The sequence below is a fragment of the Phoca vitulina genome, unplaced genomic scaffold, assembly GCF_004348235.1.
Source record: "Phoca vitulina isolate PV1807 unplaced genomic scaffold, GSC_HSeal_1.0 scaffold1, whole genome shotgun sequence".
Classification (NCBI taxonomy): domain Eukaryota; kingdom Metazoa; phylum Chordata; class Mammalia; order Carnivora; family Phocidae; genus Phoca; species Phoca vitulina.
The window spans coordinates 46,955,896-47,027,984 of NW_022589704.1; the positions used below are offsets into that span (position 1 = coordinate 46,955,896).

At 38.0% G+C, this 72,089-nt stretch overlaps 1 protein-coding gene and 1 pseudogene across 1 annotated transcript in view; both read right to left on the reverse strand.

Annotated features, from left to right (window-relative positions):
* ZC3H15 (zinc finger CCCH-type containing 15) overlaps positions 1-13,403 on the reverse strand; it is a 21,069-nt gene extending 7,666 nt beyond the window's left edge. The window contains exons 1-3 of the mRNA XM_032406580.1: positions 12,826-13,403; positions 5,840-5,941; positions 1,016-1,127 (exon numbers count right to left, since the gene is read on the reverse strand). Coding sequence (XP_032262471.1) covers positions 1,016-1,127; positions 5,840-5,941; positions 12,826-12,900 — 289 coding nt within the window. The 5' untranslated portion in view covers positions 12,901-13,403. The remainder of the gene's footprint in view (positions 1-1,015; positions 1,128-5,839; positions 5,942-12,825) is intronic.
* Positions 13,404-49,304: 35,901 nt separating this feature from the next.
* Positions 49,305-51,643, reverse strand: LOC116641380 (annotated as a pseudogene).
* Between the last annotated feature and the right edge of the window lie 20,446 nt (positions 51,644-72,089).

Sequence of the window (72,089 nt, forward strand, 5' to 3'; positions counted from 1 at the left end):
AATGGCACATGGTATTTGTATTACAATCTGCCAGATCACAAAGTATAGCTTCTATCTGAGATATAATTACCACTGGTGAACTTGTTATTTTCCATTCACCAATGTGAAAGAAAAATACCACTTACAGGTGATTGTTAAGACATTTCTTTAAAGTTCCTTCTACAGCATTTTATATCTATTTTTATTTCTTTTATTCTTACCATTATTCCTTCCATCCTTACTCTTATTTCCAGGGACAAACCCATAGCTTATTCCATAGTAACTTGTCTAGTTTGAGTCAATGAGACAGAGGCAAAAGAGAAATATAAATATATATGGAAATATACTGCCAAGAGTTTGGAACTTACAATTTATAGAATCATAGGTTTGTCTTGGCTATCACCAAAGAAGAGATATTATAAATCAACTAGTAGACTGTCTAAATCCTTAATTTTGCCTTAAGTGGGGGGCTAGTGGCTGGAGTTATAGTTGTACAATCACATAGCTGAGCACATACATAGAAGAACCATAAGAGTCATCGATATAGTTTAATTTTGACTAAGGGATTATCATTTCCATAGCAGACACACTGGCTTATAATATGAAGAAAATATACATCAAAACAAATTGAGGATTTTTTAAATTGAAGTGTAGTTGACACACAATGTTACATTAGCTTCAGGTGTACAACATAGTGATTCTACATGTCTATGTGTTATTCTGTGCTCACCACAAGTGTAGCTGCTGTCTGTCACCATGCATTGCTATTACAATACCATTGACTATACTCCCTATGCTGTACCTTTTTTTATCCTCACGACTTATTCATTCCATAACTGGAAGCCTGTATCTCCCACTCCCTTTCATCCATTTGCCCATCCCAGGCCCCCAACTCCCTCCCCTCTGGCAAACCATCAGTTTATTCTCTGTATTTATGGGTCTGTTTGTGCTTTTGTGTATTCATAAAACAAATTAAAAGGTTTTTAAACATGAATTACATTTGATAAAAATAATACTTCTGACATTTAAAGTTTACCTTTACTTATTTTTTGGGCAGCAACTACAGGTTTGAACAGCTCATTTAGTTCTTGCAATTCTTTCTTCTTGTCATCTTTCTTCAATTTCTTTTCAGCTTCACTTTGTGCTACCTATAATATTCCCAGGTATAATATGTAAATTTGGTTTCATATAATAACATTGTTCTCATTATACAACAGTACATATAACATCACTAACATAACAAAAACGTTTGCACATTTATGTGTATATAGTCCGTACCTCTTAGTATCAGTGTTACAATGGCCTTTCAATATATATTAAATGGTGTGGTTAAACTATTAAATGAAACTGCGAAATCTTCTATCAGCTGACTTAAAAAAATTCATAGATGGTACCATGCCAAGTAAAAAGCATATTCAAAAGCTTATAGCAATAAGCATTTATTAAGCATTTGCTACATGCCCAGCACTTTTAGTAAACGGTTCTCACCTGGGATTTTCTTCTTATGACAACCACCCACTCCCCAGAAACATCAGGGTGCCTTTTGAAGATCAGAAATGCAAACATCCGGAAATGCGCAGTCCCACACAATAAAGAACTGTACCACCCAAAATACCTATTACCCTTGTGGAAAAACACTGAGCTAGGTCAATGTGGGAGATTAAAAAAACAAATATGACATAAGACATAGTTCCAGGCACACGATTTACATACCTAATATGATTAGAGGATTCATCCAAACATTTATATGTCAGGTCCTATGTTAGATGACAGGGAATACAAAGATGAAAAGATAAAGATGCTTATTTAAAGAAGCTCAGAATCTAGTGGGAAGACAGACATGTCAACAACTATAATATAATACATGGTTCTCTGGAAACAAGGAATGCCTATGAAAATTAGACTGAGCTAATACTTTATGGATGAATTTTTCTGATGGGTAAGAAAAAGCCAGCCAATGCAAAGATACAGGTACCAGAAGGAACAAGGTATGAGAAACATCAATGAAAAGTTTGGACTGTATCAGTAGGTGACAGGTAAAACTCCATGGCTTAAAGTAAGTCAATGACACAATCAGATTGTATTTTATAAAGATCACAATGGCAACTATATGAAAAATGAACTAGAAGGAGCCCAAGAACAGCAAGGAAAATTAAGAGGCTAATGCACTTGCTGTAGGCAAGAAAACACAAGAGCTTAAAATAGGCATTAGTAGCAAGGATGAAGAAAAGGGGTGCCGAACAGCTCTTAAGGAGGTAGAACTGATAGTACCAAGTGACTGCCTAGACATAAAGTATAAAAGACAGGGTGGGGTCTAGCATCATCCCATGCATGGTTAGTGCTGTTAGATAAGACAGGCATACAGGAGTAACAGGTTTCAGGGTAGAAGGTGGAGATGAGCTCAGTTTTAGACATACTGAGTACGAGATGCTTACAGAGCATCTGAATAGAGCTATTTAGAAGGCAAGTGGACAGGGATCTTGATACCTGGAGAGACAGTCTGCTTTAAAATAAAGATTTTAAAAATAGGTTACAGATAATAATTAAAACTTTGAGTGTGTATGAGATTACTCAAGAACAGCATAAAGAAGTGATTAAAAAAAAAAAAGTGAAAGAACAGAAGACAGTTCCTTGAAGAATACCAATATTAAATGAGCCAACACAACCTTAAAAAGCCCATAAAAGGGTCCAAGAAATATCAAAGATACAAGTAGAAATCCAGCACAAAAAAAGTACTTAAGGAAGGGGAAATTTTAGGAAGGGAATGGCCAAATGCTATAAGGTTAAAGACATCCCAGATCCTGACTTTGATCATATGGTAAATGTGTTTAAATGGAAAAATGGGAAAACATTTTTTAAAAAGAAAAATTTAAGTCATTTTATCTATAATAAAAATATCCTTTGCTCATTAGGCTCATCTCAAACATTTATGGGCCCAGAGCAAGGATACAACGGAAGCCCATAAACCATTTCTGTAAATACTTGTAAGTGAGAAATCAAACTAATGCTAACTAAATAAAATATGGTTTGTACCCCTACTTAACAAATATACCTTATAACCTGGAAGGATGGGTTCAAATTTAAAATGCTCAGGTCCATGCAGTTCCACACTGGAGCACAGCAGTAAAACAAGAGTCAACTCCTGGCTCCTCTTCCCACCCTGAGTTTCATCCCACCATGTGTGTGCATGAAGGGGTAAGGTGTGGGGAAGGATATGGTATGGATTCAGATCTGTCCATAGTCCTAGCACACACCCTTCTTTTTTGGTATATATGCTGTTGAAGTGAACACACAACCTTCCTTTGACTACTTCAGGCATATTGACAGTACAGTATACCCTAAGATAAATATAGGTAACATGACCTTTGCAGGCCCTGAAGTATTATGGAGAGGGATGGTACAAATTCCCTTAACCTCACTGACTCCTTGCCTGTGGGAGAGCTATGTCTGCAGGAGACATAGAGTAGGGTCATCCTCTACAACACAGGGCCTAGAGTGGGGTACCTATTGCCTGGCTCTAACAGCAGGACTGCTGCTCATTTTGCAGATAAAAGCCCAAGTACCCAAGAAATTATCAAAAATTATAATACTGAATGTACCATCAATCCTAACCACCACCACCACCACCACCACCACCAATTTTATGGCTTTCTCGGGTCTATGAAATATAAAATTACCAGTCAATATACTTCCCACTAGAAGAAAAAATAGGGAGAGGAGAACAGAATTGAAAAAAGGAGTAAGGGAAGAAAAGTAAATTCTTTTCACACACCTATATTCACAAGAAGATTCACATTATCTTCTCATTTAACCACCACAGGTACCTTACAAGGGTAATTGCCTTTCCATTGTATAGATAAGCGTCACTAAATAATTTAAGTTCATGTAACAAATAAGATGACTCCAAGATCTGAGCATATATTTTTATTAAACCAGGCTACTAAATTAGCAGCATGGAAGATCAATAGTTTTTGGCTCCAGAATCAAGCTGGGTGTAAGGAAAGAAAAATGTTGGAGGCACTAATCTGTAGACAATATGTATGAGAGAAGTTTGTTTCAGATTGGGGTCACAAATATATGTTCTGATATTCTCAGATGAAAAAAAGTATTTCCAAAAGTTAAGGAAAAGGACAGAGTGGCAAAAAAAGTACTTTTTAAAATAAAGATACATGTATGTAAAATCTTAAACTCAAGAAAGTGAAAGATCTAAAGAACATGAAGAAAAGGAGCTAACTTTTTTGAACGCATTGCCAATGGGTAAAATAATTTCAAAATTCATATGGAAGGATAAATACCTAAGAAGAGCCAAGAAAAATATAAAAGAAGTAACATTTGAGGGAAAGAACTTCCCTTAATAGCTAACAAAATATGTTACTAGGCCACTATAATCAAAATCAATGGGATACTGGTTTAGGGACATACAATAAATAGAACAGAAAAGAGAATCCAGGAATAGATCCTAACATATTTGAGACTACTAAATGTCAACAGTGGTATTTCAATTCGGTGGGATAAATGATGCTGGTATAAGTGGCTATTCATGTGAAAGAAAATTAACTTAGTGACATATAAATTTATGACAAATTATAGACTATAAAAATAAAACAGAAATCTAGGAAAAACACACATAATCTAGTGGTGCAGGAGACTTTTTAACTATATTTAAAAAAACCTAGACAAATCTGACAATACAAGAAATAAAAATTGTACAGCAAATAAAACAGAAACATCACAAATTATCTGTAATGCACACAAAGGTGTCTCTCATAAACTAACAAGAAAAAGACAACCAGAAAAGCAAAGGATATGAATACACAAGTCAGAGAAGTATAAACCCAGACAGCCAACAACCATATGAAAAGATACTCAAAACAAAACAAAACTAAACAAAAGAAAAAAAAAAAAGATATTCAAACTCACTAGTAGTGAGGGAAACAAAGTAAAAAATGAGATCTCAATTTATACTTACCAGATTGAAAAACATTAAAAAGAACTTTAGTACCTATAACTCATGCACTGCAAATGAAAATGTGAAGGATTACAATCTCTACAGAAACTAATCTAATTTATTACAATTAGAGATCCAGGGCGCCTGGGTGGATCAGTTGGTTAAGCATCAGACTCTTGATTTCCACTCAGGTAATGATCTCAGAGTCAGGAGATCGAGCCCTGCGTTAGCTCCGAGCTAACTGGATTCTCCCCTCCCCTCCCAACTGGCGCTCTCACACACTCTCTCTTTAAAAAACAAATAAATAAAAAAGAAATCCGTTTCCCTTGATCTAGAAATGTGTCACAATTTATGCCAGAGATAAAAGCAAAAATGCCTGTTAAGAACCCATGTACAAGGACATTTCTTGTAGAATTGTTCTAATGTCAGAAAGCTAGAAATGAAGTGTCACTTATACTGAAATGGATGGATATAGTATATCCACATTGTAGATAGTATGAAGCCATCAGAATAAACTAGAGCTATATCAAAATGGCTTGGAGGAATATCTAAGATATAATGCTGAGTAACAAAAGCAAGATGCAGAAAAGTTTTAGAGTAGGATTCCATTTTGAAATACAATTACCGGGCGCCTGGGTGGCCCAGTTGGTTAAGCGACTGCCTTCAGCTCAGGTCATGATCCTGGAGTCCCGGGATCGAGTCCCGCATCGGGCTCCCTGCTCGGCGGGGAGTCTGCTTCTCCCTCTGACCCTCCCCCCTCTCATGCTCTCTCTCTCTCATTCTCTCTCTCAAATAAATAAATAAAATCTTTAAAAAAAAAAGAAATACAATTACCATACCAAATACTTCTATCTGTAACAGATGCCTTATTACATCCATATGAAGAAAATGCAGAAATTTTAAGTTATTTACCTGACGTGGATTTTGCTGACCAAACTTAACCTGATGAGTGACAGCCTTAATAAACTTCTGTTGCTTTGCTCCTTTCTTATTCTTTAGACCAAAAGTTTTGTCCTGAATGAAAAAGAGTATAGAAATATCTTAGCAATTTATATTAATTTCTTATCTATTTTTTTAGTCATATCCAAAAATCACTCTTTCATTTACTTACTGGTAAGAAAACTATTCTTTCTTATGCTATGTAAACATGCAAAACACTAAAACATCAAGTCAAGCCAACATATGACCCAGATCCTTTACAATTAAATACATACTTACAACTATTGTTACTAAACCTGTTACTCTATGATGCTTTTTCCAAAGTGTTTCAGAATATAAATTCTACAGGATGTGCAAAGTTGTAATACAGGACAAGATGACCTACAGTCAAGTAAGTTTAGGTAAATGCTTGGCTAACATTGTTTTTAATTCTTAAGCATAAGATATCTTAGAGTCTTTATTAGAAGGGATGGAGTATTATAGCAATTCTAAATCTTTTTTTACTTCAGAATGCATTCTTCTTAGAGTACCCTAAGGGATTATGTACTATCAAACACATTTTGGGGAATACTGCATAAGATACAGTACTGCACTGTTTTTTTGTAAGAGAATTATCTTCTCAAAACAATTAAAAAAATTTTTTTAAGATTTATTTAAGGGTGCCTGGGTGGCTCAGTCAGTTGGGCTCTGTTGTGCTACTGAGCCAGTTACCAATTTATCCATACACTATCAATCTTTGTAGACTGAGGTTCAAATACATGTTTAATTTTATCCTTTTTAAAAATTTATTTTTTTTAGTAAGCTCCATGCCCAATAGTAAGCTACTCATGACCTCATGATCAAGAGTTGCATGCTTGGGGCACCTGGGTGACTCAGCTGGTTAAGCATCTGCCTTCGGCTCAGGTCATGATACCAGGGTCCTGGGATCGAGTCCCACATCAGGCCTTGCTCAGCGGGGAGCCTACTTCTCCCTCTGCCTGCTGTTCCCCCTGATTGTGCGCTTGCTCGCTCTCTCTCTGACAAATAAATAAAATCGAAAAAAAAAAAAAGTTGCATGCTCTACCAACTGAGCCAACTAGCTGCCCCTAGATGTTTAATTTTAAAATGGGAGTTTGCATCTTTCTCATTCTCTTGTTTATGGGTGGGTCTGAGAAAGGAAGAAGAGGCAAAAAGGTCTATACTTTCGAAAGGAACCTGAGACCTCTGAAAAGAATTTAGTCTGAAATAAACTGACTATTTTAAAGCCTTAATTTTGGTATTATTTCTGAGGGAAAGGGACAAGGTAATAGGAAGAAAGTGTTATAGCTACAGAATACCTATGTGGACCCATTGGAAATGAAAAACAGTATTGATATTAGTATTTGAAAACATCCAACATGACATAACTTTACAGAATCTCAAAATCAATAAAATGGATCTTTCAATTTTCTTAACACTTGCAAAGTTGAAGACAGTTTTAGTTCTAGAAGGTTCTCACTGGGTAGTATCTTTTTATTCATTCATCACATCTATGTCCATTCATATACCAAAATTTCACTTTCTCCTATTTAAATTTCTATCCTCATGTTTTAATATCCCATATTTTAAAATTCTACATGAATTTTCTATAATCTACACATGTAAAAAAAGTAGGATGTACATACATGTTGAACTTGAGTTTTTTATGGCTGGTGTCCCTTGTTTTTATAGGTAAGAGAGTTTAACATTCAATTCAGTAAGAAGAAAGGATGGTCAAGTATAATGTGATATATGAAGAGAAATGAGCCCATGCAGCAACCGGGTGTGAAATGCCACTTTCCTTTTACAAAAAGTGCATTCTCATGGGAGGCGGGGGAGATGGAAAATCCTAGATAAAAATATCAAGATCAAAGTGCAACAGCATCTACATAAGCCTTGCCAGAGAAGAGCGTAACTAGGGTTCAAACCATGCCCCATAGGTTAACCACAGAGAATAAGCAAATATGAAAAAACAAGGCCAAATAGCAAGGTAGATACTGACATGAAGATTTAGGAAAGAAAAAAGTGCTCTAAGGGGACTTGGCTAGCAAGAAAAAAAGTACTCATGACAACAGCTTCTGATAGAGGTATATAAGCTCCAGATCCCAGAAGAAAAACAGTTTTTCAGGTTTAATTACACTGCTTTAGCACATAATTAACCAGCCTAAAAGAGATAATGAATGAATTGTGTTTTTAAAGTCTCTAATTAGGTTAGAGCTCAGAAATTATTTTTTCCACAGAGACAGGGGACACATCTATTCAGCATTCGTGAAACCTAAACTCAATATATATTTTATTGAATCCTCTTAACAATCTTATGATATATTATCTCACTCTCTAAATGTTACATTGAAGCTGAGAAATGTTCAACAATTCTTCTGAAGTCAGACTGTATACTGTAATGATTTAAGAGTACAAGCTCTGGAGTCAGACCGCCGAAGTTCTAAGCTCAAACAAAACTGAGCAAATTACCTTCTTTGCCAGTTTTCTTATTTGTAAAGTGGGTCTCACTCTAACCTTTCAGGATCGTTGTGAAAGTTAAAAGAGTTACTACAAAGATGTAGCAGAACACACTGGTTAACAATAAGGGGTCTACAGCCACACTTCCTGGGTTTGAATCGTGGTTCTGCCAATGGCCAGTTTAGTAACCTTGGGCAAGTTATTTAACCTCTGTGCCTGTTTCCTCAATTATAAAAAGGGTGATGATACTTATCTCACTGAGAGAATTAAAGAAGCTGCATAAATTTATCACTTGTACATGGCTTGTTTTCTCTCCTTTCTCCAACAAACTGATAATTATGTCTGGATCACTAAGTGTTAACTATTAAGTGACACAGATGATATTTGAACCAAGGTATATTTGACTCCAGGCAAAGTCTTTGTTCTTTCCACCAGGAAAAACTATTTTCCAGAGAAACCTAGTTAGGTTACTGTGCAGGTTGGTACACAAAAAGCTTTCTGAAAACCACATTGTTGATCTGGGATACCAACAACAGCTGTTGAAAATAGGATGTTTTACAATTTGGAATACTTCAAAAGGGCTTTCTCCCTTTTTCTTGAATTTAGGACAAACACTTACGTGAAGATTAACCTGGATTTGGGGGTGGGGAGATATGAGACAGGAAGACTGGAGGTTACAATCAAACCCAAATCGTGCTTAAAATAAAACTGGGAAATAGTAGTCCTCATTGGATCAATAAGGTCCCAAAGGTTAGGTTATAAGGAAGGAATAATGTGTGTGTGTGTATGTTTCAGATTTGGGAAACTGAATACAAAGGAGTTTAGAAAACACGTTTTTTTTTTTAAAGGATGGCTCCCTGAAGCTCCAAGAGCCCTAACATTCAGTGAACTCCAGACTTCACTTAAAACTGACCCTTTCGGGATGCCTGGGTGGCTCAGTCGGTTGGGTGTCTGCCTTCGGCTCAGGTCATGATCTCAGGGTCTTGGGATCGAGTCCCACATCGGGCTCCCTGCTCACCAGGGAGTCTGTTTCTCCCTCTCCCTCTGTCTCTTCCCCCTGCTCATGCTCTCTCTCTCAAATAAATAAATAAAATCTTTAAAAAGAAAAGAAAAAAACCAAAAAACAACAACAACAAAAAACTGACCCTTTCTTTCCCTTCCCATCCCATTAAGTAATCATGCTTCTTTTTACAGCCAGCCTCCACTCCTTAAATAAGATGTCTGAGAAAAAAAAAGAGGGAGGGGGGATTGGGAGAGCAGGTCAATACTGAATAGTACTCCAGGACAACCAGAGACTACCTTTTGGGAAACTAGGGTAAGCAGAAGCTAAGCACTGTTTTATTTCGTTAGTCGTGTCTGCCTCCCCCCGTCCACCACATGCACTATCTCATGTATTTTTGTTCTCCACTCATGCAATGGATGTTCTACAGCTGGTTAATCTAACTTCAAGTAATCAACAATTGACCTTAACTAAAGTTTTTCATTGGCAACCAATCATCTCTCTTTCTCCATCCTTTACACATCTGGATTCCACCTCTATAGGTGTCTTATTACCATTTCCTTGCTGCTACAAGTCCTTAGCTGGACATCCTTATTTGCACGTCCTACAACCCAAGGATTGTTTCTCTTTCCATAATCAAATCTATTTCTCAAAGTTGACTTCAGTTTATTAAATGTTAGCTATAAGAAAGCAAATGGTATATGCCACTTGGGACAATTGCATGAATGTCTAAGAGAACCATAACATCTTTTGATATACTCATTTCAGAAAGAAAATACCTATTAATCCAAATCAATTAATAAATTTTGGAAGGTTTAAAGAGGGAAAGAAAAAATGTAGGCAACAGAAAGAAATTATTTCAAGTGACAGAAAGTAAACCCTATACTAACAGCACAGATCAGTCTGGTTATTTCCACTAACTAGTTCTTTTTTTTATAATAAATAATAGCAGCTGCCATTTATTAACTATATATATGTCAAGTATCTTATATATGTCATCTCATTTAACCCACAGCTCTGTAATATAGGAATTAGCTCCATTTTGCTGATAAGAAGTACATCAGTCTTTGCTCCCAGCTCCTCAATCAATTTTCATCTTAACCCCATGCACTAGCCATCAAGACATGCTAGGGTTTTGGGGAAGTAAAAAAAAAAAAAAAAAAAAGCCACCTACAATATTTAACAAAGAGGAATATATTGTTTCCTAACCAGGCTGAGTAACAGAATTTCCTCTATAAATCTCATTTCACCCAAATGATAAAACTTAACATTAAATTCATAGTATTGTTGTACCTCTACGAGCAAATATCCATGCAAGACACTTGAGTCTACAAAACCTTACTACCATAAAAAAAAAAAAGATGCCCATCATATATAATAAATGGGGGGGGGGCAGGCTAATATCACCACTCTGTTAGGGTATTTTTAGTCAGTTAAAGAATGCAGCTCTTATTTTGCATTTTTCTTAGGCTAAGTTTTCATTAATGAATCTAAGATTGCTTTCTCTTTACCTTAAGAATAACTGTGTACAAGATGAATGAAGCCATTATATACCTACACTTTTAGTTGATAAACACTATCAATGACTTTCATGTACAATTCCTTAAAAGTCATACTCCTACCAATTAAAAAATAAAATAACTGCATATAGTTAAAGTTCAATAATACAGGAGATATATTTTGTCAGATAACATTTAATTTCATGTCTCTAAGGAAATTTCACTTTGTATCATGTTAATTCAATCTTAGTAAAGGAAACTGACAAGTAAAATGTGATCCCTAAAATGTAAATCTCTGGTTTACATAGCACTGAATGCTATGACATCACCATTCCCAGAGATCTACTTAAGTGCCAGTAGTCCAGATTGTTCAAAAAGGTGACAGTAGACACACATGTGAGGAAGACAGTAATTTGCTTTTAAAGTTCTGGCTATGCTGCTTCATCACAGTTTTAAATAGTACAAATTGACAATAAGAATACAGGTTCTTGGGATGGGGGACCTGACTGCCTCAGTCAGTTAAGCACAGGACTCTTGACCTCAGCTCAGGCCTTGATTTCAGGGTCATGAGGTCAAGCCTCAAGTTGGGCTCCAAGTAGGGAGGGAGGGAGGAAGGGAGGGAGGAAGGAAGGAAAGAAAAGAAAATTAAGAAAAGGAAAAAAAGAATACAGGTTCTGCTTCAGAGTTGGAACTTGGCAAACATTACTAGAATTCTTTATAAGCATATTAAACCAGCAGACTTTAAAAATTATGTAAAAATCGACAAAGACAAGTTCTGATTAGGTTTATACTATGAAGCCCTGAGGGCTTTCATTGCTGTTTTTCAAGGCTGTAAATATCAAATACTAAAAACAGTAATCATTTAGGTATGCCTGGGTGGCTCAGTCAGTTAAGCGTCTGCCTTCGTCTCAGGTCACGATCTCAGGATCCTGGGATCAAGCCCCTCATCTCCTTGCTCAGCGAAGAGCCTGCTTCTCCCTCTGTCTGCCGCTCCCCCTGCTTGTGTCCTCGCTCTCTCTCTGACAAATAAATAAAATCTTTGAAAAACAAAACCAGTAATCATTTATAAATAAACTCATTTCAAAACACCCAACATGCATTTTGGTGGAGTTCTAATAAAAAGCGACAATTCCACAAAGGCTGTCCATTATTCAGGTATACCAGAAGCAGGAAAACGGTCATGGCTTTTTCCAATTACATCCAAAGAAAAGGAAGAACTGTTTAAAAGTCACTGATGATGGTTCACTCTCAGGAAACTCACTGGTGCAGTCATTGGAAGGCAAATATAAAACATTCAAGAACGTCAAAAGTGTTCCTCGGCCATGAAGAGCTATAGGCTCAATGCACTAATTGAATATATACCAAATTCGGGTACGGCACTTAACACAGCTAATGACACTGAAACAATCTCTTTTAAAGCAGAGTCAATGTAATTCACAATGTATATTTATCAAGAACTACGTACAAAACGGTGAGCTGCGACCTTAAAGAAATCTCCACTCTCTATGGAACTTGTAATGGATCGAAAAAGCCACGAAGTGGTAATTTGTTGACTCGAAAGAACTACTCCTCCTAAGCGATGGGTAAAAATGGAACACAAAGGCTCGTCACGAGCCGACCCCCCAGAAAGAATCTGGCCTGAGCCCATTCAGCGTACTTTTTAAAAACACCAATCTAGAAATGTCTTCAATTTTAAGTACTAGCGAAGGTCAAAACCCTGAAGCGGGCAGGGGAGCGGGGGGGGGTGCCCTTTCCCACCTGGGTGGGTGAAGGCGGGCATGTGGGCGGAGAAGCAAAGGCTGGGCACGGGGGCGCCAGCAGCGTCACTATAGCAATGAGGGGCAGGGAGCGTCATCACGGGGCTGGGGAAAGGGCAGTGGGCCACAGAGCCAGAGGGGGACACGTCGTCCCGGAAGACGCGAGCAGGAGCCGTGGAGCGGGGAACCAGGAGGCTGCTTCCCTGAAGGCTCGCAGCATGAGTGGGGGAGGGGGTGGGTACTCACTTCAATAATCTTCTCCTTCTTTTTCTGCTCCGCCTTTTTGCTGCCCCCGGCCTGAGCCTGTTTCTTGGGGGGCATTGCGGAGACAGGTGGCACCGGCCAGACTTGAGCGCAGCTGGACACCGTCAGGGTATCTGGCCCTGCGGCAGGAAGAAGAGGACACGGGCCTCCGTCGCCGCCGCACCGCACGGAAAGCGAGGCACTCACTCGCCGCCGAAACGGGGCCTTTGCGACAGGTCGGTGCCGCAGAGCATTGTGGGTAGCGAGGAGCGGCGCCCGGAAGCGGAGCTGCGCGTGCGCTTCTGCGGCGGCCGACCAGGAGGGGGCAGGGTAGGGACGTGGGAAAATGACTTGGCATCACTTGTGATGTCGCTCATCCACCAGGTCCTTTCTAGGTTGTGTCAGGCCTCAGGATCAATGAGGCGAGTTGGTTGGCGCTCGTTGCGCTTTGGACCACCCTTCACGTTCTTTTTTGCTGAGAATGGGCGATTCTTTTGTCCTGTGTGCTCGGTTAATGTTTGCACTTACCATCCCCATCCTGAATGATCTCGAGCAGCCGCCGCAACTCAGGGCTGCTTGGAGGGTCACGGTACTCAGTTAACTTTCTTCTCATGCACGGATGGAACAGGGCTGGTGAAAACAGCATGCTTCGGGTTCCTGCGAAGCTTTATTAAGACATGGAAAAAGTTTCATTTGAAGGACGCCAGGGGTGGCTGCCCAGAGAAGGGGGAACTTGAACTCTTATGATGTACAATACTTATTTTCAGATTTTAGGAAAGTGTCTGGATGATTCCCAAAAACCCATTTATAATGTGTTATTATTACCCCTAGTTTGGGGGTGGAGAGTACAACTCAACAACTTTCATAAAGTTCTTGAAAGTCTGAAAACTACTTAGCACATTACACACATTATTTCATTTAGTTATCACAAGGACTTTGAGGTAGGAATTGTTACTATTTGCGTTTTATAGATGAAGCACAGAGAGAAAGAAACATGCCCAAGGTTATGTTAAAGGCTGAGCCAGGGATTTCAACTTTGGCAGTCTCATTCCTATCTACATTCCTATCACTAATATTACAAAAGTCTAAATTCCTATCACTAATATTACAATAATGGTCCTGCTTATAAAAGAATGTGAATGAATGGTTGGCACCTGTTAATATTTCTACAAACCAAAGTACTATTTTTTAAAAAAAATGTAAAGCTTTGCTGTTATTTTTGTTCCATGATTGTTATTTAAACTGTTTCTGCTAGGAAGTATTATAGGGCCTAGAGTCATCTTTATAGATAAAAGTTTTAAATATTTTTCACTAATTTGCATAAGGAGAGAACTAAGAGTCCCTTTAATTAGTGCAATTGATTATTTGAGTAGTAGCTTTCTACATAAGAGATAATGCCAAGGAATCCCAAGTATGGGTGTGTGTGCTGGTGTGTATGTTTGTATATACAGATCTTCCTGAACTTAAGATAGGGTTATGTCCTGATAAGTTGAAAATATCATTAAGTCGAAATGCAATTAATATATTTAATCTACTGAGCATCATAGCTTAGCCTAGCCTACCTTAAACATGCTCAGAACACTCACATTAGCTTACAGTTGGGCAAAATCATCTAATGTAAAGACTGTTTTATAATGAAGTATTGAATAGCTTATGCAATTTATTGAATGTTGTACTGAGAGCAAAAGGCAGAATGGCAGTATGGGTGAAGAATGGTTATGGGTCTGTTGGTTGTTTACCCTCGTGATCATGTGGATGACTAGGAGCTGTGGTTGCTGCTTCTGCCCAGCATCAGGAGAGAGTATCTTATCACATACCAATAGCCTGGGAAAAAATTTGAAGTATGGTTTCTACCGAATGCATATTACCTTTGTATCATTGGAAAGTCAAGAAATTATAAGTCAAACCTTCATAAGTCAGGGACTGTCTGTATACACACTCATGAAACTTTCTTTGTCTGGACTCCTGTCCCAGGTTGATGGACTACCCTGTCTTTTACTTACTTATTTACTTCCTTGTTAATCTTTTGTAATTTTTGTAGTTGTTCTTGTTAGAGCACAGAGGGACCCAGCCTGCTTCCCCCTTTACTCAGTTTTATAATCAATTTGATTCTTTGGGGATCCTCTCCTTTAAGAGGGATGGAATGTAGTTGCCTTAATTGTTTCTTTTTAGTGCTTTCAAAAATACACTTTGGGTCCTTTGTTTTTTGAAGAATTTTACTGGCAATCATTCTTATGAATCTGATGAGTAATAAGTAACAAATATGGGGAAAATACACAGAATCTAGAATTTCATAAATTATAATAGTATTGCCAGGTTCCTAATTTTTAACTACCTTCTGCCTTTCACATTTGCTTTTGTTTCTGCCCTGAAGTTGTGGTTTATGTAGTGGAAGAAGATTCTCCCTGGCCTCAGGTGAAAAATAAACATTTCTAAACATGGTGTCTTCTCTGATAGCTCTCTCCCTCTCATAGTCATTTCTTAATCGATTAGAAATCTGACTCACTGAATTTACTGTTTTCTGAAATAAGGTAATTGCTAAGTTGCAATCTCTGATAGAAAATGGCAACAGGGGGAGGAATTATATAACTTCTACTCTACTTCTTCATAATTCAAACTAAACTCCCACAAAACAAAGTTGAAAGTTGTAGTCCAGGGGTTACCAATTCAAATACCCAGAAGGCAGGGATATAAATTTGGGTGTCAAGATGAGTGAAATACATTAGGGAATAATGGGACCAGGGCCAAGCCTGAAGTAAATGTCCACCATTAAAGAGCTAAAAAAAAAAAAAAAGACGCCAAACCCGCCTGGCTGATTTGATGCACAGGCTGTGAATTTACTGCCTTGGATACCATTCCCAAAACTTTACATCTTTAGAAGACATCAGAATATGTTTTTTGAGCCTGCGTCGCTAGGATGTAGGAGACTTGGTATGGAAGTAGTTGTTGTTGTGGTTGTTGTCATTGTTACCCAACATCTAAAGGTCCTTCCTGACCATAGTTAATAATACTGTATTATATACTTGAAAATTGCTAAGAGAATAGATCTTAAAAGTTCTTTCACACATACAAAAGAAACTATGTGACATGATGGATGTGTTAACTAACTTTATCATAGTAATCATTTTGCAATATATACATATATCAAATCATGTTGTATACCTTAAACTTACAGTGTTATATGTTACTTAAGTATCAATAAAAATGGGGGGAAGAAAGAGAAAGGGGTAGAGATCCAAGATCCAAGGGGTAGAGATCCAAGACCCAAAATAAAGCAAACTAAGGTCCTCCCTGTGTGTGTGTGTGTGTGTGTGTGTGTGTGTGTGTGAGAGAGAGAGAGAGAGAGAGAGAGAGAGAGGGAAATTATCCATTATGTTAAAATTCCCACTTTACAAGCTAAATGGGGGCAAGTTTCTCCTTTTCCCTTATCCCACACAATCAGATCCTGGATACATAATTTGGGGCAGGGCAGGCAGATTCCTCTGTTCTGTTCCCACCTACACCTAAGGCTTTTGTTCTCAAAGGAATGAGACAAGACTCAGGAAGAATTCTGGGGTTCTTAAGGGCATTACAGGGATTACAAGTCCAGTGGTGGTAGACCAGTGGCAACATCTGCTCTAGACTTTAATTACGTTCTTTGCTATTATCTCTTGCTGCTTTTGTTTTCCTAGCCTGATTTTCTAGGCTCCCCAAGATTCTGATTTATTAAGATTTCCAGGGTTCCTTAAATTCTGTGAGCAGTATTTCCAATAAATTCACTTTTTACTTAAGTTAGGCTTGATTTTAGTGGTTTGCAATGAAGGACTCTGTAGTGGGATGAAATGTGCCCCCCCTTTATTCATGTATTAAAGCATTAATCTCAGTACCTCCAAATGTGAGAATGTGACTATATTTGGAGATAGGGCTTTTCAGGAGCTGATTAAGTTAAAATGAGGCGATTAGGGTTGGCTCTAAACAAATCTAACTGGTATTCTTATAAGATGATGAAATTTGGACACACACAGAGACATTAGAAATGCCTGCACTAAAAGGAAACATCACATGAGGATAGAGCAGGAAAGCAGCCTTCTGTAAGCCAAGGAAAGAGGCCCTAGAAAAAGCTAACAGCTTGATCTTGGATTGCTAGCCTCCAGAATCATACAAATATAAGTTTCTGTTGATTAAGCCACCCATCTGTGATATTCTGTTATGGCAGCTCTAGCGAACTACTACAGCCCTGACTGATAAAGGACAAATCTCTGCTGTGGATGTTGCTATTACGGTGAGCAGAGGCAAGACTGCTAGCTTATCTAAATAAATTCTTGTCATAAAGACAAAACCAATCTGGTCATAGAAGTCACTGATTCATTTTATGAGTTGAGGCAGTACGTATTAGAAAGTATTTTGATTTAAATATAAATATTGGATTCTTCAAAATGCTTCTGACATGTAGGCAGTCTCCTTTAAGACATTTTTTTCTCTCCAAAATAATAAACTATTACAAAAGATTTGCCAATGTTTCAATAGAGCATGTAAAATCTCTTTTAACTTGTCAGTTTGAGTTTCAATTCCATAAACCTTCACTTCAACCTACACTGACATAAAATTTTCTTAAATGGGTGACTTACATGGGTGACTTATCTGTTGCTATTTGAAATATTTCTTGGTGCCATTCTGATAATAGTTATTATGGCATTTGTCAAGATATCAAGATGTACAATTTCCAAATATTTTTTGCTTCATTGAAGTTAAAACCATTTCCCATCAATCATATCATTTCCCTAATAATAGTTTTCTGATGGTTTCCTATGCCCCTTTGAATTCAATACTAATGATTCTATTCTTTCCTCAGCCCAATAATGTCTACATTTTATCTGGTTATTTCAGTTTATACTCTCCATTTTAGGCCAACTTTTCCTATCCCCTCTGTACCCCACATACTAGACTCCACACTCTTTGAGTTTTTCATAAATAGCCTCATGTAAATAACAGAAACTGTCTACCTTTCATCTAAGTACCATAAATAGAAACTCTGATGAGTCATCTTCCATTCCTCCTTCAGCTTCCAAATCCAGTCAAGTCCTAATTACTCCACCTCTTTTTTTTTTTTTTTTTAAGATACTATTTTAGAGAAAGAGAGCTAGAGAGAGCGAGCAGGGAGGGGGGCAGGAGGGGCAGAGGAAGAGGGAGAGAAATCCTCAAGAAGACTCCACACTGAGCAGAAGAGCCTGATGCGGGGCTTGATCCCATGACCCTGAGATCATGACCTGAGCCAAAACCAAGAGTGGGCTGCTCAACAGACTGTGCCACCCAGGTGCCCCCTAATTACTCTACCTTTTAAGTATTTTTCAAATTATGCCCTTCCTAACTCACTACTTTATTTCCAGGTCAGATCTCTTGCTTGAGCTATTGCAAAAAACTCATATTCTCAATTTCAATCTTTTTCCTCACATGTGTTCTTTAAAAGTTAGTATATTGGGGCACCTGGGTGGCTTAGTCCTTAAGCGTCTGCCTTCGGCTCAGGTCATGATCCCAGGGTCCTGGGATCGAGCCCCGCATCAGGGTCCCTGCTCTGCGGGAAGCCTGCTTCTCCCTCTCCCACTCCCCCTGTTTGTGTTCCCTCTCTCACTGTGTCTCTCTGCCAAATAAATAAATAAAATCTAAAAAAAAAAAAAAGTATATTGCTAACATTTTTAGTTAGCAGATCATCAAATGAACAAAGAGGAAATAAGCAGCAAAGGATAAAATACTTCATGTGACTTCATGTTTTATATACATTTCAAATAATCTGAGGATATTATATAAAATGCAGTCTTATTTTCTGCTTGAAACATATCTAGGTTTTTGTGAAATTAAATGTATATATATTTTTGTTATTGCCCAAATAACACCACAACTTCCAGATGTTTGCTACCTGAGCACATTTTAGAATAACTGATTTAATTAATCAAACACCATGTCACCATGTATCTGGATTTAGTGCCAGTTATCCCAGAATGCTAAAATCTTTGAAGTGGTTTTTAAGTTTGTTCCTGGAAAGAACTATCAAGTTAAATGCTTGATTTTTCTGTTAAGAAAGCTAACTTCTACTTCTTTCCTATGATACAGTGTTTAGAAGATCAAATTTTAGAGTCAGAAATATATGGGTTAAATCTCATCCCTTCCACTTCTGTAAGTGATTTTAGGCAAATTCCTGAGCACCTCTAAGCTTCAGTCTCCTTATATGTAAAAGAGAAATAATTATACTGTTCATAGATTATGAAGCAATTGGAAGGATGAAATGACATAATGCATCGGAGTGCATGACATATGGTAAGCATAAAATTAGTTTATATTACTATATAATCCAGGTCATAGTATAAAGAAGTAAATAATTTAGTGTTGACTCATTAATTTCTAAAGGAACTTACTCCAAGAAATATTAGGAATGTAGAAGTGGGAGATTGGATGACTAGGTGTGGGAGCTGAGGGAGAACAAATCAGAAAATAAGGAGACGATTTCCATGTGTCAAGCATGGCCAAATGATCAGTGATGGTGTTAGGTGGGTTACATTGGTAATGTCCAGAGTGTGTGAGCAGGGCAGGGGTAATGTATCCAGTTTTGGCTCTGTTGAATTTAGGGTGCTAGCAGGACATTCATATGGAGAAATTCAATAACATATGGGTATTTGACATATGGCATATTGGAAACTCAGGAGAGATTTGGAACATATGGGTGTCAATGGGAATGGACAACTTTGGGGGGTATTATACAGAGCAAAAACAATAGGAATATAGGGAACAACATTTAAAAGGCAAATACAGGAAAAGCAGCTCAGGGAGGAAAGTGAGAAGAGGCAACTGTGACAGGGATGTTTAGTGAGAAGAACCTTTCAGGTAAGAAGTTGTCAAGAGGGTAATTTTGACTAAACTTGGCTACTCATTTAGAATTAGGATGAATTGTACTGGGCATCCAATGTAAGACAAAGATTTGATGCTTGTAGATATTTCAAACTGTGTTGGCCTCTATTTCTTTCCTTGTATATATGGATACTGCCATCTGCTGGTAACCTGCATTTTGTGATTAGGGTACCGTATTTAAGGTATGGTTGCCCTTGTTCTCTCTTTGGGGTATATTCTTCTGCCAGATCTCCACAAGACTGGCCCATTTTCATCTCAGAGGTCTCAGCTCAAATGCCAATTCCTTCAAATACCTACGTGTGACCATTATATCTAAAGGGCTTCATCCCCCACTCCCATTTAATCTCCATCTAATCACTCACCATTTCTTTAATAGCATTTACCACAATCTGTAATTACTTTGTGCTTTTGTTTCTTTATTTCTTTTTTTTATTAAAGATTTTATTTATTTATTTGACAGCGAGAGAGAGACAGCGAGAGAGGGAACACAAGCAGGGGGAGTGGGAGAGGGAAAGGGAGAAGCAGGCTTCCTGCTGAGCAGGGAGCCTGATGTGGGACTTCATCCCAGGACCCTGGGATCATGACCTGAGCTGAAGGCAGACGCTTAACGACTGAGCCACCCAGGCGCCCCTGTTTCTTTATTTCTTAATTGGGTGTCTCTTGCCCCAGAATGTAGACTTCATGGGGGTAGGGATCCTAAGTCTCTTGTTTACCACTGCATTAATAGCACCTAACACAATCTGTGTCTTAGAAGTAACTCAATGAATGGTTTTGTTTTTTTTTTTAAGTAAATGATGGCTAAGAACTAAGGTGAGAGCGAAGAGTTCCTTCCCATTTGCTCTGCAAAAGTATATTTAGTTTTTGTATTTATCTTATCTATGGAAAATGAATTTAATAAAAACCTCTGGGCCAAGATGTTTTGAGCATCCACTTCCATCTGGGGAATTTTCCAGTAATTATGGGGATGTACTGTATGTCACTAAATGCCAAGATTCCACAAGAAAAGGACAAAATTAATAGGTGAGATTTCTGAGGATAAACATCTTTAATTAGGTGTAGAGACACATTTGTAGGCTTCCTTTCTTCCAGTTCTCCTGATGAAACAGCTGCTTATTATGAAATGTGGATTTGTAATGGTGTGTTGGGGGTGGTGGGGGATGGGGAATGGGCAATGTGGAGAAGGGTGTAAACGTTACTAAAATATTTACTTGTGCTCTGGTCTTGAAATGACTCTTTGTCTTCTCTAATGATGAGTGTTAACAACATAAAATTTAACTATGTTCCAAAAATTCTGCAAGAGAAAGTGTCTTCCTGAAATAGGTTACTTTGGAATTCCTGGAGGGGACAAGTAGTGTCACTAGCAATCACATTTTCTGAATTAAAAATTGGGAAACATAGTCTGACAAATTTATTCATGTTCTTAGGAGGAAATAAAGACAGAACATCTGAAATAGAAGCGGTCCTAAAAACATCCATGACATATGGGTGACAAAGATATGTCAACAGTATCTGCAAGATGTGATGGTGTGATAAAAATGACTTCTCACCTACGGAAGTCAGAGAGAGGAGCTTAAAGGAGGTGCTGTTTGAACTCCGAATATAGGAGTTTACAAGCAGAGTGGAGAGTAGTGGGTATTTTAGACTGAAGAGAGCATGTGCAAACATATGACTATGTGAAAGTACATGGCATTTTTGGGGAATGCCAGTGATTTGATGAAGATGTGTCAGGACAGTGACAAGCGATGAAGTTAAAAACATTTTAGGATCAGATTTTAAAGAGCCTTATATATCATTTTAAAGGACTTTGACTTTAAACTGAAGTTGTTAGTGAGCCGTTCAAGGTTTTTATAGAGATATATGATCTCAGATATATATTTTAGCCAAGATAAATCTGACAAAAGATAAATTAGAGAGACTAGACATAGAGATCAATTATTAGGCTGCTGTAGTAGTCTTAGAAATGATGACAGCTTTACAGAGATAGTGATGATGAAGAGAGGAAGTAAATTGAGAGTGATTTAGGAGGTATAAACAATGAGGATAAATCTATATCAAAGGTGATGAGAGGTGAGGAGAGGTAGGAATTGAGGATAATTTCATGTTTTCTATCTTGGATAATGGGGTTGAAGATTTAGAAGAAAGAGCTGAATTGGGAGCAAAGAGAGAGCAAAACAATTTGGTTTTGGTTAAGACAAGTTGGCTTTCTGGTGACATGAGGGGCAGTTGACAATACAAATATGAGTTTTGGAAGAGATGTCAGAACTAGAATAGAGAATCTCAAATAATGATTTGAGATTCAATATAGAAGAATATATCCAACAATAGAGATGGCATTTGGAACCATGGGAGTAGCTGAGATCACCGAGGAAGAGCGAATAAAGTGAGAAGGTAAGAGGACTGAGGTAAGACCTCTAAGGACCAGTAACATTCAAGGAATGCAATGTAGAAGTCTGTGGTAATATAAAAATATGTCCACAAATTAACTGATACTTTTCAAGAGGTAGAATCTAATTCCTCTCTTCTTGAGTGTTGGGCTGAGCTTAGTGGCTTACTTCCAACAAATAGAATTAAAGTAAAAGTGGCAGTGTACAACTTTAAATACTAAGGTATAAAAGGTATTGCAGCTTTTCTGTCTGTCTGTCTGTCTATCTCTTTGCTTGATCTGGGGGAAGTCATCTGCCACGTTATGAAGACACTCGGGCAACCTACAGAAAGACCCATATAGTGAGGAATTGAGGCTTCTAGCAAACAGCCAGTGAGGAACTGAGACATCTATAAAAAGCTGGAGAGGAACTGAGGACTTCTGCCAACAGCCACATGGATGAAGCATCATGAAAGAGGATCCTCAAGCCCCATTCAAGCCTTTAGATGACTATAGCTCCAGTCAATGTCTTAACTGCACCTCATCAGAGACCCTGAGCCAGAATGCCCCTGTCCCCCCACCCCAAGTTGCTCCTGAATTCCTGACCAACAGACGCTTTGGGTTAATTAATATTTGTTGTTTTGAACCTCTAAGTTTTAAGGTGATTTGTTACACAGGAATAGATAGTTATCTATACAAAGATATTGAAGAAAAAAGACAAGGAGTGTCAGAGAGGTAGGAGGAAAACAAGGAAAGAAAGTGTTGAAAAAACCAAGACAGGAGAGTTTTTAGGAGGAGGAGTTGTGTCGAATGCAATAGGTGAAGTACTACACTTGGAAAAAACCTTTGGTTCTTGTTAGGAGGGCATTGGTGATCTAAATGAGATTCATTTTGTTAGAGTTTATGGTAATGAAAGCCACATAGAAAAATCTATTAGAAAGTGGAAATAATAAATATAAATGAAATCTTAAGGATACTGGAAATAAAAGGGAAAAAAGTTGATTGAGGGAATGACAAAAATAAGGAAAGATCTGTCCAAAGTAGTGGGGAAGCTTGAATGTGTTTATAGATTGAGAGGTCGAAGACAGCCTAGATGTAGCAATTATTTTAAGTTTATTTTTTAAAGACTTTATTTGAGAGAGAGAGAGAGAGTACAAGCACGGGGAAGGACTGAAGGAGAGGGACTAGCAGACTCTCAACTGAGCAGGGAGCCCGACATGGGGCTTGATCCTATGACCCTGAACTCATGACCTGAGATGAAGTGAGATGCTTAACCCACTGAGCCACCCAGCTGCCACTAGATATAGCAATTATGAGTGAATTAGTCAAAATCAAGGAGGCTGAATAAGAATGCATGGAAAACATAGGAAGAAATGCTTTCTTTGGAAAAGGTTGGGAAAATACCAGTCTCTATGAAATAAGAGGAAAAGGAGTATGAGTGGGTACAAATAAAGGTATTTGGAGGTAAAGGTAAAAACAAGTGAGGTTTTTTTCCAGTAGTCCACTTAAAAGAAAAACCATTGACTAAAAGTAAGGAGAGCAGGGTGGATAGGCAGGTAACTTATGACCTCACTGGGAAGCATTCTTCACCCATTCCAGATCAGTCTCTCCTTCTTTGATCTGTCTCTTTCCACAATGGACCTTTTCCCTCCAGCGCATCTACTATTGAATACTGCTGGAGAAAATCATGCAAATTGGTATTTTTAATGTGTTTAAAATATATTCTTTCCTGTATGTTCTTGTGAAGTAAGGATTTTTCTTTAAGTGGAGTGCGTTATGTAACTTCCATTAGAAGAAGAAAATATCAGGGTCACCTGGGTGGCTCAGTCATTAAGCGTCTGCCTTCGGCTCAGGTCATGATCCCAGGGTCCTGGGATCGAGCCCCACATCGGGCTCCCTGCTCGGCGGGAAGCCTGCTTCTCCCTCTCCCACTCCCCCTGCTTGTGTTCCCTCTCTCGCTGTGTCTCTCTCTGTCAAATAAATAAAATCTTAAAAAAAAAAAAAAGAAGAAGAAAATACCGGCTACTTCATTGTGGCCTACAGAGTAGGATATAGGAAGTGACATGCTGATTCACTATCGGTTGTCTTATTGAAGGCTATAGCCCAGTTGTCTGTGCAGCTTTCTGACTCCTACCTGTTACTGAGGATTAATGGCTTAGTAGATCACAGTTTATTGTCTGACTTACCGGCGGTTTTTTTTTTTTAACCAACTACAATAAGCTCTCAAGTAAATTGGAGGGAGAATTGGGACATATTAACTCAAATGTCAAATGCAAACAAAACTCAAAGATATACAGAGCAAGCACTCTCCTCCAGTAAATGGTCTCCTTTCTGCATTGTGAGGCAAAGGTAGGCATCGCGCACAGATCTGAAAAAGCCATATGTGAAAGAAGGCACAATAAATGCAGCAAACTTTATTTCATGGCTTTGATCAAGTTATTAATTTCCTATGAAAATGTAACAGATCCTCCAAATGGAATAACTTTCATATAAAAAAATACAGAAATTTTCTGACATTTACATGTGAATCCAATGTGTAATTCATGTTTCATTGCCATATGTCAAGGCTAAAAATCAAATGCACTTTTTTGTCAGTTAAATAGAAAATAGGTTTTTAAGTTGCTGTAATCTGAAAATTAGTCTCAGTGCTTGTGGTCTGATAGCTTTGCTTGAATAGGCATAAGTATTGTGTAGTGGCTTAACCATTTGCAGAATGCTTTCACTTATGTTACCTAATATAAGCTAATAAAAAAAATCTGTTTTTAAAGATAGAGTTATAATTACCTCCAGTTTTCAAGAAAATTTAGGCTTATGTAAAACACATTAGTTGTCTAGAGTCACTTATTTAAGTCAAAGAGCCAGGAACCTTCTTCTTCAAAGTCTGGGCTTTTAAGTAATTAGGCAGCATGGATTTTACTGGTGTTCAGGTTTCAGTTCAGCCAGTATTTATTGAGAACCACTGTGCTTTATTTATCTTGGTGAAATTGGTTTTTAAAAATGATTAAATTATAAGTCAAATTTTCATTTTGTGGTTTTACATTAACTTAGGAAATTACATAATTTCCTGTTCATAAAGTTTAGGTTTTTTTACAAAATACTTGTTTTGTGTACTGCATTAGCTTGATAGTCAATTTTTCTGATTTCAGATAGTAAATCCCTTAATATTGAAAGAAATAATGAACAAGAAAAATCTCAAATATACCACCTAACCTTCCACCTAAAGGAGCTAGTAAGAGAGCAACAAATGAAACCTAAAGCCAGCAGAAGAAGGGAAATAATAAAGATTAGAGCAGAAACAGATGATATGGAAATACACAAACAAACAAAAACAGATCAATGAAACCAGGAGCTGGTTCTTTGAAAAAATTAAAAAATTTATAAACCCTTAGCCAGACTCATTAAAAAGAAAAAAGAATGGACCCAAATAAATAAAATCATGAATGAGAGAGGAGAGATCACAACCAACATCACAGAAATACAAACAATTATAAGAGAATATTATGAAAAATTATATGCCAACAAATTGGGCAATCTGGGAGAAATAGATAAATTCCTAGAAACATAAATTACCAAAACTGAAATAGGAAGAAATAGAAAACTTGAACAGACCCATAATCAACAAAGAGAATCAGTAATCAAAAATCTCCCAACAGATGTCCAGGGCTAGATGGCTTCACAGGGGAATTCTACCAAACTTTTAAGGAGGGTTTGTACCTATTCTTCTCAAACTGCTCCAAAAAATAGGAAAGGAAGGAAAACTTCCAAAGTCATTCTATAAGGCCAACATTTCCTTGATTCCAAAACTGGACAAGACCCCACTAAAAATGAGAACTACAGGCCAAGATCCCTGATGAACATGGATGCAAAAATTCTCAACAAAATACCAGCAAATCAAATCCAACAGTACATTAAAATAATCATTCACCACGATGACACGGGATTTATTCCTGGGTTGCAAGGTGGTTCAATATTTGCAAATCAATCAACATGATACACCGCATCAATAAAAGAAAGGTAAGAACCATATAACCCTCTCAAAAGATGCAGAAAAAGCATTTGACAAAATACAGCATACATTCTTGATAAAAACCCTCAGCAAAGTAGGGGTTAGAGGGAATATACCTACATAAAGGCCATATAGAAAAGACCCACAGCTAATATCATCCTCAGTGGGGAAAACCTGAGAGTTTTTCCTCTAAGATCATGAACAAGACAGGGATGTCCTTTCTCACCATCGTTATTTAACATAGTCCTGGAAGTCTTAGCCTCAGCAATCAGACAACAAAAAGATATAAAATACATCCAAATCAGCAAGGAAGAAGTCAAACTTTCACTATTTGCAGAAGACATAATAGTCTATGTAGAAAACCTGGAAGACTCCACCAAAAAAATTGTTAGAACTGATACACGAATTTGGTAGTCAGAGGGTACAAAATCAACATACAGAAATATGTTTGATATCTATACACCAATAATGAAGCAGCAGAAAGAGAAATCAAGAAATGGATACCATTTACAATTGCACTAAAACCCACAAGATACCTAGGAATAAACCTAACAAAGAAGTAAAAGATTTGCACTCTGAAAACTATAAAACACTGATGAAAAAAACTGAAGATGACATAAAGAATTGGAAACACATACCATGCTCTTGGATTGGAAGAACAAATATTGTTAAAATGTCTATACTACCCAAAGCAATCTACACACTTAATACGATCCCTATCAAAATACTACCAGCATGTTTCACAGAGCTAGAACAAGCAATCCTAAATTTGTATGGAACAACACGAGACCCGGAATAGCCAAAACAATCTTGAAAAAGAAAAGCAAAGCTGAAGTGATCACAATTCCAGATGTCAAGTTATATTACAAAGGTGTCATCATCAAGACAGTATGGCACTGGCATAAAAACAGACACATAGATCAATGGAACAGAATAGAGAGCCCAGAAATGATCCACAACTATATGGTCAACTTATCTTTGACAAAACAGGAAAGAATATCCAACGGAAAAAAAACAGTCTCTTCAATAAATGCTGTTGGGAAAACCGGACAACAAAATGCAAAAGAATGAAATTGGACCCTTTCTTACACCATACACAAAAATAAATTCAAAATGGGTGAAAAACCTGACTGTAAGATAGGAAACCATCAAAACCCTAGAGGAGAACATAGGCATTAACCTCTTTGTCATGGGCTGTAGCAACTTCTTTCTAGATATGTCTTCTGAGGCAAGGGAAACAAAAAGCAAAAATAAATTATTGGGACTTCACCAAGATAAAAAACATGGTGAAGGAAACAATCAACAAAACTAAAAGGTAACCTTTGGAATGGGAGAAGATATTTGCAAATGATGTATCTTATAAAGAGTCAGTATCCAAAATCTATAAAGAACTTGTCAAACTCAACACCCAAAACCCAAATAACCCAGTTAAAAAATGGGCAGAAGACATGCATAGCCATTTTTCCAAAAACACTGAGATGGCTAACAGACACATGAAAAGATGCTCAACGTCACTCATCAACAGGGAAATACAAATCAAAACTACAATGAGATATCACCTCACACTTGTCAGAATGGCTAAAATGAACAACATAGGAAACAACAGATGTTGGTGAGGATTCAGAGAAAGGGGAACCCTCTTACATTATTGGTGGGAATGCAAACTGGTACATCCATTCTGGAAAACAGTGTGGAGGTTCCTCAAAAAGTTAAAAAGAGAACTACCCTCTGACCTAGCAATTGCACTACTAGGTATTTATCCAAAGGATACAAAAATACTAATTTGATGTTTATTGCAGCATTATCAATAGCCCAATTATGGAAAGAGCCCAAATGTCCATCAACTGCTGAATGGATAAAGAAGAGGTGGTGTATGTATATATATATATATATATATATATACACACATATACACACACACAATGGAATATTATTCAGCCATAAAAAGAATGAATATTCCATTATATATATATACAATATATATATACATTGTGTATGTGTGTATATATATACATATATACACACACACACAATGGAATATTACTCAGCCATAAAAAGAATGAAGTCTTGCCATGTGCACGACGTGGATGGATCTAGAATGTATTATGCTAAGCAAAATAAGTCAGTCAGAGAAAGACAAATACCATATGATTCCACTCCTATGCGGAATTTAAGAAACAAAACAGATGAACATAGAGGAAGGGAAAGAAAAATAATATAAGATAAAAACAGAGAGGGAAGCAAATCATAAGAAATTCTTACTATAGGGAACAAATGGAGGGTTGCTATAGGGGAGATGAGTGGGGGATGGGCTAAATATGTGATGGGCATTAAGGAGGGCACTTGTGATAAGCACTGGGTGTTGTATGTAGTGATGAATCACTAAATTCTACACCTGAAACTAATATTACACTGTATATTAACTAACTGGAATTTAAATACAAACTTGAAAAAAAATAAAGACTTGGAAAATCTACATAACTAGTTAAACTGATATATTTCAAAAGACCAGTGCATGAATTAACAAATTACATGTGGGTAAAATACCCATTAAAAGTGCAAGATGTGTCATTTTAATGTAACAAAGTAGGAAAATTGACATAGTTTTAGATTCCACATTGCAACTAACCTTTTTAAAAAACTACCATTTGTTCTAGTGTCTATCACCCAGCCACCCCATCCCTCCCACCCCGTACCACTCCCCGCAACCCTCAGTCTGTTTCCTGAGTTTAAGAATTCCTCATATCAGTGAGATCAGCATAGGGAATATAGCCCATAACATTGTAATAACTTTGTATAATGACAGATGGTAACTAGACTTACCGTCGGGATCATTTTGTAATGTACAAAAATACCAAATTGCTATGATGAACATCTGAAACTAATAGGGTATTGTATGTCAATTCTATTTCAGTAAAGATCTTTTTATTTAAAAAAACAAAACAAAACAAAACAAACAAAAACTACCATTTGTTGAGTCATGGTATATTATCAAATAGTGTTTTTCACAATGATTTTTAAAAATATTGAAGTTTCTTCTCTTTTCTAACAGCATATCTGTGTAAGACTAGATTTTCATCATACGTTTTAATCAAGAAGCAAGTATGAATATCCAAGCATCTTCTATTAATAGATATTAAAGGAATTTGCAAAAATAGTACTCTTTCATTAAGTTTTTTGTTCTGGAAAATATTGTTATTTTTCATAAAAATGTTATTTATGTTAACATGTAAGAGGTTTATTGTTACCTTATTTTATTTATTTAAAAAGATTTATTTATTTGAGAAGAGATAGAGAGCAAGCATGGGGGGAGGGGCAGAGGAAGAGGAAGAGAAAGAATCCACAAGCAGATTCCCTGCTGAGTGTGGTGCCCGACGGGGGATGGGAGGAGCTCAATCCCAGGACCCTGAGATCATGACCTGAGCTGAAACCAAGAGTCAGCTGCTTAACCTACTGAGCCACCTCGGCGCTCCTATTGTTACTTTAAAATGAATGAATATGGGGCCTGTGGGTGGCTCAGTAGGTTGATCGACCTACTCTTGATTTCAGCTCAGGCTGTGATCTCAGGGTTGTGAGACTGAGCCCTGTGTCAGACTCCACCCTCAGTGCGGAGTCTGCTTGAAACTGTCTCTCCTTCTCCCTTGGCCCCTCCCTGCTCTCAATCTCTCTCTCTCAAATAAATAAATAAATAAATAAAATCTTCAAAATGAATGAATATGTATTAAAGAAACTTCTTAGTATTAATTTCTAGTACGGTAAATATTCAGAGATTGGCCTTCATTAACAAAAGCTCTTTGGTTTCTCAATCATTTTTTTTATTATGTTATGTTAATCACCATACATTACATCATTAGTTTTTGATGTAGTGTTCCATGATTCAATCATTTTTAAGAGCACAAAGTGGTCATGAGGCCAACAAATTTGAAAATTGCTGTTGTACGTGGTAAGCAATAAGACAGATGATAGAAAACTTGGAGTCCTAAGTTGAACAGATAATGTTTCTCTCTATCCTGAAGAGAGAAAAGGAACTTTGGGTCTGTTGCCCTTGTTTGTAGAGGCTGAGTCAATTTTCATTACATAGAGTTCCCATCAATGTCAGGCTTGGGGTTTTTACTGTGCAGTAGGATCAGTGGTGAGCTACAGCCAGCTCTTAGACCTTTGCCATTTTTTACAGCTATTATTAATTCATAAAAGTAAATTGGTAAATTTTTAAGAATTATGCATGACAGTTGTTCAACACAGCAATTTTTAAGAAATTAAATTATACAAGCTTATAAGTAAATCAATTGTATTACAAATGAATAATAAATATTTTTAAAGCAATAAATAAGTGATAAATATTCAGCATTCTCCACACTCTTGAGATGATGTCTATTATATCTGTATGGTGGCAACACTACATGATTATGTGCTAGTGTGCATCTCTTTCTCACTGTATTCAGTCATGTCACATGATTAGCTTGAAATCAACCACAATGGGAATATTCACAATATGGAAATAGGCAATTCCTACAAATCAGGGGTTTTTTTCCCCCCTTTTCCCTCATTCCACTCCCCCGCCCCCAGAGAACTGACTGGTAGGTATTTACCAACATATCAAGGAATATGATGATTTTTTATTACATTATTTTGAGTTTTCTCCTCTTATATTTGTATCTCTCCTCCATTAGGAGCAGATAGTTTGGCCTTTGTTCTTCTTCATCTTGAGAAGAATTTGTATTACTTGATAGAAAGCAGATATTACTTGCAAAAAGCTTGTTTTCTTTGTTTTATGGAGAGAGCTGAGCTTCCGAAGAACAGAACAGTTAGCACAGAGAAGAAAGTTGAATCCCTTTGAGGGAAGTGAATAAAGGAAGAGAAATTCCCCAACACTAGGAATGGAGGTTCATGAACCTCAAGAATAGTGATGATCCACAGTCTAGTACCTGACAGTACCCTCAGGAACTGGCAATACATCTGAATAGATTCACTGTGTGGTGCTCCTAGAGAGACCTGGTCCACAACAATGGGACTCCCAGCTTTGACAAAGATTCTAGGGCTCAGGTTTGACATGGAATGAGCAGAGTGTCTGCCTTCAGGAACAAGTGGCCTTGGAAGACATCACAGGGGAACACACCAAAGAAAGATCAGAGGATGCCTGTGAACTCTTAAGGACCTACGAAGAATTTCCTGCTGGTCCATGGGATGAGAAGTTGGAGATGAAATTAATTTGATTTATAAGAATTAATGGAATTTGACATTTCTTGCGAATGTGTCTACAGTTGGAAATACAGTATATACCTATTATATCAGTGAGTGTTCTCCAAAGAATGTGTGTGTGAGTTTGTGTGTGTGTGTATTTATTTATTATAAGGAATTGGCTCATGTGAGTTTGGGAGCTAGCATTCCTGAAATTTGTAGGGCAGATGGGCAGGCCATAAACTCAAGCAATAGTTGCAGTCCTGTCACCATCTTGAGCCAAAATTCCTTCTCCTCTGGGAAACTTTAGTTTTGCTCCATAAATCTTTTATCCTTAAAATTACCTGTATATTTGCTTTTGTCATCATAGACAAAATAAAAAGGTTATTGAAATGACCTTAAAGAAAAAACAGAGAAAATAAAAACATCAAGTACTTTTCTAGAGCCAATTACAAGTCTAGTGTAAATTAGAAGTCCTTAAAAACAGATTAGTTCTTAGAAACAAGAACCAACAAACACACTTTTTTCTTCTCCAATTTTAAAGAGAACTCTGTGACTGTTTCATGTGTGGTAAATCTGCTTTAGTCCCATTCTTCTCATTCCCACAATATTTTTAGACAATACTAATAGCAGTTGGGATTTGAAAAGCCTTTCATCAATCAGGAAAAATAATTCTTAATATATAAGAAGATACCTTAGTATATTAGAATGAAGATGGAAGGAAAAAGTATATGAATTAACTGGTATTTCGAAGGGTCATAGATTGTTTATGGTGCCTTTCTTCCTACAGTCCTCCCAAGGTCCTTTTGTTTTTTATAATAAGGCAAAAAAAGTTTAATCAATAGGAATGAGCTTGGTTCCAAGATAAGAGTTAACCTTGGATTTGAATGATTCTATTGATTAGGCTTTATGAACCATGAGGCAGGATTGCATATAAGGATTGGGGTGTACTTTAGTTTAAAATGAGTACTCCTTAAGTTGTTGGCAAATAGACTTCAATTGCCAATAAACTTGGCTGAGACAGGCTCAAACAATAGCTAAGCTCATACAGAGATAATAACTCAGATAAATACAGGAGTCAAAAAATGTTCATTTTTAAAAACCTTTCTACACCATAATTATCAAAGTAAATATCGCCAATAATGAGAAGTGAAGCTAAACAAAACACCTCAAGGGTACTCATGACCTTCAGTATGGAAAGGAGCGTATTTTTTAGTCTTTTTTTTTCCCTCATGAACTATGTTCTTTTTACCTCCTCTCACTTTCTTCTTTTTCTACAAATCTTTTCTACAAATCTTTTCTACAAATCTACAACATCAGCTTCACCACAGGAATTTTTTTTTTGAATACTCCTTCGATTTTTTGAATACTCATTGAAGAAGTCCTGGCTCTGAAATCTTAGCTAATGACAAATGTTAAGTCACTATGGGTGCTGGAGAGGCAGTAGACACAAACTGTTGTAACCTCCTCATGCCCAGTCCTCTCCTTCCCCCATCCCCATTGGGTCAGCCATCTAAAACATCTGCTTATTGCAGAGGGATAAGAAGTTTACTATTAGAGATGTTTGTCTTAAATGCTTTAATTAAGCTAAGTTACATAGTGTATTTTATTTTGTTTTGTTGCTTTTTAGAGATTAAGGCTGTTGAAGGGGAGATAAAGAGCTTTTCCTGAATATGCTGGGTTGTGATTGTTTTTTAAATCAAAATAGTTTTTGTGCCAAAGTGGCGCAACTTGGGGCAGCCTGCCATTGGCCCCTACAATATAGACCTGAGGCAGTTACTATACCATATGGTAATTCTGTAACAGAAGTCTACAAAGTATTCTGAAACTATAGTGCCAAGAACAATTAACTCTATCTTAGGGTGACAAGAAATGTAATATGATATAAAAGTAGGTGTTACTGTATTTGGAAATGTGTTGACATAGTAAAAAGTAATTTAAGAAAGAAAATCTCTTATAAAAATCAGAAGCCAAAATACAAGGATAGTGAGAAAACAGACCCATTGGCCTGATACCAGCAGACATGAGGGAGATATAACAAGAAAGGGAGAGAGAACTGCCTGTATTTTAGTAACATACACATGGAAGAAAGGTGTGGGAGTGGGTCCAATGCAATCTCAGGGGAAGTGGTAAAGGAAGGAAACAAAGAGAGGAGTTTTTATTTTTTGTACAAGTGTATGTATCTAAACCTATGTACTCGAGAAGTTTTTTGCAAACTTGTATCTTCACTCACTGACTCTGATGAAATCAGTGTAGCTAATAAATCACAAAATTGCCACCCAATGTTGCCATACTTGTTCTGCTAGTTGGCCTCCAGGAATAAGACTAACTGGAAAAAAACAGAAGCTGTTCAGGAAGTCAACTCAAGATGATGGGAAAGGTTCTCAGGAGAGCTGAGCTTTTCCAGTCATGGAAGCAATGGTAAATTCATTCCAGGAAAAGCAAAATGTGTGCACAAAGGCTTGAGAACATAGAAAACTTATGGTGAGTTTGATGAATAGTAAGGTGATTGGAGAAGCTGGAGTGACAGAATCATTCGCAAGGCTACAGGGCAGAGGTCTTTGTGCACCACTCTTCTTTGAGCTAATCTGCAACTTGAGGAAATGTGGGTCAAGATGATGCTATAAATTTGAGGAATTCAAAGCAGCAGAGTGAAAGGTCTCTGATACTAGATGAACTTCCAAATCATTAAAAAAAACCTCTGTTTAGAGGTCCCAGCTTAGGTATGAGCTCCTTAGGATTGGTTTTACCTCTCCACATACCCTGGATTTCTCTTTACCAGCACACACTTGTCTCTTTAACATTAGCAGTCTAGTGACCTTAAGTGCCAAAATAGCACTAAATGATGAAGAAAAAAGAATGTGTCCCTGCTTTAAATTTAAAACAGCTCTGTGTTGGGGCTACTATAATTTACACAGTAGCACAGCTCTGTTGAGAGGTTTATATTAGACTTTATGTAATTTTCTTGTATTTATTTCTATTTCCACTTATGTGCTATGATAAAATGCATGCGACAATAAAGTTACAGTTTAGTGTGTGCTATAGTAAAGTTATGGTTTTTCTTGCGGGTTTTGACTTCTTATGATGAATATGTCTTCAGTGAAAAAAGAAAAAAGGCTATATTACTAGTATTACTGTTATTCATATGATCATAACACAAAAAGTAAAGTAAAAAAGTGGCTCGAGGTATAGTATATTAGTTTTCTAGTGTTGCATAATAAATTATCACAAACTTTGTAGTTAAAACAATATTTATGATCTTGCAGTTTCTGTGGGTCAGGAGTCCAGGAACAGCTTAGCTGGGGTTCTCTGTCTCAGAGTCTCAGAAGGCTGCAAGGAAGCTGTCAGATGGAGCTTCAACTCATCTGAGGTTTGGGTCCTCTTCTAGGCTCACTGGTTGTTGGCAGAACTCTTTCTTACAGCTGAAGATCTGAGACCCCCGGCCCCTAGAGACTCCCGCCATCCCCTGCCATGTGTCTCTCTCCACAACATGCCAGTTTGCTTCTAAGCCAATAGGATAGTGTCTACTGCTACTTTGAGTCTCTTTTAAGGGTTCTTCTGATTAGGGCAGGCCCACCCAGAATAATAGCCCTTTTGAGTAACTCAAGGTCAACTAATTAAGGACCTTAATTACATCTGCAAAATCCCTTCATTTTCGCCATATACTGTGCCTTAATCAAAAGAATGCTATCTCATCATTTTCGCAGGCCCTACACTCAAGGGGGAGGGGATTATACAAGGATGTGGATCATTGGCAGTCATCTTAAAATTCTGATGTGGTGAGCAATGGGTGTTATATGCAACTAATGAATCATTGAACACTATATCAAAAACTAATGATGTACTATATGTTGGCTAATTGAATTTAAATAAAAAAATAATAAAAATAAAAAAAATTCTGCCTACCACACCTATCAATATTAAATTACAAATCTTTTTCTATTTTCACAAATGAGCTAAGAAATTTTGTAATACCCTTATAGTAATATCTAAGGCTTAGATGCTATCATAGTACTAACAATTATAATCCAAGCCATAAATGTGAACCACATATGTAACTTTAAAGCTTTTAATAGCCACATAAAGAAAAAGTAAATAGAAACAAGAGAAATTAATTTAATATTATTTAAACAATATATCCAGAATATTATCAACATGTAATCAACTTAGAACATTATTAGTGAGATATTATATATTTTTTCATATTAAGTCTTTGAACATCACATCTCAATTTGGGCTAGCCACATTTCAAGTGCTTAACAGCCACAGCAGACTGACTAGTGGTTGCCCTCTTGGAAGCATTAGGCTGTTACTTGCCTTTTCAACAATATCCACCAGGTGTCATAAGGAGTTTACAACTCTAAGCCAGACGTACCAACAAATTTCTTCTCTCTTGGTGACAATTGTTGGAATTCTATTTATATTAACATGTTTTTGCTTCCTTTATATTTGTAATTCACTTGAGGTTTTTGCCTAGATAATTAAGAAATCAAGCAATATGGATTTTACTACTTGAGCAATTAGTCCAAATTCAAATTATTTGTACATCAGACCCACCATTCCTTACTTTTTCTATAATCTCATCCTAGATGATCTAACTGGTGAAAGAGTTAATAATTATGAATTACATGCACCTGCAATCCTTAACAAGATAATAACAATTACTTTAAAGTTAGATCATTTCAAATGCCCTAGCAATTTTCACAACCTCAGAAGCAATTAAATGATGTTCTTTTTACTTTCTCAAGTTCTTTAATAGAACACATTAAAAATAGAAAACCAAGGTTTTAAAGAGTCACAAAATGCTCTTTTATTTTCATACCATTACTGCAATTTACTAATTGCCAACAAAGATTTCTACTTTTCACGCACAGAGTGAGCCCAAAAGGATTATGATGTTTGAGTTTATTAACACTTATTACTTTGAAAAGCAGAATCACTTAAGAATTTTAATTTAGTTATTTGTAGGTTGTTATAAGATTCCTTTTTAAATGAGAGATAAATGGCTTTGTTTTTATATTCTGTTGTTTTAATTTTTTGAGTCTTGTTCTTTCAACATTTTCTAAGTAAAACTATGTATTTAGAGATTGAGGCATCACAAATACTTTCTCTTTAACTTTTAGAAAAGCATAATTAATATTAATGTTATTAATATTAAAAAATTAAAAATATAAATGGATGCAATCATGAATGCACAATCATGAAGATGATAAGCAATCACGAGTGTTAAGAAGATTAAACTGTGAGTTTTTATCATTAACTTCTATAAAATGAATTTATTTACTTGTACTGTAGTTTTATACTAATAATTAAGCTTTCTCTTTGTCCTATTAGTCTTAGCTGTACGATGTCCATAAAATAAAAAAAAACTGATTTAATTATACGTATATCGAGAGAAGCAATAATTATTCATCTCTTGATTCACATTATCAACTAGCTTCAAAAGAATTAAATCAGCCTTGGCATCTTACTAACCAACATATTAAGGATAAAAGTGACCAGTGTTGTAGCCATGACTATATGACAAGATAGAAGAGTCACTAAGTGGAGTTGTTCAAGTAATATTTTTATTTATTTATTTATTTATTTTTAAAAGATTTATTTATTTATTTTAGAGAGAAAAAGCACGAGTGGGAGGGGCAGAGGGAGAAGGAGAGAGAATCTCAAGCAGACTCCACACTGAGCACAGAGCCTGATGCAAGGCTTGATCTCACCACACTGAGATCAGGACCTCAGCCGAAACCAAGAATCTGACACTTAATCCACTGCCCCCCCCACTCAGGTGCCCCTCAAGTAATATTTTAAATAAAAACATAAAGTTTAAGGTTAGGATAATGTATACTTTTTTTCCTTCTGTTTGGATAAGGCTCTTTGAACATATCCAGGAAAATTTAACCACATACATAAATGTTTTATAAGCCAGCTTTTTAGTAAAATAATCAAGTACATAAAAACAATATTATAACTTGTCTGATTTCTTTCTTGAAGAAATTTTAGCAATGTGAAGGCTGAAGGCCTAATTTGTTTGTTCTTTTTGAAAGCACAATGCTCAGATAGTCCAAGAGATGGCAGCCAACTTCTTTTATGAAATAAATTATGTTGCTACTTTGTCATGGTAATTTTAATGTTTTTTTCTTTATTTTAATAACATCAACACTGAAGCAATCATTAAAAGAATAAAAACTGCTGAAATTCTAAATGTCGATATCTCGTTGTTTAAGTGGGCTTTAAAGAGATTCCTCAGAATATTTAACAAGGCAAACCGAATAGATTTCTCTTTCCTTTTTTTAACTCCTGCCTACAGAGCAGTGGTTTCTGTCAGAATATTTACCTAAAATTACCTATAGAGAAGTAGGATTAAAGAATAAATTATAGGGGTGGAACTCAGTCGGTTAGGCGTCTGCCTTTGGCTCAGGTCATGATCCCAGAGTCCCGGGATCAAGCCTCACATCAGGTTCCCTGCTCAGCGAGGAGTCTGCTTCTCCCTCTGACTCTCTGCCCTCTCGTGCTCTCTCTCTCTCAAATAAATAAATAAATAAAATCTTAAAAAAAGAATAAATTATAATATTAATGATTGTTTCAGCAGTATTAAAAACTAAGCACATGAAATACTAATATGTTATTTAGAAAGTATGTCAGAACTGATAGTTGAGGTTCTTTTGAATAACATATACCTTTTTTGTTAAATTCATAATTAGAATTAACCCATTTTTATGGCAGATAAGAAATATTTTTTATAAAGCAAGAAAAGGATCAATACAGTGAAGATTTTGTTTATGTATTTGTTTTAAGAGGTTATTTTAACTATAAATATATTATTTTGTACAATATTAAGTTGTTTTGTTATGGGATTTTACAGAGTAAAGAAAGGCATTGTCTTGTTTTGGGTTATTAATCAATTACAACTATGGACCTAGGAAACCTTGCTTCTCTGAATTCCAAAATTCAAATAAGGAACTCTTTACATCAGTGTATTAGTTTTTGATGCTGTGCAACAAATTCCCATAAACTAAATAGCTTAAAAAACACCCATTTATTAGCTCACAGTTCCATAGGTCAGAAGGCTGGGCATAACTTAGTTTTCAGTTCAAGGTGTTGGCTCAGCTGTGGTCTCATCTGAGCTCACGTGGGTGTGGCAAGATTCAGATCTTATTTTATAAGAAATAAGGAGGTATTGTAGAATTTTAAGTAGAGGAAAAACATCATTTGATTTCTTTTATTGAAACATCACTCTACAGCAGAAAAGAGGTTGGATTTGAGGAGGCCAGGATGGGAGGTATGAAGGCTATTAAACTTTTTGTAAGAGATGAATTAATTAAAGGAGTGGAAGGTGAAAGAAAAGGGAGGGGTAAATTAAGTATGGAAAACCCACTGGTTTCATTAACTAATTGGAAATGATATATGATGGAAAGGAAAGAATCTAAGATAACTACTTGGTTCCTGGCTCAAGTAACTACTTAGATGGCAATGCCATTAACCAGGTCAGGTATATAGAGAATTTAATTAGTATTTTCTTTTTTTTAAAGTAAGCTCTACACATGATGTGGGGCTCAAACTCACGGCTCCAAGATCAAGAGCGCCATGCTCCACCAACTGAGCCAGCCAGGCACCCCGAAGAGAATCTTATTTTTGAAATAAAAAATTTATTTTGATAATGTTGAATTTGAGGTATTTGTGGGAATTCAGAAGGAGATGCTCAATACTGGAAGATACAGGTCTGGAACCGTTACTGTGTAAGTGGTTATTGAAACCTGAAACACTCTACTCCTTAGAGGCTGTTTTAAATATGTATGTTGCATTCTTGATCTGTGCTTCTTTTTCTTTAATATAAAGCTAAAAATCGATTTGAAATGTATCCAAATGTGAATAACAGCATATTTGTTTTAATACATATTTTATAACTTCAAAAGGAAACTTCAAAAATTTGTGGATAAAAGTTATATAACTTTTTTTCTTAATTCCATTAAAAGACATGTTATTGTAGTTTGTGAGGTCTTAATACCTAAGCAGTATTGTACAGCATTTTATAAGGCATAAGAATATTTCTAAGAGTAGTACTTCAAATTATTTTTATGTAACACATTTCAAACTTTATTTAACAAATAACCTTATGTTGAATAGTATAATTGGTAGACACTTGCATTTATTTTCTCCTTAAAAACATCTGTTACCTTACAGGCTGGGTTAAATAAATGCCTTTCTCCAGTTTCCATACAACCCTGAATATCATTTTACCGTAGCACTTATATTATTACATTGAAATGCTCTCTTTACATGTTTATCATCAAACAGCCCCCTCTTCCCTCAGCCATCACCCTGGATTATGAAATAGTCTATAACAATAGCTTTCAAATCTTTTTGCTTTCAACTATCGTAAGAAATACCTTTTGTTAGAGTTAACCTATAATACTGAAATTAAATTTCATGAAACAATATTTATATTTGCTAAGGGAAATGTACCTCTGATATTTTCCATTCCATTCCATTTCTTTAGCTACATTGGTGCAATCCAATATATTGATTTAATGAAATTCTAATTGATCTCAAGCTGTGATTTGAAAAAATTTACTCCAAGGCATGTCTTCTCGATGCTCATATCTCTAATATTTAGCATAGGCTAAACTGTTGGTTGCACTGTTGGTTGAATACAGACCTATGAAATTATTTTGATAGTACCACAGATGTAAATTCTAATATAGGAAAAAAGAAGCTGCTTTAGAATAGGATTTTCTAAATGTGAATTTAGAAAAGATAGGGTATGCCATGAAGCCATGAATTGTGTTAAAAAATAAAAGACTGTAAAGCCTTATTGCATTGCATTTTTGTGATTCTCCTAATACCAGTGTGACTTATCCACATGCATCCAAGGGTAACATACTGACAAATTCTCAATTAGTACAAGCATTTCTGAGCTTTTAGTAGGCAACTCTAAAGTATTAAAAGCTTTGTCACTTTCAGCATGGAAAAAACATAGAAACCAAATGATTGGAGTATATAAAGGAGCTCAATTTTTTATTTAATGTTATTAAATATGAGGAAAAGTTGTACATTTAAAATGACTACTCAGATAAACTAATAAATCAAGAGAAAATTATCCCATTTCACCATGAATAACAAAGTCCTAAAAACCTATATGAAATGTTGAATATAAAAATCTTAATATTTGTATTTATATTTATAGTGTTTTTGTGAACTTGAGTATACATAAATGAATAATATAAGAATTTATTATAGAATTCATAATACAGACATTTACATTTATATATTTTTTTTCTAGCAGCCTCCCTTACTCTCTGCTCACTTTCACAGCTAAATTTCTAAATTTCAACCTGCTTCAGTCAAGCTTTGTCCCAGTGATACCACTGAAAATGCCTTTGCTTCAATTATCAATGACCCCAACAATGCCCATTTCAAAGACACTTCAGGAACTTATCTTTCTTGCCAAATCTGCTTGATTTGATCCTATGGTCAGTTTTGAAATTGTTTTCTTCCTTGGCTTCTTTGACACCATTCTTTTCCAGTTTTCTTTCTACTTTTTATTGATTGCTCCTCAATTTTCTCCCTGAAATCTGTTCTACGTAGTCTCTCAGAGGGTCTCCAGCAGGACTCAGCCCTAGTTGACTATGTTGTAATCCACATGTCAGTGTCCTTTTATTGGCTTTTTCCCTTCCCTGTTTGATTTTCCCACTCCTGCTTCTGGATCACCTCCAGCACAAGCTATTTGCACTCATGGTCTGAGAAACACATGTTGTACGCATTGCTTCTGGAGGAGAACAATGCTTCTCTTTCTCCTCAATCTTTCACATTTTGAGTGCCTCTCTTTGATAGAATTTAAAACAGAAAATTGCTTGCCAAGATGTCTGGGAAATGTGGTTTTTAGGTTTTTACTCCTTGTGGTACTGTGATTCCTAATTTGCTGCTATTCTCAATTTTAGGTTAAAAAAACCACTATTTTTGATGTCATTTTATCAATGATTTATCAACTTTGAACTGCTCATATAATCCAAGAGTATGCAGCACAGATAGATTCTAATTTAAAATAATTCATTTATAGCTCTCTTACTAAAGAAAGTTAATACATAATGCTCCCCAAATTTGTTTGTAAATCAAGAGTCAGGAAAATTGGGTGTGGGTCATGTCTCAGTAAAATTGGCTTCATTCATAATATTTGAGAGCTATTTCAATAGCTTAAGCTATTTGAGGGCTTAAGTTGTGTCTCATTCATCTTTGTATTCCTAAAACCTAGCACAAGTCTGGGCATTTACTATGTCAGATTTCAAAGGCTGGTCCAAGTTCATCTATTGGTACACATGGTGAATCTACTTTGGCTCACTCTTTGATTTTCTGCTGAATCAGCAATCGAGAATACAAGGGTTATATATCACCAGATGGATATATATGAATTGATATTGTTCCTTCAAATTTCCAGTTCTTCATGGAGATGTGCCCTTAGTTTAATGATCAATGTAATACCTAAAGTGTAAGAATGTAGATAAGAAACTGTGAGGGAGGGGTTACATCTGGGGAGGTGGCCAGACCAGCACTCAGTGTTCTACCTATTGCTTTGTAAGGCAATATCTTGCTGTATACTCAAGTTCTCTTTCCTGTTGTGTCAGCCCCACCTGTAGCATATCATACTTCCCTTGAAATTCACACAAGGTTTAGTTTGTGTAACTGAATAGATTTGGGCATTTTTTTGTGTGTGTAATTTCAGTAATTAGATAAAGGACACTTCAGAAACAGATGACATGGATCTATCATAATTTCAGCATGGTGCCCGATTGAAAATACCATATGTATTGGTAGAAAAGTTCTATTGAGCCTTAACACAAGGTGGGGCAGTTTTGTTGAGTCTTGACACAAATTTTCGTTTTCAAGAGTGTCATGTGGGTCAAAAAAAATTTTTTTTTAAATTTTTTAGTTTTTTAAAAAATTTTTTAAGCAAGTTCTCCACCCAGCATGGGGCTTGAACTCATGAACCCAAAATCAAGAGTCACATGCTCTACCAACTGAACCAGTTTAGTTTTATTTTAATGCTCTATAGTGTTTGTTGTTATGATATACAAGAAAATTTAGCAAGATACCATGTAGTTTATTTTTCTTTCAGGATCAAATTTTAAGACATCATATTTAAAACTTTTTAAAAAATTGATTAATTTTATTTTTTAGAGAGAGAGAGCAAGTAGGTGGGGAGGGGCAGAGAAGGAGGGAGAGAGAAAATCCTAAGCAGGCTCCAAGCTGAGCACGCGGGGCTCGATCTCATGATCCTGAGATCATGACCTGAACTGAAATCAAGTCATACACTTAACCCACTGAGCCATCTGGGTGCCCCTAAGACATCATATTTAAAGTAAGAGACGGTGGCTCAGTCAGTTAAGTGTCCAACTTGATTTCAGCTTAGGTCATGATCTCAGGGTCCTGGGATTGAGCCCTGTGTTGGGTTCTGCTCTCAGCATTGAGTCTGCTTGGGATTCATTCCCTCTCCCTTTGCTTCTTTCTCCCCTCCAGATAAATAAATAAATAAATAAAATCTTTAAAAAAAATAAAGAGAAAATTGACATTTGTAACTCTCTTTTGTGCACCGCCAACAATGATCTGGTCTAGAAGTGTGAGTTAATGTTTTCAGGAACTTGTGCTAAATCCTTTATTTTAAAAAATACCCACTGAGGAAGACACCTGAATAGTCATTACACACAACCTTTTGTATTTGAACCTCTACATAGTAAAGAAAACATAGAGAATATATTTGCAAACTTGGAGTCAAATATTTCTTAGATAAGACATGGAAAGCACAGGGACGCCTGGGTGGCTCAGTTGGTTAAGCGTCTGCCTTCAGCTCAGGTCGTGATCTCAGGGTCCTGGGATCGAGTCCCACGTCAGGCTCCTTGCTCAGCGGGGAGCCTGCTTCTCCCTCTGCCTGCCACTCCCCTTGCTTGTGCTCTCTGTCTCTGACAAATAAATAAATGAGTTAAAAAAAAAAAAAAAAAGACATGGAAAGCACAAATCATAAAAAGATAAGATAATAAATTAGACTTCATAAAAATTGAAAACTTCTGCTTATCAAAGATACCATTAAGAAAGTGATGTAAGGGACGCCTGGGTGGCTCAGTTGGTTAAGCGTCTGCCTTCAGCTCAGGTCATGATCCCAGGGTCCTGGGATCGAGTCCCGCATTGGGCTCCCTGCTCGGCGGGGAGCCTGCTTCTCCCTCTGCCTGCTGCTCCCCCTGCTTTTGTGCTCTCTCTCTCTCTCTCTGACAAATAAATAAATAAAATCTTAAAAAAAAGAAAAAGAAAGTGATGTAAAAGTGAAGTGAATAGGCGTTCATAGATTTGAGAAAATATTTGCAGTACTTATATTTAAAAAACGGATTTTTATTAGAATATATGAAGAATTCCTAAGACCCTATAATAGCTTTTGTGTTTAGATCTATCATCCTTCTTGAAATACTTTTTGAGAACTATGAGAGGCACATTTGAAGTTAGGTTTTTTCCATATGAATATCCGATTGTTCCAATACCTTTTGTTGAATGAACTTCTCTTTCTCCATTGAACTACTTTGATGTGTGTAAAAATCAATTGACCATATAACTGAGTGTCTATTTCTAGACTCTATTCTATTCCATTGGTCTGTTTGTCTACCCTTGAGCCAACACCACAGTGCCTTGATTACTGTAACTTTTGTAGTAAGTTTTGAAATCAGATAATGTGAATCTTTCAACTTTGTTCTTATTTTTCAAGATCATTTTGGCTATTGTGCATCCTTTTCACTTTCATACAATTTTTATAGTTTTTGTTAATTTCTACAAAAAGGAGACTGCTGTGCTATGCCTGGGCTCCATGTCTTTGTGCAGTGGTTTGGAAAGTGCTTCCAGACCAAAGTCTGGGGAATTGAACTACTCATCACAGTGGGTTCCTTTTGTCTCATAGATTATTGTTCTTTGCTACCTGTCACCAAAAATGTATCATCTGATGCTTCATCTATTTTATTCAACTTTATAGTTGTTTAAACCAGGATAGTTAATCTAGTACCGGTAACTCAGTCATGGTTGGAAACAGAAATCTTAGAATTTTAACCTAGAATTCCACACAAAAATAGGAGTATATTATATGGGAAATGTGACCATTCTTACTTTCTAATTACTACAGTGCAGAACTGTAGATTAGAATGTACAATATAATAGTATATAAACAGATAAATACTATATACACAGAAGTTTAAAAAATCAAATGAACTTTTTGGTTGAACAAACTGATATGGTTCTGGGTGATTAATATTTTATTTTTTGTTTGCTGACCATTTGAATAAGTTAAATAATTTCTCTTTAATTTGGTAATTAATGAAAGTAAACAATGTTCTTTCCAAAACTTTGGAAACGAGTGCGGGTATTTTGGCTAAAAGTCTCTTTTGAGTCTGCTTTACATAATTGCTGTTTTTTTTTTCTTGTGTTGTGTTTAATACCAATGACAGCAGGCACTTATTTAATGAATCCACTAATTTGGTTGTAGCAGATAGACCAGCTGGATTATAGTTTGCACTTGCGTAAACATGGCAGAAAGTCTCCTACTTGGTACAGAAATTTAATTCCATCATTTGAAGCCATGAAATCAGATGCTTCCTATACATCATTTAAAATTCTGTAATTTTGGGATGCCTGGGTGGCTCAGTTGGTTAAGCGTCTGCTTTCAGATCAGGTCATGATCCCAGGGTCCTGGGATGGAGATCCACATTGGGCTCCTTGCTCAGCAGGGAGTCTGCTTCTCCCTCTCCCTCTACCTGCCGCTCCCCCTACTTATACTCTCTCTTTCTGTGTCAAATAAATAAAATCTTAAAAAATAAAATAAAATTCTATATTTTCAAAAATAATTGGGTAGAGTTCTCTGAGATTTGCCCCTACTTAAGTTTTTATGGTATTATTTTTATCATCACATGAATGTACTTAATAATGTTAAGCACATACACAAAGTATATATACTTAAAACATATAGACACAACACAAAGAGTTATGATGAGCTATTAAACATTAAGAAGTTGGCTAAAGTAGCAGTGATTTGACTTGAAGTATGGTCAAAAAGATGTCATTTGATGGTTCCTAAGGAGATGGTAGTGAAGTCAACTAAGGGAAATGATGAGACTTAAATATATTAGAATAACTGAACATGAATTATAACTGCATATTCAGTAATTAGATAATCCAGAACTTTCTATGGGCCACAAAAATATTATCTTGCGATTCCAATGATCATTTTATTGTTCATTTAGTTTTGACAGTCACATATGGAATCCAACCCAAGTGTCAGTGTTAAGGCATTAACTCTTTTCTTCCCTGCCTTAAGTCCCATATAGAATTAAAAAAATTTGGAAGCCTCTTTTTACATCATTTGATTAAACAGTTTTATGTCCCTTTGCATCTAGGTGTTCCACCAAAGCAATGAAAATGGAGGAAAGAAGGAAGAATGGGTTGAGGAGACAACCTGAAAGTAAAATAAATAGGAGCTTATGACCAATACAATGTTGAAGGAAAAAAATGAGAGAGGAAAGATAGTACATTCAAGCTTCCATTAATTCGTTAGTTCATTTATTTAATAAATCTAGATTAAATTCCTGATTTAGCATGCTGCAGTGCTGGGAATAAAAGATGACTAGGACAAGATTCCTTTCCCTACGAAGTAAAAACACACCCAATGAACTACAACACAATGTAATACGTTATATTTTAATACTCTACTACTGTAAACTTAATGTGCTGAGGGAAGACAGATGAGTGAACAAGTAATTACTAGGGAAAGCATGTGTGAAGACTCCAGAAAAGAGACAATGTTTATCTTAAATATTAAAAAAAAAAGTGATCTTTCCAGGGAGAGATATGTGGCACAGAAGGTTTGGAACAGAGAAAAAAGTAAACAAACGTAAAAGGTGTGGAATGCAAGGTGTGTTTGGAAAAGAGGAAATAGTTTGACATGAGTGATTTTCAGGAATGTTTTGGGGAGCGTTGGGGGATGGCCCTGAAAAGCTAAGCTGTGAGTAAGTGGCAATGAGTTTTGTAAGTGAAGATTTTTGAATTATATCTTATAGGCTATTGACAATCATTAGAGATTTTTTTTAAAAGATTATTTATTTATTTATTTATTTGAGAGAGAGAGAGAGAAAGAGAGAGCAGAGGGAGGGGCAGAGGAAGAAGGAGAGAACCTTAGGCAGACTCTCTGCTGAGCATGGAGTGTAAGGCAGGGCTGGGTCTCAAGACTATGAGATCTTGACCTGAGCTGAAATTAAGAGTCAGATGCTCAACTGGATAAGCCACCCAGGTGTCCCAACAATTAGTAGAGATTTTTAAAAGGAGAGTAACAGGAACAATTTATATTTTTCTTAGGTAACTCTGAAAGTAGGATAGATCAGAGAAGATTTCTTTTTTTTTAAAAGATTTTATTTATTTATTTGACAGAGAGAGACACAGTGAGAGAGGGAACACAAGCAGGGGGAGTGGGAGAGGGAGAAGCAGGCTTCCCACTGAGCAGGGAGCCCGATGCGGGGCTTGATGCAGGGCTCAATCCCAGGACCCTGGGATCATGACCTGAGCAGAAGGCAGACGCTTAATGACTGAGCCACCCAGGCACCCCGAGAAGATTTCAATAATATAGGGAAGATGGTGGGACAAGAAATGACAGGGAAATGAGGGAAGCTTAAGAGACAGTTTGAAAATAGAGTGAACTGGACCTTGAGACTAACTGCTCAACTCGGTGTGGGAGGGGAGATGACAGAATGAGACGGAATGGAGAGTGGTACTACCAACTGAAGAGGACATGTGGAAGAGGAGCAGGTTGGTGGGAAAGTCATGATCATACTGAACTAGATTTTGTTTGCAAGGCATTTGGGTGGGGATTTTAGTGGCCTAGAGGAAACAGTTCTGAGGCTTAAAAATTTGGGCTGACGATAGAGGTTTGAAAATCGTATTGATATTGGTCTTAATCAAAATCAGGAAGAAAATCGTGTTGCCCTGGGAGAAGTTGTAATATAAAAAAAAGAAGAAGGCTGAGAATTGACATCTTAAGAAAACAGGTATTTGAGAGGTTAGCACAAGGTGTCAGCAAAAGAGATGGAAAGTCATCCAAGAGAAATAGTGAATAAAGAAAGACTGATGTCATGAAATTTAGTAGAGGAGCACCCAACAACATCACAATGTACTTCAGAGAGTTAAATCAAGTGTTACCTGAAACTGGGTTCACCACTTGGTGGATGGCAAGCCAAAAGACATAGGCAAGCCAAAGAAGAGGAAAAGGAAAGGTTTTACCTGCAATAAGTAAAGGAGAACACCAGGGATATTTCCTAAAGCAGTGTCTCCTTGAACAATAAAACTGGGGAAGTTTAAAGCTAATGGTGCATGATATTCATGAAGGAGTTTGCAGAGTGGGGAATTCAGCATGGCACTGGGGCAAAAGTCTTTTTTTTTTTTTTTTTAGAAATATCATTAAATCATTTACTCAGTAACAACACTTAGCAGGTAACAGTAATGAGGCTGTACATACTCATTTCCCATTTAACCTGAATTAGGAGTTTAGCTACACAATGCTTTCTTAATATAAGTTTTTCCATGGCCAGAGAAAACAGCATTTTAAATGGTCCATCTTCTTAAAATTGAAGCGACTTTCTAAACAGGTATACAGGAAAGGAAGTGGGAACAATTAAGCTTAGTTACTATGAAAAAGAAAACTAACATCACAATTATAGAAGAATGTTTAAATAGGAAAATTATGAAACTATATATTAAAAAAGTATACATATATACACTATATCAAAATATCTTTTCTATTTTGGTAACTAAATTTTTGAGATTAAAAACAGAGTAGTTCAAGCATTTCTAAATATAAAAATTTCAGATCTATATTTATTAAAAACAAAATAACATCAGTTCTGTTGGAGTAACCATATATACACCAAGACAAATATTTGCAACTTTGGAAACACAAATAATGAACAATTCAAATTCTGAATGAACAATTCAAATTCGTATTTTAACTGCTTAAATAATCTACTTTTCTTTTTAATCTTCTTTTACTAAAATAGGTTTACTTAATTTTAAACTCAAGTCAGTGTATGTTTTTTTGTTTTTGTCTTTGGGTTTTTGGGTTTTTGGGTTTTTTTTTTTTTTGCTTTTTGTAAAAGACAACATACTTACTTAAATTGGTAGGCATTAAGTTTGCACAAGCTAAAAAATAACATTTACATTGTCTAGATGTAGCCATTTTAAAAACATACAAATTCAATATATAGTAGGAAAATATGTAAAAAGAAACCACATAAAGAGTTATACCCCATTAAAAAATATAAATGCACATTGGGGTGACTGGGTGGCTCAGTCAGTTAAGCAGTCTGACTCTTGATCTCAGCTCAGGTCTTGATCTCAGGGTTGTGGGTTCAGGCCCCACATTGGGCTCCATGCTGGGCATGGATCCTACTTAAAAAAATAAAATAAAATAAAAATATATGATGCACCAACTATTCTGATTAAAAGTAGCTTCTATAAAATGTCAAAGTAATATGCATTGTTTGTTTTCCTAATATCATGAATAAATAAGTATTTCTATTGCAGTTGAATAGTACTACTAATATTTCTTAGCAGAAGTGTAGTATTACACATGGAAAGGTAGGCATTGCCCTGTATTCAAATTTTTGTGTTTCATTTCCATTAAAATGCTTTCTATAACTTATGAGGACAACACACACAAAAGTAAAAAGATGAGGTAAATATCTTACAGTTTTAGGGAATTATTTGAAACTTAATATTCAGATATTTTCCATGCTTAAGCTCTAGAATGATGCTTAAAAAGATCCTCTGAAACAAAACAAAACAAAAATAAACAGGAAGTCCTCCATAATGACAATGATATGACACATATCTGAACCACACAATGAATAGCAGGTTTCTTGGTCTTCTGAATAGGCAAATGATGTTCTTCCCTCTTATTACAGAGCAATCATGACTAAGTTTTGCCAAAATTTTTGCTTCGGTGTGGGTTTACATGAGGCACCATGCTCTAGTTAAGAGCAACTAAAATGTCATTCAAAATTGCCATGCTATATAGCCTATGTGGAAAGAATGTCTGGTCAGTTTCTTGAATCTGACAGGTGAAAGAGAAGTAGGAGGAAATATTCCTGGCTCAAAAGAGTCAAAATAAGTCACTTTCCAAGAAAATCGACAGCAAGAGAATCCTGCAGATAGAGATATTGCAAGTAGAGTCCAGAATCCTAGTAGCCCAGTATCTATGTTGTCTTTATTCTTCCAATTCTCAGCATGTTAACTCTTTTATGATCAGGTAGGCGATGGCGAGGAGGAAGGCGAGGAGGATGGCGAACAGCAGCCAACAGGGAATTGAGAGGCCATGGACAGGCCACCTCCTGGACTTGGCCACCTGCAACTGCCCAGAAAATGCCGTTGTGCTGATCGAGCAGAACCGGAGACCCATCCCTGTCCCACTGGGGTAACAAGCCCTTCCTAGGCTCTGATGACACCCTGGCTGAGAACTCCGCCCATAGGCTGGGGGACACTTGGTCGCGTCCGTCCTCGTCGTCCACTTCACGCTCACACCAACTGTCCTCCTGAGTGAAGGCTGAAAATGCCCGCCGGCGGGGCAGACAGGACAGGGGTGCTGAGGCATCTTCACAGGACAGCCAGGCGCCTCCTGCTCCCCATGAAACACACGGGGGAAGAGGGGCAAAAGTCGCCTTAAAGTGACCGAGTCCAGGTCAAAGTCACCAGGGCTGGCAAGAGCCAGCATCTTTAATTCTTTGGCTTAGTTGGTCCAGTATGTGAGTGCCCAAAGGTGTTTAGAGCTGGCAAAGATAACTCAAGAATGTTAGTCCAATCTTTACTTTTGAACCAGCAATGGGAGTTTTACCCCTGATTTATTGTCACTGATAGGATTAGGCTATCTCCTGACCTGACAGTGGCTGTTTGTTCTTACATTTTTGCTGTTGTTGTTTTTGTTTGTTTCCTTAAAATCATTATCTACCGAGGTCAGTTCTTCTGCAATTTCAACAAATCCCAGGAAGTTCTGCAAGAAATGTGCTTTGGGAAAATAGCATAGATCACAAGATGTCTGGGAGCCTAAAATGACTTTTGTCAAGAAAGATACGTCTCATCTTTCTTTTTCTGGGGACCCCTAACTCTTTCTGCTTACAGAAGGGCATACAAAGAGAGACTGTTGGACCTGGGAGTTAGAAGATTTTGGTGACTTCTTAGAATAGTATCTATAGCATGATTGGTACAAACCATACTACAGTAGGTTGAGGAGTGAGAAAAAGGAGGATAGCAGGAGAGAAATCAGACAGTAGCTTAAGGGACATTTAGGGGAGAGGCAGGAAAAAGAAAACTATTTCAGACTTTTGCAAAAATATGCTGTAGAAGTTCTAAATTACATTTTTTAAAAAGATTTATTTATTTATTCGAGAGAGAGAGAGAGAGCAAGAGCAGAAGGGGCAGAGGGAGAGGGAGAGAGAATTTCAAGCAGACTCCAAGCTCGGCGGGAAGCTCAGTGCAGGCCTGGATCCCAGGACCCTGAGATCATGACCTGAGACCAAAACGAAGAGTCCCACACTTAACCAACTGGGCCCCCCAGGTGCCCCTCTTTTTTTTTTTTTTTTTTTAAGACTTATTTATTCATTTGAGAGAGAGAGAGCGCGCACATGGGCAAGCAGGCGAGGGAGAGACAATCCTCAAGCAGACCTCTGCTGAGCAGGGAGGGCACCCCGGGCTGGATAACAGGACTCTGAGACCATGACCCAAGCCGAAATCAAGAGCCAGCTGCTTAACTTACTCAGCCACCCAGGTGTCCCTCTAAGTTACATTCTTAATTATTTTATTGAAAAAATAAACTAGTGAACTAAGGGTTTACACAGATTTATGCAAGCTGGGGCTCCTGGATGCTCAGAAGTGACCCACCCATGATAGTGTTACTGACCAAGCATCCTGTTGTCCGATGTGCAGCAAAGCCTGAACGCTGTCACCAGTTTTTGTGGCAGAGAAAAAGGGTTTTAATGCAGGGCACCAAGCACAGAGATGGGAAAAAAATTTTTCAAATCCGCAACCCCAAGGAAAGGGAAAGCTGAGAATTTATAGGAATTTACGGGGTGGGGGGTGTCTTGAGGGTGGATGTAGGTGATTGGTGGTTGGAAAAAGGTGAGGTAAGGGGAAGGGAAGGTATCACTGCTTCTCGCAGGCGCCACCTAGTGACGCGCTTGTACATCCCTCCTATGTATAAAAAATGAATGGCCTGCCAACTTGAGGAATGGACAGGAGGATCTCAGGGTATGTCCTCATAGAGGCTACTTTCCTTCACCCTTATCCCTTCTGCACAACTGCAAAAATTCCTCCTGGTTTACTCCAGTTTTAGCTAGTCTCATCGGTGGTCAGTACCACTTCTGCAAAACAGGCTCATAAATCAAGTTAGCCAGAGTTTCTTAAGGGTAGCATGATCAAACATTTGCTACCTTAACCTATCAGTTTCAGTAGTTCTGAAAATATTTAAGTTACTTTTCAACATCAGGACTATCTATGCCAATTCATGTATTTATCTGAGATAAACTTGGTAACTAAAATGTTAAAAACTATTTTTAAAGCCTTCAACCTAGCATAGGTAGGGCTTATCTGTACGAAAAAGATTATTTATAAGTGCAGAACATTTGGTAAGTAAAATCTTTAAACTGAAATTTTTCTTCTCCTGCGCACTACTCCATTCCCAATCCATGTGGAATAGATTTTAGTCATCGGTGTACAAAAAGTTGAAAGGGGGCAAGAATTTCTGTCCCCTTCAAGGGTCCTTCTAGCTGGACTGAGAATCAAATCGACATGAGACAGATTATCAGGAGAAAATCAAATTTAATATCCTATGTGGGGAATCAACGCAGACATGGAAATTCTAAAGATAGTTCGGCAAAATGAAGTATATGTGTCACCCTGAACTAAGGAGAGGGGGGGTAGGGGTCTGAGACTTCAGAAAAAAGGAATGCAATTCACAGCACAATAAGCAGAAAAGCAGATGTTTGGTAATTAGATGCTTGCCCTGCCATACAAATGGGTCACTCAAATAAAATTTATTTAGGCTAATAGCTCTCATTCTGGGAAAGACCCCTAATTTAGATTTTTCTATGTATTTAAGGAAGGGGCAAAATTTCTCTTGAAGTGGTAGGGTCTCCACTGCCTTCAGCTCAGAATAATCTTCATGCCAAAGAGGCCCATCTTGGGGTGGCCTGCCCTCAGCTCCTCAGAGTCAAAGTAACAATGCAAACTACTTGTCCCTAATTGCAAAGGGATTTATTGCTTAAAAAAATAGATAAAATATTTTGTACAACAACAATACCATATCTAATAGAGACTTCATAAACATACCTTTCTATTCTGTCTACTCACTGTCAAATGATGGTTAATTCCCACAGTGCGGCCAATAGAGAAAAATCAGAGGCTAAAGTTCTGCTGTTTTGGCTGTGACCTAAGAATCTATAACACTTTGTTATTAGTTACCTATTGCTGCACAAACAATTGGCTCTAAATATGGTGGCTTAAAATGACAACAAACATTTATTATCTCACACACTTTCTATGGGGCAGAAATTCTAAAGCAGTCTAGCTGGTTGGTTCTGGCTTGGGTTTTTCTTTATGAGGTTGCAGTCACATGCCAGCAGTCATTTGAAGGCTTGACTAGGGCTGGAGGATCCTCTCCCTAGATGGTCCACTCACATGGCTGATAAATTGGTGCTGGAAATTGGCAGGAGGCTTTATTTAGTTCCTTACCCTAAAGACATCTCCATGGGACTATTTGAGTTTCCCCAATGCACGGTGACCACCTTTCCCAGAGTGAGGGATCCAAGAGAAAGAAGGCTTTGTGACCAGGACTCAGAAGTTGCACTTTGTGGTTTCTACAGCATTCTATTGATAGCATGGTCCAGTCCTATCCATTGTGACAGGGGAATACACAGGGGTGAGAATTCTAAGGATGAGGTTCACTGGGGGCCATCCTGGAGCCTGGATCCCACATATTTATCATGGAGATGCCAATGTGTTACTTTGTGTGAGTCGGTTTTATAGTTCTTGCACAAAGACAGGGATTGATGCTCACATTAGCAGTGAGTCTTCTTTGTACTGGCTTATTCGCACATGCCTAGTAATCGCCACTGTAACTTCTAGCAAGTGAGAAAGGTGCAGGGTTAGCTACTGTCTGGACTTCAGACAGCAGGAGGATTGGCTGCTGTCATTGCACAAAGCTGGTTAACCCCAGAGAACAGAGGACATGGGGAAGAGGTTCATTTTAAGTATCATACCAATAACAGGAGTGTCTATGGGGGAAAGTACATGCTGCTCTGATTTTTCGATGCTGCTCTTTCTATTATATCTCTGTGCTAAAAATTTGATTGGTACAAAAGCCAACTTCCTTCAGTAAAGGGTAGGGTGAAGGTGTCATTCTAGGTTTTTAAAATGTGTATGTTTGCCTTAATGCCTGTATTTTAAATACTTAAAACATTTCTCCCTGATGACAATAGTGGTGAGAACCTAGGAAACAAGCGCTAAAGTGTTCACTCTTTTCTCTTGTTTTCCTAACATGCATGTATCATCTATTTGAGGATATGTGGAGGTCATTTTCCACACCTGCATTTAACAATTATATAAACATATATGTATTCTCTCTCTAGACGCTTATAAATTCCCACTTCGAAATACCTCTCAGACTGAATCAAAGAGAGAAATGATGAAACATATTTTAAAAAACATTCATTTTCAAGTGTGAACTAGATCTCATATTCTAGAGGCACCTCTCAGTAGTTACACACAAATCTAACTGAATGATTGAGGTCAGGCAATCCTACCACAAAAATATTAATAGGCTTTTGGCCACATTGAAATTTGTGTTGTCCAGATGCTTTCAGGCATAATTGTGATGACGTTGAGATCTGATTCTAAATTGGCAATTTATTGCACTATTTTTTTAAGTTAGCAGCATTTAATTGATTTGAGAATTATTTCTATGTTTGATATTTGCAGGAGAATGACAAATACCTCTTGTCCAGAATAACATTTTAAGACAAATTTCACATGACAGAGTGTTCTGTGATGCCAAATGTTACTCTCAGCTATTTTCTACAAGAGAGCATAATTGTGATATTTCCATCAGCAAAATTATTTTAGATTTTTTTAATAAAAGATGGTTTGCTTTATGTCAATGTAGTTGAAAGATAGACTTTACTGATACATTGTAAAAAATTCACTGTTTAGTGTTTCCACAGAGAAATTACCAAGTAAAGCAATCTCAGTGAAGACTATTTTGGACAAAGAAGCTCAAAATACACCTATATACCTTTTTCAATAAACATTAATGTCATCATGATAATGGTTTATTTTATTTATTTATTTATTTTTAAAGATTTTATTTATTTATTTGACAGAGAGAGACACAGCGAGAGAGGGAACACAAGCAGGGGGAGTGGGAGAGGGAGAAGCAAATTCCCCGCGGAGCAGGGAGCTGGATGTGGGGCTCGAATCCAGGACCCTGAGATCATGACCTGAGCCAAAGGCAGACGCTTAACGACTGAGCCACCCAGGCGCCCCCATGATAATGGTTTATTAAGGATAAGGTTTTGTTTTGTTTTTTTAATGATACTGTGGAAAGAGACTGAATTAAGACAGAAAAATAAGAGTTCCAGTCCTAACTCTGTTGTGTATTACTGTGATCTTGAGTAAGTCCCTTAATATCTTTGTTTTCAGTTCCATCAAGTGTGCCTGGGTTATAATCTACTGTGAGGATTAAATGAACAAATATATGAAATAATCCTGGTATAGATTCTAGAAATATTAGGTACTAAGTAAATATTCATGTCTATATTTACATTTTCTTTATTCTTTCCTCCTAGTTGCAAACTCTATTAGGTAACAGGTAAATCTAAGAAAATATGTTGCAAGAAGAAAAATCTTTTGTGTAATTTTGTGCCAAGTTATTTCAGCCATGCAATTTTGCTAATGGATGTAGTTGGTTTAGGACTAAGGAGTATCTATAAACAAAAGTTTATTGTGTGTGATTTCTTGACAAATTTTATTGTTAAAATTCCTTATTTTAGGGAAAACCACTATGTAAAATATTGAATTTAAAGTAGGGGCCAAATGGTGGGCAGCATGATGATGATGATGATAATCTGAATGCCTTTACAAGGAACATTACATTTGCAATTCTCTTTAGCTCCCAGCATTTCCTGTTGTCTTAATGGCTGGCTTCCTTCCTTTATACTACCTGAATAGTTCTTGTAAATATTCGTTTGTTGTCTGTGGTTTCAAGCATTCATCCTAAGGATTTATTACTAAGCAAGACAATTTCCCTCTCCTGAGTTATGAGTGGAATGTGGAAATTGCCTACCAGAGCATCAGCTACAGTAATACAAACTCAGATACTCGTGCTCATCTACTACTTTCAAAGGCCAAAGAAATAGCAGCAGTAACAAAAATAATAGCTGATTATATCAAAACAGAAAAGGGCAAAACAAATCAACTTCCCCCTAAATAGATAAAAATGATCTACTTTGTTCTTTAGCTTCAGAACGGTAGCATACTTCCCTTCTGTAAATAGTATTGTGTCCAGCATAGCCTATTTTGTAACATGTCTATACCTAAGTCAGGAATCATAGACATCTTAGGATTCAACAGTTTCAATTCCAGATCCTCTGAAAACTGATAGAATTCTGTTGAATTCTTACTATCAGCTTTGGAGCTTGTATCTTCAACGACAGGGACAACTTTTCTTAAAAATGTTTTCTTTCCCTTTAATTTGAAAATAATGTGTTCCAAATACTTTGATTTTTATTGCAATTATCATTACAAATTTAAGAAAAAGTAAATGTTATCATAACATATACCTAAGCATGAAACAAAAATTCAGGTTTTGTTCACTTGTTTTGCAAAATTGGCTTATATTACCTAATAATCTGATCATTGAATTTATAACTAATATTTACTCAAGATTAGACATATCATAATTGGAGCATGTTCCAATAAAACTATGTTTGGCATTACATCTAGTCTCCTAGTGCTTCCCAGGATTTCTTTTCTTTTCTTTTTTTTTTAAAGATTTTATTTATTTATTTGACAGAGAGAGAGATAGCGAGAGCAGGAACACAAGCAGGGGCAATGGGAGAGGGAGAAGCAGGCTCTCTACTGAGCAGGGAGCCCGATATGGGACTCGATCCCAGGACCCTGGGATCATGACCTGAGCCGAAGGCAGACGCTTAACGACTGAGCCACCCAGGCGCCTTCCCAGGATTTATTTTCATGCTTATTTTACTGTACTTGTTTCCCCCCCCCCGCCCACTTTTATCTTCTTATGCTAACCTTCAAATAAGAAGATAGAGTATGGATAATAAAGTGAGGAGAATCCAGATGCCTCAGTAATGTAAAGGGCATTAGATTCCTCCAACTTAAAAACAACTTTATGATTTGGGATCAAATAGGTAGGTTAGTTTATAAGTACTGACATATTGGGGCGCCCGGCTGGCTCAGTGGGTAGAGCATGCTACTCTTGATTTTGGGTTGTGAGTTAAAGCCCCACGTTGGAAAAAAATGAAAAAAAGAAGTGCTGACATGTTATCTAATCATCAGAGTTAGGAAACAGCAGGTACAAGAGCAGTTCTAGAGATTCATTTCTGTTGACACTTTTAGGACACTGGGGAAAAAGTGTGATTGTCAGTTATTTCACTTTGTTATTTTTTTAAAAGACCTCCTGATTTTTTTTTTTTTTTTTTTGGTGTAGCTCAGGAATCATTCTAAGTTTTCCCAACATGGCTCGCACATCATGCAGCCACTTCCAGCTGTACTCTTTTCTTTATTCTCCATTTATGTGATTTTTTCCCCCCAAGATACTTCAGGTTTTCTTACCTCATTGAACAGTAATAACATCCATATATAAACATGAAATAATGTTATTCCTTCATTTGCTCAAAACCTGTGTATTGAACATTCTTCTGTTTTTTTTTTCGTTAACGATTTTATTTATTTATTTGACATAAAGAGAAACAGCGAGAGAGGGAACACAAGCAGGGGGAGCTGGAGAGGGAGAAGCAGCTTCCCACGGAGCAGGGAGCCCGATGCGGGGCTCAATCCCAGGACTCTGGGATCATGATCTGGGCCAAAGGCAGACGCTTAACGACTGAGCCACCCAGGTGCCCCAATTCTTCTGTTTTTTGGGACAGGCACTGGGGATGCAAAGTCTAATAAAATATGGTCCACAGACAACTAAATGTACAAGGGGAGAAGTCCTGATAATGATGTGTAACGTGATATGGAGTTGCAGTGGGAGGGCATTCATGTCATCTGGGGTGGGAATTCTCAACTTCAGCTGCACATTAGAATCACCCAGGGAGGTGCTAAAAATCCCTATGCCCAGGTGACATCCCCAACCAATTAAATCAGAATCTCTGAGGGTGGGTCTCAGGCCCCAGTTTTATTTTTAGAGCTTCCAAGTGATTCTAATGTGCAGCGAAGTTTGAGAACCACAGGGCTGGATATTCAGAGATGGGGTCCTAGAAGAGGTGAGACTTGAGTTTTATTTAGAAGTGAGTAAGGAAAGGGTTAAGGCATAGGCAGGGAGAGACAGGGGATTGCTGGCTGGACTTTGAAACTATTCCTGGCAGGCAGAAGCCTAAGCCAAAGTGAATAAGAGATAAGGAAGCAGACCACCTGGCCTCCAATGGTTGGGAATATTTTTCTCTGGTGGCTATAGTATAATCATAGAAAATGGCTAAACCTCAAGGAATTAAGTCATTAAGGGTGTTATCAATAGTCCATGCTCAAACCAAGCTGGCACAAGAATTTCACGGCCACAAGCTCCCCAGTCAGTTCCCAATAAAAGACTGTCACTAAAAGCCCTTAGTGGCAACCCACTCGGGACCCCTCTCACTCTAGAGAGCTTCTCCTTTCCTTTCTGCTCTCACCTTCACCTAATAAACTTTCACTTCATTTCACCTTTTGTGTACACAAGATTCATTCTTCGACTCCGTGAGACAAGAACCCTGTAATCCTGCAACAGATGTATGAAGAGATTAGGGGATGCCATACTAGGGAGAGAGGGAGTCTTCTGAAGAGGCAAAGGATTATGAAATAACACGACAGGTTTAGGCAACTCATGAGTTATTCAGTATGGCAGAAGGAAAAACAGTGAATGGACTGTTCTAAGTAAGGTAGGTAGAGAACTAATCATCAAAGACATTGACCTATTTATTTTCAACAGAAATGATTGTCATAGTCTGAGACAAACTGGGCATAGGAAACAAGGAATGAGTTTAGAAAGGAATAAAGATCTAAAGATTTAGAAGAATAAAGATAGGAGACTAGGAGTGGATGGCTATGAGGAAGAAAGGAATAAACCAAGATGGATAGGGTAGCACCCTCTGGAAGGAGCTAGTAGTTCAAATAACTTAGGCAGAGGGGCTGCCTGAGGCAGGAAGGAAGAAAAAATTTTGATTAATGTAGGCCAGGATTATATTCAATGTGGAAATCAGACAGGATTAATGTTTCTAGACAACTGTTTCCTCGTGTGTAATTTCATAGTGTGGATCGGGACGATAGTGCCTGGACAAGGGGGTAGAAGGAGCTAGGTAGGAGGTCCATGTCCTCTGTTACCTGGCCAGAGGGATCAGGATTCAACTATTTCAGGCATGGAGAATCAGAGACCTGGTCTGAGGAGCAGATAGTGAGGTGGTTGTTTGATGCTTACTTTAATAACCAGGGTTTGAAATCCTTCCTTTCCACATCTCTCTGCTGCTCCTTACTCTGCTTTCTCCTCCTATCTCCTGCACGTACGTCTGAGTATGGAGAGGGACCACTGACCTATTTCTAAACCTCATTTATTACTGGGGAAGAAACGTCTTTTTTAATAAATATTTTATTTATTTATTTGAGACAGAACGTGAGAGAGAGGACACAAGCAGGGGGAGGGACAGGCAGAGGGAGAGGGAAAAGCAGACTCCCCGCTGAGCAGGGATCCCAATGCGGGACTCGATCCCATAACCCTGGGATCATGACCTGAGCTGAAGGCAGACGCTTAACTGACTGAGCCACCCAAGCACCCCTGGGGAAGAAACTTTTAACATAGTGTTGACTAAACAAGATTTTCTCTGATTTGGGGAGTGGCTGTGCTCGAGCCTACAAAAAACATGCTATCATTATCCAAAGATGGAGGTATATGGAGATTGATAGTGACAGATTCTCACAAACCTATTTACTTCTTTTACAGGGTTCCATCATGAGAGCTCTGGTTTGCCTTTGCAGAAGGGCATCTCTCTTAGATGTAGTTTGTAGCCACAGAACAGAAATAATCAATTGACTAGGGTGCCTGGGTGGCTCAGTTGGTTAAGCGACTGCCTTCGGCTCAGGTCATGACCCTGGAGTCCCAGGATCGAGTCCCACATCGGGCTCCCTGTCAGCAGGGAGTCTGCTTCTCCCTCAGACCCTCCCCCCTCTCATGTGCTCTCTCTCTCTCATTCTCTCTCTCAAATAAATAAAAAATCTTTAAAAAAAAAAAAAGAAATAATCAATTGACTGTAGAGGGTTAAATAGAGCCCATACCCTCAGGTTGATTTGCGTGGAACTAAATGGGCAGACTTGACAGAGGAGTATTAATAAATACACTAGCACTCAGAAAATAAGTATATAGTTATACCAGCAAATTTAGGGCCTACCTGTGTCTGTAACCACATACCCTGCCCACCACTTGTTACAATGGGCCCATTCTCTCTGCTTTTGTGACAACACTTCCACGAGTATACTGGATTCCACCCTGTTAAAATATTTTGGCTCTACAATTATCCCCTTGTTAAAAGATTTTGGCTCTACAATTATCCCCTTGGCTTCTTTATTAACAATTTCCTTTTCCCTGCTGGACCTTTACCACCAATTACCAACACATTGCTGTCTTTAAAAATAACCCTGACCTCACATTCCCCTCCAGGTACCAGTCTTAGTTTTCTTATCTTCTTTATCTTAACCCATTTATTATCTCCATTTTTCTTAGTCCTTTCAAGAAGGGCCATCTCTATTCCCTCTTTCTACTTCTTTACCTCAACTTCCTCCTGAACACACTCCAATAGGACTTTCATTTTCTCTCTTCCCCTACAGTCACTCTTGTAAAGGTCATTAATAACTTTCAAATTGCCCAAGTTGATGGCCAAATCTTAATTCTCATTTTACCTGACTTTATTAGCATCATTTGGCAACAACTAGCCCCCGTATCAAGCTTGACCCCTCTCTTCTTTTGACTTAGGGTACTGTTCTTGGCTGGTTTTAACCCACACCTCACTGGCCGTATCTTCTCACTTACCTTGCTTTTATTTCCTTTTCTTAACTTCTCTATTGCCCCTCATTCCTTCTCAAGTTACACCCATTCGCCAGGTCATCTTATCCAGTCTAATGACTTTGATTTCCATCAATGTGCTGACTCATATTTTTATCTCCAGTCTTTCCCATGAGTTCTAGACTCATTTATCAAACTGTCTTTTTCAAAATCTCCATGTGAATCTTAAATAGATATTTTATGCTTCAAACAGAAATTCTTCATCTGCATCAGTTTCTTCCCCAGTGTTCCCTTACCTCAATACTTAAATTATAATTCTTATAGTTGATAGAATTTATGTTATTTTCTCTTGGCTACCTCTTTGATCTGTACTGTTTGCTACTCTTTCTCTTGACTCATTATACTAGCCATATTGATCTCCTTCCTGTTTTTGAAAATGCCAGGCACACTCCCACCTCAGGGCCTTTGCACTTTCTGCTCCCACTCCCCGAAATGTGTTTCCCCGAGATATTCCTGAGGCTTACTCCCTTACATCATTCAGGTCTCTGCTCAAATGTCATCTTTTTAGAAAGCCTTTCTTGTTAACCCTAAAACTAAAAGCTTTTAAACATAATTCTCCATTCTATTTCTGTTTTATTTTTCTTTGAAAAACTTATCACTACCTGAGATTATGTTATTTATCTGTTTACTTTTTGCCTGTCTTCCTTTTTTTTTTTAAGTTTTTTTATTTAAATTCCAGTCGGTTAACATACAGTGTAATATTAGTTTCAGGCATCTTTCATACTAAAAAAAGCTCTAAGAGGGCAGGGATTTTGTCTGTATTGTTCCCAGCTTCATTATTTGCATCTCGTATCATGTGTAGCACACAGTAAGGAGTTCAGTAAATATTTGTTGACTGCTGATCAAATGAGTGAAAGAGCTGTTTATGAAATGAGATTCTCCCGGATAAGAATGATGAGGGTTGCTGGAGGGGAGAGGGGCGGGGGGATAGGGTAGCTGGGTGATGGACATTAAGGAGGGCATGTGATATAATGAGCACTGGGTATTATATAAGACTGATGAATCACTGACCTCTGAGACATCTGAAACCAATAATACATTATATATTAATTTAATTTAAATAAAAAATATGAAAAAAAGAATGAATCATTTTGTGTTAAAATGATCTGATATAGTTTCTTGATTATTAGAAAACTTTTTGGGGCACCTGGATTAGTCAGTCGTTAAGCATCTGCCTTCGGCTCAGGTCATGATCCCAGGGCCCTGGGATTGAGCCCTGCACCGGGCTCCCTGCTCTGCGGGAAGCCTGCTTCTCCTTCTCCTTCTCCCCCTGCTTGTGCTCTCTCTCTCTCTCGTTGTGTCTCTCTCTGTCAAATAAATAAATAAAATCTTAAAAAAAAAAGAAAACTTTTTAACTATGAGGAAACCATTATTTTTAGGCTTGCACCTAAAGTTGTATTCGATATGCCCTCATAAACAAATTGCCAAGCAATGTGGCAAATTGTTCTTTATCTTATTCTAATAATTAATCTGGTATTTGAACTCAAATAGGAAACATTAATTTCCCTTTGTTTTCTCAGAATTTGACTTTGTTATATACCCAACATTTCTCCACCCCCTTCATTTTTCTATCATTCCTTTATCTTAATAATGATACATAAAATACAAAGGAGAAGGTAGAAGCAATCAGTTAGACTCTAGTGACGCAGTCTATATTCTACATCAATGGATAGGTTTTAAATGGAACAGAGCGGGGCGCCTGGGTGGCTCAGTCATTACGCGTCTGCCTTCTGCTCAGGTCATGATCTCAGGGTCCTGGGATCGAGCGCCGCATCGGGCTCCCTGCTCAGTGGGAAGCCTGCTTCTCCCTCTCCCACTCCCCACCTGCTTGTGTTCCCTCTCTCGCTATGTCTCTCTCTATCAAATAAATAAAAAAATCTTTAAAAAATAATAAATAAATGGAACAGAGGATGAGCTGTATTTTTCCCAAACTGCCTAATTCATTGAGCTAATCTGAGAAAAATGATTTGGCACACAATTGTAAAGGTTAGCTGAGAAAGCAGATCGTTGAAATGGTTTTTCTATCTTCCACATTAAGATGTCATTTTAAAAATTAGTGCTATATATAATAAAATTCTGAGTTTGGAGGCTTGTCTTTTTCATGAAAACCTAAAACCTGAGCCATTTATTTCGGCAGTTGTAAACATAAATCCCCATGGCTCATAATATGTTAGTAATCAGAAATGGCCCTTTGAGTAAGCGTTTAAGCATCAATAGCCTTTGAAAAATGTATCAATTCTGTGTTTTCTTTGATAAAGAGGAAAGGTGAGAAGGAGAACTAAAAACATGAAAGTGAGCAAAACTTAGAAAATACTAAAAATATTTACAACAGTAAAACCACTTGCTATGTTGTGTTTACATTTCTATAGTTTGTATTTTCAGATTTATAAGGGTTCAATTTTATTTCCAAATTAAACAACAGACAATGAGTAATGTAATATAAAATTGATTTCATTCGTCAACTTAACTGGGAAGTATTAGAGATGCCACATTGATATATAGCATCTAATCAAAGGAAAAGCACCCAATTGCTGATTTCAATGGCTCATATGATAATAAATCCTCAATCCATGCTAGAATTCTGTGATGTTCCTAAGCAACAGTAGTCCTCCAGTGACTTCATTATGATCATGTTAATGTGTGTTTTTTCTCAAGGGTAGTTTGAGAAGCAAACTATAACTATTACGAGTACTGGAATTACAGGGAAAATCCCAAATAGCATATTATTTTGATATTATAAATAGTTCTATGCATAACAACAAAGTATATGAGGTTTACAATGATATTTAGGGCTTGGGGGCTCTTTTGGTATAGTAATTCATGAGCTTTCTAACCTCAGGCTGGGGACATATTTGTAATTTACTTCATTTCTTATGATTCATTTCAGGCTGGAAAGACTCTCAGGTTACACTTTGAAGGTTTCACAAGTGTAATAGCTTGTGATGTGTTTGTGATTCTGGTGATGACTTTAAATATTAAAACTGCAACTCTCATGATATTTACATGGGATCTGCCACTGACAACTTAAGAGGGAATGGTAGTTTCCGGCTTATGAAAACACTTTCTATAATTCAGTAGTTGATATCCATTTAAAAAATTCAACCTTAAAACATCTTAATGCCTATTCAAAGCTCCTTACTTTCTAGTGATGAAACCCACAAACTGTTAAATACAATTTAGTTTAAATACTGGCAAATAATGAGAGACTTTAGAAACGTCAGAACTTCTATATCCAAGCGAGCATTATCTTCTTCAAGGGTGTTACCTTAGCAGTCTGTGTACTTCTTTCAGTGACTCTGCCGTTCAAAATATATTGTCCTCAACAAAGGAAATCCTCCTCCACCCTTTTTCTTGTGACAAAAACCACATAATGTGAAATCTACCCTCTTACCAACTTTTTTAGTATGCAGCACACTATTGTTACTGTAACTGTAGTGTTGTATAGCAGATCTCTAGAATGTTTTCATCTTTCCTGTCTGAAACTATTTACCAACTGAACAGTGTATTGGTTAGGATTCTTCAGAGAAACAGATGAGATGTATACATATTTATTAATTGTATATATCATAAAGAGATTTATTATAAGGAATTGCCTCAGGTGAGTATGGAGGCTGAGAAGTCTCAAGATCTGCAGTCAACAAACTGGAGACCCAGGGGGGCAGACGTAGTTCTGGGCTGAGTCCGAAGGCTTGGAGACCCAAATTATTAATATTTTCTTCTTCTGGATTTTGGGTAAGACAAGGCAGGAAATATATGATTACAGTAAGATTAAGTAATATTTGTGAACAATTCTTGAATAACATTTTTCAGTCTGTATGTTTGCTACTATTGATATTTAAAGTAAGTATACAATACCAGTTATGTATTAGTTTCCACTTAGTATGGCTAATTTCTAGATGATCATAATGAGAAATTATTTTTTAAAATGAAATAATAGATGGCTAGGGAGAGTAGAGAATCAAGTTTGTTAGAAAATATTTCTCTAGGATTGCCTGGGTGGCTCAGTCAGTTAAGCGTCTGCCTTCAACTCATGTCATGATCCCAGGGTCGTGGGATGGAGTCCTGCATCCGGCTCCTTGCTCAGTCGGGAGACTGCTTCTCCCTCTCCCTCTGCTGATCCCCCTGCTTGTGCTTGCTCTCTCTCTTTGACAAATAAATAAATAAAATCTTCAAAACAAACAAACAAAAAGAATGTATTTCTCTAATCTTCCAATTCTATTTCTTCCTTTTCTCCCCTACCCACCATAAATTATAGTGTTTAGTGATATTTGCCAACCCTTGGCATATTTAGTTTATATAACCTAATGTTGCTCAGGGGAGAAATATATTTACAGTGCCTGTCTGTAAGAAGACAGAGTATTCTACTGTACAACAGACTTGTCCTGTGAGCTGTCCTGGAGCTTCAAGACCTCAAAGAATCTATGTCTTTACTTAAACATATTAACCAGCATGGATATACATTAAACAGTAAGAGAAAGAGTCTACTTTTTAAATGTAAAATGACAAATTAATTAAGTGACATAAGAAAAAGAAAAGGAAAAAAAAAAAGAAAAAGTTCCCCTTCCCTCTCTCGCTGTCTCTCTCTGTCAAATAAATAAATAAAACCTTAAAAAAAAAAAAAAAAAGAAAAAGGTCCCCAGAATTAGGAAGTGGTACTAGTAGTTTTCTTCATGACTCTGGAAGTTTTAATCTGTAATATGGTAGTATGGCAGTATGGCAAAAATATATATATATATATATATATATATATATATTTTTTTTTTTAATTTGTTATTTGGTTGAAGATAATTTTATAGTTCAAACTGAAGGAAAATAAGGAAAGAGCTTAGAGATGTGGACAGAAATCTAAAAAAAAGACTAGAGTGAAAGTTCTAGAGAATAATCAGTAATTGAAATACTTAAGGAACTCTTCCCTACACTAATTTGCATATATGCATATGCATGTGTGTATGTATTTGGGTGTATGTAACTTCCTACATTTGTAAGAATGTACTTTTACTTTTCTCTGTTATTATGTTCATACTAGGTGGTAAATAATAGAAGTGCATTTTATTTTAATTATTCATCAGTTTGTTTATTAATGAAATAACAAGTAGGATCTGATCCTAATTAGCAATATCAAGCAGTTCTCCAGCATCAGAGCTTCAACCAATTCATTTTTTTTTTTTTTAAGATTTTATTTATTTATTTTGACAGACAGTGAGAGAGGGAACACAAGCAGGGGGAGTGGGAGAGGGAGAAGCAGGCTTCCCGCCGAGCAGGGAGCCCAATGCAGGTCTCAGTCCCAGGACCCTGGGATCATGACCTGAGCCGAAGGCAGACGCTTAACGACTGAGCCACCCAGGTGCCCCCAACCAATTCATTTTTTTGCTCTTGTTCTCAAACTCATGCTTTCTATTTATTTTGTTGTTCAGAGAAGAAAGAAAGGAGCTAAGTTTTTCTTTGAGCACATACTATTGGTCATACATTGTGCTAGAAGTTTACATACAAACCATCTGATTCTTATAACTTGCTAGGTAGTGTTAAACTCAGGTCTGCCCGACTTCCAGCCCATGCACTTTTTTTTTTTTTTTTTTTTAATTTTATTTACTTTTGAGAGAGAAAGAATGACAGAGAGAGAGAATGAGAGGGGTGAGGGTCAGAGGGAGAAGCAGACTCCCTGCTGAGCAAGGAGCCCGATGCGGAACTCGATCCCGGGACTCCAGGATCATGACCCGAGCCGAAAGCAGTTGCTTAACCAGCTGAGCCACCCAGGTGCCCCCCATGCACTTTTTGACTATTCATAGTCTTTCTTGTTAAGTGTCACAGAACTCAAGATAGTTGATATTTAACAATACAGTTGACCCTTGAACAACACAGTCTTGAAGCGCACAGACCCACTTATATGTGGACTTTTTTTAGATAGAGTACAGTACTGTATATGCATTTTCTCTTCCTTATGATTTTCTTTCTTTCTTTTTTTAAAGATTTTATTTATTTATTTAATTGACAGAGAGAGAGAGAGAGAGAGACAGTGAGAGAGGGAACACAAGCAGGGGGAGTGGGAGAGGGAGAAGCAGGCTTCCCACCGGGCAGGGAACCCGATGTGGGGCTCAGTCCCATGACCCTGGGATCATGACCTGAGCTGAAGGCAGACGCTTAACGACTGAGCCACCCAGGCGCCCCTCTTCCTTATGATTTTCTTAATAACAGTTTCTTTTCTCTAGTTTAGTGTATTGCAAGAATACAGCATATAATACATAAAACATACAAATTATGCGTTGACTGTTTACGTTATTAGTAAGGTGATTCAAAAGTTATACATGGATTTTGGGGGTGCCTGTCTGGCTCAGTGGGTAGAGCATGTGACTACTGATCTCAGGGTCATGAGTTCAAGCCTATTGGGCATGGAGCCTACTTAAAAAAAAAAAAAAAAAAGGAATACTTGGATTTTTGACTATGTAGGGTGTTGGCATACCTAACCCCTAAGATGTTGAAGGGTCAACTATATTAAGCAGAAAATCCTTTTGCTCTTACAAAGCATTTTTCTTTCAGTTGCCAAAATAGTATCATAAAACCCATTGTATTACTTTATACTTTTGCTTAAAATTCTCTAGCTCCTCATTTCCTTCTTTGTGTAACGTCTGGAGTCTTAAAGTCAGATTCCTCTCTGCATTTGCGGATTCTTCTTCTGTATACCCACACCCACTTTGGGTCCTGTCAAAACAAATTTACTTTAGTTCTCTGAATCTGCCTGGGTTCTTTTCTATTTCCTTGTTACACATTTGCTCTGCCTGTAATGCTTTTATTCCTTAATCCAATGACAAATTTCCACCCTTCTGTATTAGTCTGGGTCTCCAGAGAACCAGAACCAATATAAGATCTACATGTAAGATTTATTGTAAGAAATTGGCTTGCATGATTATGGAGGCTGAGAAGTCCCAGGATCTATAGTTAGCAAGCTGGAGACCCAGGAGGGCTGATGGTATAGTTCTAGTCTGAGTTGAAAGAACTGAGAACCGGGAGAGCTAATGGTGCAAATTCTAGTCCAGGTCCCAAAACAGGAGAAAACTGATGTCCCAGCTCAAAGACAGTCAGGCAGAGAAAGCAAATTCTCTGTAACTCCACTTTTTTGTTCTATTCAGGCAGAAAGCAATCTACTTTAAGAAGTCTATGGATTGAAATGTTAATCTCATCCACAAACACCCTTACAGATGGGCCCAGAATAATGTTTAACCAAATATCTGGGCTCCCTTGGGCCAGTTAAATTGACATAACATTAACCATCACACCTTCCTTTACATTTAACATTTAAGGGCCATGTATGCTTTTAAGCCTTTCCTGAGCATTCTGGGCTGAGTTAATTGTTTCCCTTGGCATGTATGGCAGAGATCACTAGCTGTTCATCCACTGTTCTTTCCCTGCTGGGCACACAGTTAGACCACATTACCCAAACTCCTTTTTGCTTTGGTGTGGCCATGTAGCCTTACTTAAATTTTTCTCACACAATCTACTCTTCTCTGTTCTCCTGTTAGCTGTTTCCTTATACTGACAAGGAACACATTTGTTACTCTTCCACCCCGCCTCAGCCCTACTGTCCTATTGGTTAAATTTTATGTGAGAAATAAATTTTATTGTATTAAGCCACTGATTTGGGGATTTATCTTTTACAACAGCAAGTGTTACCTAATACACACATTGTAACAGATGTTCTTAATGTCCCTTCCCATATTGTTACAATAGCTTTGAGCTACTGCTTCTGTGGTAGGGAGTTTCTGGCACACTGACCAGTTTGCATCTTAAGCACCTGAATTTCTTTGCTTCACTGTCTGAAGGTTTTCTCTGGCACCTTAGAAGCTTGCCATGCACTGAGGCAACCTGGAAGAGTGGGAGAAAGCCTCAGCGGATAGGAGGCAGAAGTCAGTGGATCACGTGCTTCAGCCTTCCCATATATCAGTGGGACAATTGTGAAGCATGTTTTACATGGTTCTCAGAAGGCCCACAGTGGGATTTAGTCCCAGAGCCCATGTGGTAACCTGCTCTTTAATACCTTCTCATTTCTCCTTTCCTCAACCCCTGGTAACCACTATTCTACTCTCTGCCCCATTAATTTGAGCATTTTAGATTTCTCATAAATTTGGAAAGATGCAGTATTTGTTCTGTCACTGGCTTATTTCACTTAGCATAATGTCCTCCAGCTTTATGCATGGTGTTGCAAATGGCAGGATTTCCTTCTTTTTTTTTTTTTTTTTTTTAAGGCTGAGTAATATTCCATACATTTTCTTTATCTATTCATCCGTTGGTGGACACTTAGGTTGTTTCCATGCCACAGACTTTCTAGGAGGCTTGTGGGTTGCTGCTGTCCACTGAAGGTTTGTGACCCCTGCAAATCTTTGTTGAACTCTGGGCCCCAGGGCAACAGGGTGTGAGGTGGGGCCTTTGGGAGGTGAGTAGGCTAGATGAGGTCATGCGGGTGGGGCCCCCGAGGGGATCATTGTCCTTATAAACAGAGGGAGGGACACACAAGTCGAGGGCAGACACCCGCCTGCAGGCAGGAAGCAGACCCTCAACTCGATCCCGGCCTCCCTGTCTCTGTAAGCGTCTGGGCTCTGCTGCTGGGCCTGCCCAGTCTGTGGCCTTCCCTTACAGCGGCCCCGGGGACTAACACAGTTGTGGAGGAATGAAAAGGCTCCAAGTAAATGCCTTAATGTCCCTCGATGGGCAGCAAATGGACAAGCCCATGGTGGTGCGTCCACACCATAGAACACCCCTCAGCCAGCACGGCACTCACACCAGCTGGGGGGGCCTCAGCACCTGCGAAGCCAAGGGAAGCAGCTGCGAAGGTCTTTGTACGGAATGCTTCTGACTACGTGACATCCTGGCAAAGGCAAAGCGATAGGGACAGAGAACAGACCTGCGCTTCCGGGGGGGGGGGGGGGGGAAGGGGGACATGGGAGTGATGGCAAAGGAACAGGACAGAATTTTGTCATCATCAGATCTGCCAAGGGACTCTTCTCATCCAACCCCTACATTTCACTGGAAGCAGGATCAGAGAAGTCAAGCCATGGTTCTCAGGTCACACAGCAATGCAAAGCCAGGCATGATGGCCCAGAGCTCCTCCTGTCCACAACCACGACACTGGGGCTGCCTCCTCAGAGGAGCCGTTGTGTTTGCTGAGTGACTCTCAGCTGGGCAGAAAACAAGGCAGTCGGGCTCTCTAAGCTTTGCTCCCAGAGGAGTGGGGGCTCCTATTTCCACCCATTTTACTTGGCCAGCGCTCCTCGGTTCATCTGAGCTTTACAGAAACCTGGCTTCTCAGGGGACCCTGTGCCGGGGTGGTGTGACAGGGCCTAGATCTGGAAGCCAGGCCTCTCCGGGGGCTGCCTCAGCCGGCCACAGGCCCCCGTCTCCGCGAGGGCCCCGAGCTTTCCCAGCCACCCTTCCAGGCCCAGCACCATCCAGAAATTTACAACAAATTGTTGTAAATAATGCAGCAATGAACATATGGGTGCAGATATCACTTCAAGATAGTGATTTTATCTGCAGATATATATTCAGAAGTGGGATTACTGGATCAAATGTTAGTTCTATTTTTAATTTTTATTAAGATTTTATTTTTTTAAAGTAATCTCTACCCCCAACACGGGGTACCAACCCCAAGACCAAGGGTCGCATGTTCTATAGAGTGTGCCGGCCAGGCGCCCCTCTATCATAGATCTCCGTTTCTTTAGGGTCAGTTGTGGAGCTTTGTTTCCTTTGGTCGTATCATCTTTACTTAATTCTTTCCGATCTTTGTATCTTTGCGTTGGTATCTGTGCACTTGAGTAAGCAGTCTCTTCCAGACGTTACAGGGAAAGACCTTCACCAGTTAGCTCAGTTTGGGGTACTGGACAAGTCAGCTGGTAGTATCTGGGGACAGGTGGGGCTGCTATGGGAGTTTCTTGTTGGGTGAGGTAGCTGCCTGTGCTGAGGCTGGGTGGGTCTGCTGGCTGGGCTCTGCATTCAAGTGAGACTGCTGGGTTGGCTCCCTGCTCAGGCAGGGCAGCTGGCCACACTCTGCGGTGAGTTTGGGGCCACTAGTTGCGCTCCCCAATCACCTCTGGTCTGGCGTGGTTGCGGGCTACGTTCCCACGCAGGGCCGTGCCACTAACGCATTGGGCGATTGTGCAGGGCTTGCAGGCTGGGCGCCGCCGTCACTCCTGGTTGGATGAGCCTCAGGCTGTGCTCTGATTGGATGGTGCCACCCACAGGATTCTGGGTTCAGGTGGCAGCCGGTCGGCTTTCGCAGTCGGACCGGGGTCTCAGGCTGTGCTGTGTGGTCTGGCCGTGACTCAAACTGGGTCCCGAAGTTGTGCAGGACCACAGGTCAGGCTTCGAGCGCAGGTGGGCCGTTGGCTCTGCTTCTCTAGGGGGTGAAGTTGCTGGCCCGGCTCCCTGGTGTGGAGGGGCCTTTAGCTGTGTCCCGCAGTTGGGGGTGGGGCTGTGCTCCGTGGCCTGGTCGGGTGGTGTCCTGGCTTCCTTGTCGGGTGTGGCTGCTGAGCGTGCTCTGCCACTGGGCATGGTCACTGGCTGGGCTCTTTATATGGGCGAGGCCACAGGCTGCATTGTGCGGTGGGGCAGGGTCCAGTGCCAGGCAGCGCTGCGGGATGCCGCTGCTGTTCGGGGTCCCTGGTTCTGTGGCCCTGGAAGCTGTGTTCAACAGCTGGGCGTGGCTGCTGGCTTGGCTCTCTGCCAGGAAGGTAGGCTGTGTTCCACAGCAGCTGGCTGTCCGTGGCCAGACTTCCGGACGGATAGACTAGAGGCTGTGTCGAGCAGTTGGGCAGGACTGTGAATTTGCCATGTGGTAGAAGTGTAGCTGCTCCTCTTACCCTTCCTTTTCAGTTTTGGGGGTCAGGGGGTTGCTTCGGCTTTATCCACCGGGTTCTGGAATTTTCACACTGGTGCCTTGTCTATGGATAGTTGTTAGTTGGTCTTGTGAGGGGGACTGAAGTCAGAATGAGCTAAGTCGCCATAGTGATGATGTCCCAGGGACAGAGTTGTGGATTCAAATACTACATCCCTAGTTTAGTAGCTGTATGATCGGGGTCAGTTGTCGACCTCAGAGAGTCGGGGACCTGGGGCGGCGAAGGAACTGAGAAAAAGAGACGACAGTACAGCGAGGCACAGGGGACCCCAAGCAAACAGCCCGAGGCACAGAGGTTTATTTTCCATACTCATGTACCTTCTACAGCAGGGGCGTAGTAAGGCACATTCCTCCATGTACACAGGATTAGTCAAGCACGTAAGAATCTTTAAAACAGAGTAAAGGAACAAAGAGGGGAGTGCCCGGTGTGCTGTTTACAGGACAAGGGAACAAAGAGGGGAGTGCCCGGTGTGCTGTTTACAGGACAAGGGAACAAAGAGGGGAGTGCACGGTGTGCTGTTTACAGGACAAGGGAACAAAGAGGGGAGTGCACGGTGTGCTGTTTACAGGACAAGGGAACAAAGAG